General features: G+C 40.2%; 1 protein-coding gene across 1 annotated transcript; it reads right to left on the bottom strand.

Moving 5' to 3' along the window:
- Positions 1-39,687: 39,687 nt before the first annotated feature.
- Positions 39,688-60,434, bottom strand: LOC140478488 (uncharacterized). Its single transcript, XM_072571751.1, has 5 exons — positions 60,410-60,434; positions 54,022-54,366; positions 45,278-45,448; positions 42,440-42,480; positions 39,688-40,303 (listed from the first exon to the last, which is right to left on the bottom strand). The coding sequence occupies exons 1-5, from the start codon at positions 60,426-60,428 to the stop codon at positions 40,121-40,123; spliced, it is 759 nt and encodes a 252-aa protein (XP_072427852.1). The 5' UTR covers positions 60,429-60,434; the 3' UTR covers positions 39,688-40,120.
- Between the last annotated feature and the right edge of the window lie 11,655 nt (positions 60,435-72,089).

Here is a 72,089-nt window from a genome sequence, read left to right as displayed (position 1 = left end):
TCTTTCATCTGTTAGAATGAGTTGCAGGTTTAGGTTCATTAATATAGTTCAGAGTGTCGACATGGATACCACATTTACACATGGGGACATCACCCAACATGTGTGCGACAGGTACTCATGTGATTCGACCAACGTTGTCTATCTCATACACTGCAGGCAAGGATGCCCTGAGGCATGGTACATTGGCAAGACCAAGCAGATACTGCAACAATGGATGAATGGACACCGCGCAACAATCACCAGACAGAGATGTTCCCTCCCAGGCGGGGAACACTTCAGTGGTCAGAGACATTCGGCCACCGATCATCCTCCAAGGCAGACTTTGGGATATGTAACAACACAGAGTGGCCGAGCAGAGGCTGATAGCCAAGTTCGGTACTCATGGGGATGGCCTCCACCACAACCTTGGGTTCATGTCACACTACAGGTGACTCCACTACACTATACACTCTAACACACACACAAGCACACATACACACACATTCTTACATACTCACACATTCATGCAGATCCCCTCTCATACACACGCTCTTTCTCATACACACACATGTACACCCCCCACACTCACATCCATGCACACATCCTCTCACAAGTTAATACTCCATTACACACTCTACCAAGCACGCACACATACAAAAACACACACTCTCTCACATGCACTTACTCTCACATGCATACACACACATGCATACTATCACACTCTCATGCACACACATACAGACACACACACACATAAGACTATGGGGTGAATTTGCATTTGCAGAATTGTATTTGCAGATACATTTTATTTTGCTCAAAAAGCACACAATCTGTAGGCAGTCAATCCATGTACCATTTTATTAATTCCAACTTTGGAAATAGAACCAGTCTGACTCAAAATTGAGATACAGACAGACTCTAACCTCACACCTTTCATACATTGTCTGAGCTGAGATTTTTTTTAATATAAAACCTTAAGTTATCTCGACAATGTGACTTAAAAGAAGTTCTGGGGTTTACTTATTAATAAACCAAAACCTGCAACCAATTCTAAAAGATGAAAGACTCTACATCAATCTAGGTTTGTTCAATTTTCATTTCAGTTGCATGGCACTATAATCTTTTGCTATAATTTCTGGGTCTTATGATCCTACTCCACAACCACCTGATGAGGGAACAGTGCTCCTAAAGCTAGCACTTCCAAATAAACCTGTTGGACTATAACCTGGTGTTGTACTATTTTCTCAAAGGCATTTGGGGACGGACAATAAGTGTTGCTCCAACTGCCATTATTCACATCCCATGAAAGAATAATAAAAGAAAGTACCTCTCTGCCAGTCTCCATGCTGTTTCCTGCCAGTCAGCGAGCACAGACTGCTACCACCAACATTGAATGCAGTCTAAAGTCAAACATTGAAGGCCGAGAGCTATTTCAGGTTTAATTGTTAGACAGAGTGCACTTCCCTCCAATGAACATCAGCAAACTGCTGGAAATGCACAAAGATGATTTGTTAAAATTTGTATTTTCTTTTCACTCATGGCTTGTGGATGTCCTTGGCTGGTCCACGATATACTTCCACTACCTATTGCCTTTGAGAAGGTGCTGGTGAGCTGCTTTCTTGAATGGCTCCATCCATTTGGTGTAGGTAGACCAACGATTCTGTTAGGGAGGGGGGGGGGTTCCAGGATTTTGACACACCGGCAGTCCTTGTCAACTGGAAAATTTCTCAAAACATTCAGCACTTCCACAAACACAAGCAGAACAAGTAGAAAACTGAGAAGCAAACAGTCTACAAGTTGTTGCATATCCCTTTACGTAGCACTGCTGAGAGCTTCCTTCATGCTGCTGAAATCTTTCACAGCTGTGCAGCTTTAAGAGAGGGTCTCAACTAGACCAATGACTTCTTTGGTATCAAGCCAATGTTACATTCTGACCAAGATCTCAGAATGCTCGCTCTGCACAATTCCAATGCAAACTTGGAATGGTCATGCCTGCCAGCCACCCTTGCCAGGATGGCATTTGGCATAGACCACACCGGAAGTGAGCAGGTGGATCCCAATTTTAGATCAAATAGCAACCATGCGAGTAAAACTATAAAACGGAATTTTTCAGTTGCAGAGTACAAACTATCAAGTAAAATTTTAAATCTTTTTTTGTTGTAAAATCAATCACAGGAAGTAAAATAAAGAGTGGAAAAAGGCAGACTTAAGGGTGTGTGATGAGATAGAAGGATAAAATCTCTAATGTAATTAAGGAATAAAACTTCACACTTGCAAAATTACATTTTCAGCATCAAAATATTTGTTTGGTAGTTCAATGACTTATCACACCATTGCAAATTTTACTTAAGACTTGAATACACAAACCCTAACTTCTGTTTACTGAGTTTGGTGGGTAATGACTCGATAAGTTCAGCATCTTCATATCCTTAAATGGATTTCAATGCCAAGTCTATCAGCAAGGTACAGTTATAGAAGGAAGTTGTCATCAAATTTACTCCATAATAATGGAGAATGCTCATTGTATCTGTGTTACTCCTGCAGCATCACAACTTTGCATTTCTTTCATATTCAAGATCATGGCAAGCAGTGCATAGATAAATGTCATGTATGCATTGTGTTACAACTATGATGGAAGGAATACACTAATATCAAGCCCCAATATTCAATCATTAGTTGCCCCGTTAGTATAAATTCAATCATTTCAAAATTTCATATTGAGTCCCCTTTGTACTATTGTCTAGAATAGAATAGATTTTCACCAAATTTCTTTAATAAGTTCAGAACAATCTGTTAATTACAGAACAAAATGTATTTTTAAAATAACGATTGAACACCAATTTAAATATAGGTTACTATTTGGAGTTGGAGCCTTAATCCCAAACAGACACACTCACACAACTTAAAAGACAACAGGCTCTGCAGAGATGATATTTAAAGAAACAATGTAAAAGAACTATGTTGGCCAAAGGTCTGAAAACAAAAGGTAGAATTTGTTGAATTCTCATTTCTTGCCAATGAAATTGAATTGCTAGCTGTCATAGACCGATGGATCATGGTCTTTGAAAAGTGATGATAGTTTAGAATTTCGAGGTTTGTAAGGGAATCAGAGGTACTGATATCGGAAACTTCATCAGGTATTCAGGACTTCCGCTGGGAGGGAGACAGAAAGCATTGCAGCTTCCTTTCTGACCACCCAGGTCAACAAAAATAGAAATGAAGTATAGAACAGGGCACTAAGCAACCATCAGAACGGAGGCCACCACAGTCTTTTTCAATACCAGTTTGTCTGGCAATTAAGGGCCAAATCAAAGCAAAGTGCTACAAACGCTGGAAATCTAAAACTACTCAACAGAAATTGCTGGAGAAACACAGCAAGTCTGGAAACATCTATGGACAGGGAAACAGATTTAACATTTCAAGTGTGATATAACTTTTTTTCAAAAATGGGCACCACTAGGACCAGAACACAGTGTTCACTACTAATATTACTTCCTACTCTTACCACCTGCTTTTTTATTCTCAGTCAGTTGGAAGTCTCAGATACTCACAGCAGTATTAAGTGTATGAGGGTGAGGCTAATGATCTTAATGTTCCACTTAAGTCCTGTTTGCTGAGATTGCTGATGACAGAGTTCTGGGGATGGGTGAGGTTGCTGGTACAGTGAGTTGAAGATGGCATTTGAAGCTCCATTGCCTTGAATTTTGTTTCTTGTACACAGGTCTCTATACTCTCAATACAGTGACTCTCAATACAGTGTCAGAACAACAATCACAGATGCTCAAAGTGGTTGATTTGAAGATACACCCCCTCACTTAGACCACTTGCCTGAGGTCATTGAACTTTTTGTGCCACTGCAAGCAGGTTTTGGGGTTGAGTTGGTATTGACTTCTGTGGTGAGTCATCCAAATCCCTTCACTGAATCCCTTAAAAACCCTCCGGACCTTGTTTGTGGATCTGACTGCTATTCTCTTTTTCACCTCCTGGACTAATACTACAGGCACTGCATTACAGAACTTGGAATTCTGCCATGTTGTTCCACTGGTATTTTTATTCCTTCTGAAAAACATTTTTGGTGACAATTTCACAACAGCAGCAAGCATTAAATATCCATTTAACATTTGTAGATTGCCTTTAAGAAGTTCGATCTAGCTATAACCTGTGCTAGAGATGCACATACCTGGGTCTCCTGAAGAGTAGACAGTCGGTCAGCAATGTGTGTATTCGGCCTAACTCATCTCAACTGGCTATCGGATAATCAAACACCAGGATCCTTGGAAGTGTTTGGTTTCCACTGAATGTCAGTTCTGTGACTTCAAACTTCTTCTCCATATTTATGCTTTTAGATACCCAAGAAGGAGTATAAACTTCCCTTGAGTTGTGAGGTAATATTATACATTGCCTTTAAGAAGTTTGATCTAAAAGTTATCTAGAATTTGATGGATTAAGGTCTGATCTGATCAAAGTGTTCAAGTTATTAACAGGAAAAGACAGAATATATAAAGATAAGCTATTTCCATAGGTTGGGAATTCTAGAACTGGGGGCATAGCCTGAGGATTAGAGCATTTAGGGGAGATGTTAGGAAGTACTTCTACATACAAAGGGTAGACGAGATTTGGAACTCTCTCCCACAAATGGCAGTGCATGCTAGATCGGGTGTTAATTTTAAATCTGAGATAGAGAATATTTTTTGTTTAGCAAATGTATCAAAGGATATGGGCTAAAGGCATATATATAGAGTCAGACCACGGATCAGCCATGATCTCATTGAATGATGGAACAGGCTCAAGGGGCTGATTGCCTCACATTGCCATGGACCCAGGTTTGATTCCATCCTCAGGTGACTGTCTGTGTGGAGTTTACACATTCTCTCCATGTCTGTGTGGGTTTCGTATGGGTGTTCCAGTTTCCTCCCACAGTCCAAAGATACTCAAGTTGGTTGGATTAGCCATGCTTAATTGCCTGTAGTGTCAAGGGATGTGCAGAGTAGGTGGATTAGCCATGGGAGATGCAGGACTACAGAGATACAATAGGGGTTGGGTCTGGGTGGGGATGCTCTCTGAGGGTTGGTGTGAACTTGATGGGCCAAATAGGCTGCTTCCACATTGTAGGGATTCTATGATCCTAAAATAGACACTATCTGAGGATAAACCCTGTGGGTTCAAGAATCTGAATCCGGAGAAATTACTTTGGGCCTGTTTACAAGGCTGAAATCAGTAAGAAGAGGGAAAAAAGACTGATATAATACCACACAGTGCTCATCCCTGACTGGGCACCCCAAGGGCCTGCCTAGAATTGGATATTGGCATTCGTTATTACAGCATTATTATTACAGTCTGACCTGGGCAGCTTCTCCATTTTAAATACGAGTTAAAAAAAAACATAATTTGCAAATAGATGGGATTTGATGCCTGAAAATATAGATATTTAATTATAGATGGTGACATCTTGAAAAATGTCCAGATTATAGAGGAGGAAGTGCTGGATGTCTTGAAACACATAATAGTGGATAAATCCCAGGACCTAATCAGGTACACCCTAGAACTCTGTGGAAGCTAAGGAAGTGATCGCTGGGCTCCTTGCTGAGATATTTGTATCATCGATAGTCACAGGTGAGGTTCTGGAAGACTGGACGTTGGCTAACGTGATGCCACTATTTAAGAAGGGTGGTAAGGACAAGCGATGGAACTATAGACCAGTGAGCATGATGTCAGTGTGGGCAAGTTGTTGGAGGAAATCCTGAGAGACAGGATGTACATGTATTTGAATAAGCTAGGGCTGTTTTCCTGGAGTGTCAGAGGCTGAGGGGTGACCTTATGGAGGCTTGTAAAATCATAAGGGGCATGGGATGGGACTGATTAGGGATAGTCAACATGACTTTGTGCATGGAAAATCATATCTCACAAACTTGATTGAGTTTTTTGAAGAAGTAACAAAGAGGATTGATGAGGGCAGAGCGATGGATATGAGCTATATGGACTTCAGTAAGGCGTTCGACAAGGTTCCCCATGGAGACTGGTTAGCGAAGTTAGATCTCATGGAATACAAGGAGAACTAGCCATTTGGATACAGAATTGGCTCAAAGGTAGAAGACAGAGGGTGGTAGTAGAGGGTTGTTTTTCAGACTGGTGACCAGTGGAGTGTCACAAGGATCGGTGCTAGGTCCACTACTTCTTGTCATTTATATAAATAATTTGGATGTGAGCATAAGAGGTATCGTTAGTAAGTTTGCAGATGACACCAAAATTGGAGGTGCAGTGGACAACGAAGAATGTTGTCTCAGATTACAACAGGATCTTGATCAGATGGGCCAATGGGCTGAGGAGTGGCAAATGGTGTTTAATTTAGATAACTACGAGGTTCTGCATTTTGGGAAAGCAAATCTTAGCAGGACTTATACACTTAATGGTAAGGTCCTAGGGAGTATAGATGCACAGAAAGAGTATAGACTCTTTCTGAACAAAGAGTCCTTGGAGTATTGATGCATAGCTCCTTGAAAGTAGAGTCACAGATAGGTAGGATAGTGAAGAAGGCATTTGGTATGCTCCCATTTATTGGTCAAAGTATTGAGTACAGGAGTTGGAAGGTCATGTTGCAGCTGTACAGAACATTGGTTAGGCCACTGTTGGAATATTGCATGCAATTTTTGTCTCCTTCCTTTTGGAAGGATGTTGTGAAACTTGAAAGGGTTCAGAAAAGATTTAGAAGGATATTGCCAGGTTTGGAGGAATTGAACTTTAGGAAGAGGTTGAATAAGCTAGGGCTGTTTTCCTGGAGTGTCAGAGGCTGAGGGGTGACCTTATGGAGGCTTGTAAAATCATAAGGGGCATGGATAGGATAAATAGGCAAGGTCTTTACCCTGTAGTGGGGGAGTCCAGAACTAGAGGGGATGAGAGGGTAAAGATATAAAAGAGACCTAAGGGGCAAATTTTTCACACAGAGGGTGGTACGTGTATGGAACGAGCTGCCAGAGGAAGTGGTGGAGCCTAGTACAACTGCAACATTTAAGAGGCATTTGGATATGTATATGAATAGGAAGGGTTTGGAGGGATATCGGTCGGGTGCTGGCAGGTGGGACTAGATTGGGTTGGGTTATCTGGTTGGCATGGACGAGTTGGATCGAAGGGTCTGTTTCTGTGCAGTATATCTCTATGACTCGATGACTCTATGAGGACAGATATGTGACACTGTCAGACTGATAAAGAAATTATTATGTGACAGGAACAGTTTTCAATTTAGAATTGGAATTAGAATTAGCTTTATTGTCTAATGAATTCACATGAATGCAGTGAAAAGTTTATTTGTCACCATCTTAAGTGCCAAAATACTTATTCTTCAGTACAAATTTTTAGGGGAGAAAAACAAAAACGTTTCCAGCAATAAATTTGAAAAATATAGAAACAAGAGTTCAGAATAACAATTCTTTCAACCCAGATTCTCCTGGGATTCATCTTGAGGCTGGGAGTTTTGGTCCATACTAAGGACTGGAGTTTGAATTCACACTGAAGCTCAGAGTTCGAGTCCACACTGAGGCTAGGAGTCTGAGTCCACACTGAAGCTCGGAGTTGGAGTCCACACTGAGGCTAGGAGTCTGAGTCCACACTGAAGCTCGGAGTTGGAGTCCACGCTGAGGTTGGGAGCATCTGAGTCCACACTGGAGCCGGGTGTTTGAGCCTGCACTGAGGCCGGGAGTTCAAGTCTACACTGAAGCCAGGAGTTCGAGTTCACACTGAGGCTGGGAGTTCGAATTCCCACTGAGGCCAGGAGTTCGAGTCCACACTGAGGCTGGGAGTCTGAGTCTACACTGGAGCCAGGTGTCTGAGTCTGCACTGAGGCCGGGAGATCTAGTCCATGCTGAGGCCGGGAGTTTGAGTTCATGCTGAGGCCAGGAGTTCGAGTCCACGCTGAGGCCGGGAGTTTGAGTCCACGCTGAGGCCGAGAGTTCGAGTCCACGCTGGAGCCGGGGGAACTCAGTCCACACTGAGGATGGGAGTTTGAGTCCATGCTGAGGTTGGGGGTTTGAGTCCACGCTGAGGCTGGGGGTTCAAGTCCACACTGAGGATAAGAGGCAAAAAAGAAGAGAGAAATAGAAGAAAAGAAATGGACGGTGCTGACGAGTTCTGGCTCAGGAGTCCTACTCTGCTGTCATCTTGGTTCTTTATATAGAAATTTATGTTAGGTTTATATCTATTTGAGCTACGAATTCATCTACCTTACTGCTAATGCTCCGTGCATTATTATACTTTAATTTGCTTTAAATTGATAAATAAAACAAAGAACTGCAGATGCTAGAGATCTGAATCAGACAAAAACTAAAATGTTAACTCTGTTTTCTCTGCACGGATGCTGCCAGACCTTCTGAGTTTCTTCAGCCATTTCTGTTTTTGTTTATTACTTTAAACAGGTCTTTTCCAGTCATGTTGCAATATGACCAGCAGAGGGCAATCATACTGAAGTGTTCGCCTTGTTGTATCCATCTCTAATTTCCTCATTTGTACTTTGAGTTGGAAGGGTCTTCAAAGACATTCAGCATATAGACGTGGTCTGTTTCAGTTCCGGGGAGAGGCCAATCATTACTCGTTATGCTCACCAAACCTTTGGCCTGAGATCATCAGGACATTAATCATCTGCAATGTTCCACATCTTCAAGTGCCTCTTGAAGTCAGTCAGCATTCTGGTCATTGTCATTGGGTCAAAATGCAGAAACCTCCTATCCCCTGGCATTCTTGAAGTACCTTATCCAAACATGGACTGCAGCGTTTCAAATAAAAGCTCAGCACATCATCTCCAAGGCCACTAAGATTAGGCAATAAATGTCGACCGTGACAACCAGTGATTGTTTTTTAAAACAAAGAAATGCTGTATTTTTATTTGATAATGAAGAGGCTATTTTCATGAAGATTCACAACATGGAAACAGACCCTTTGGTCCAACTCACCCATGTCAACCAGCTTTCCTAAATTAATCTAGTACTGTATATTGGGTTTTAATTTTGATACAAACTTTGCAAAAGAACAACTTTTTGAAAAAAGAGAAACAGATGTCTTAAATGTTTGTATAGCAGAAACTAAATGAAGGAATTATTGACACTTGTTGCATGGAATCTATTTATGCATGTATTTAGAGTTATCTGTAACTTGTTTAGTGTGGTTTAGGTTTCTTGTTGTTAGTAACATTTTGCTGACAAGCAAATCTGCTCACCTTGTGGCTGGTATCGTATGATGTCACAAAGTGAACACACAGGAAGGAAGTGCAAACAAGAAAAAGGCATTTGCACTGTTGGTTAAGGTGCCAAACAGAGGAAATGGCAGAAACAGCTTCAACATGTCCTAGATTAAAGTCTAGTTTGTTAACCACAGAAGAGTGATAAATAATTGCATTCAAGTTGATGATGTTGTTTATTGGTAACTATGTGGGTAAATGGAAAAACAGTACTGAGTCAGCATGCTCCTATTGACGGGAATGTAACATTGAAAATGTTTGCTTGTGAGAGGATTATTCCATTATTCATTAATTTCTACATTATATCATGGATGATGATTTTTATTTATCAGATCTTGTGGTTTATAACTTCAATACACTTGAAATTCTGGTTTTTCAATTATTGCATGATGTGTTGCTGTAATGGCTTCTTCCCTGTCCCAGAAAGAGACCGCACTGCCTCTCACCTTCCTGTGTCTCTACACAGAGGCTTCGGCACATCATTCCCACAGTCACAACCAACAGCAGCTGGATTTGTAATTAACCCAGTGACTCTGGCACGTCTTTGGAAGAATTGCCAACATTTTGGCTTTTGCTTGGGTAGGTTGTGCCACATAGCATTGTGGTCTGACCTGTAACTAGAACCCAGTCAGTTTATACAAGAACATGCATTAACTGGCTTTCTGTGTTATTGGAAAAGTAGGAATGGTATCAAGTTTGAGATCAGTTTTATGGAAAGGGCAGTCTTCATTCGGAGCCCTGTGACTTTGATGTTCAAACAGAAATATTGCAAAGCTGCTGGGGAGTCATCTTTGTGATCCAACATCAACCTTCTGAAGAATTCTTTCAAGGACAGGCACCTGGAAGTTCTATCAGGTTTTTCCTGATTTGCTATGAAGTGAAAGATTGTTGGAAACCTATAGAGATGTATAAAGTGCTTTTTGCTCAATTTCTCCACGTTCTTTTCTTCTTGGGTAGTGGGAGACTCGTCCATGGAAATCCAACCATGAATTTGTGATGTTTAGGGACTATGGTTCTGAAGTTGCATGTGACTAGTTGCATTAAAATTGCACTGAGTTCAGATTGCTAAACTAAATCTGGCCAAGCCTGCGGATGTCAACTGTGAATCAGTTGGTATTACTCTTGTCCTCGAGGTATAAGGTTGTATGTTCGGCCCATTTGAACACTTGAGTGTAAAACTCTAGGTTAGTACTCTTGTTCAGTGCTGAAGGATTGATAAAGTGTATTTTGTTTGAGAGATTAAACTGAGGCCACATCTGTTCTCTCAGGAAAGAGTGAAATATCCCATGAGACTACATATTCTTATGTCTGAAAAGAGTGTGTGAGTTATTCTTGGTGCTCTGGACATTATTTGTTCCTCATTTAACACTGTGAAAAGAAACAAATTACATAGTCATTATCACTTTGCTGTTGATGGCAGTTTGCTATGTGCAAGTTGGCTGGTGCAACTATTACATTACAACAGTGACTACACTTGGCGGGGTTGCAAGTGTGTACTTTATTGGCTTTAAAATACGTTGAAACTTTGTGAAAGGTGTTACAAAAAATGCAAGTCTTCCTTTTCTATTAAAGGTTCTCCTGCACAAATTCAATGTTCAAAAGGAGTATTCAAACAGGAAATTAGAGTACATTCTTTAAAAAGTCAAGTCGATCTGAGTATTGTGTTGTGTGGCACTGCCACCATACTGAAAGGAATAGATTCAGAACAGATTTAGTATTTCAAAACTGGGCATCCATAGGCACTGTATGACATTAGCAGCTGAACTGTATTCAATCACAATGTGTTACCACAGAGCCTGACATTTCCCTCACCATCACCATCAAGATAAGGCATCAATATTGGCTCACTGAAGAATATAGAATCATATGTTAGGTATACTGAAACATGAGGTATCAATGTGGTAAAGTCAAAACACAAGGCTACCGACATCACAAAAAGTGGAAACAGATTTTGATAGACCAAGTTAAGTAACCCCACAATTAGCCATCAGATCACATCTAAACATTGCAGGTCCTGCTACATCCAGTCATGAATGGTGATGGAAATTTAAAGCAATTATCAGAGGAGGAGGCTCCACAAATAATCCTATCCTCAATAATGAAGGAGCTCAGCACATCAATGCAAAAGACCATATTCTAGAATACAGATGTCAAATGTTGTCCAGTTCAATTCAATAAATGGCTGAAAACACTGCATATTTTAAAGACCATGGGCTCTGAATACATTCTGGCAATAGTACTAAAGGCCTGTTTTCCAGAATTAGCACCCAATCCCTTCAACCACCACTTAGCCAAGCTGCTCTGGTACAACAAGAACATTTGTCCAAAGAATGGTCAGAGTCTTTTTCCCAGGGTAAAAATGTCATTTATTAGGGCACATAACTTTCAGTTAAAAAGGGGGTAAATTTAAAGTAGATGTGAGAGGCAAGTTCTTTACACCTAGTAAATGGTAAGTACTTGGAATGCACTGCCAGAGTAGGTGATGGAGATAGATAGGATGGCAACCTTTAAGAAGCATCTTGGCATATTTATGAATAGGCAATGAATAGAGGGATAGGGACAACATAGAGGTGAAAGGGTTTTAGTTCAGAAAGGCATCATTTGTCAGCACACTCATGGTGGACCAAAGGGTCTGTTCCTGTGCTACACTGTTCTTCGAAGTGGAAAATTACTCAGCCATGTCCTATCTATGAAAATCAGGTGTGATTCAATTTGGCCAACTATTACCCCACCAGACTCCTCTCAATCATCAGCGGAATGATGGAAGGTGTTTCCAAAAGTGCTAGTTAAATGGCACTCCCACAGCAATGACCTGTTCACTGATGCTCAGTTTGCATTCTGTCAGGTCCACTTGATTCCCATCCTCATGTAAGCCTTGGTCCAACTATAGGCAAAAAGTGAGGTGAAAGCAACAGCCCTTGACATTTAGGTGTCATTTAACTATGATACCAAAGAGCCAAGGAAAAACTGAAATCCATGGAAATCAGTGAGAAATTTCTCCAATGGTGGAGTTGTACTGAATACCATGTAAGAGGATTGTGGTTGTTGGAAGCCATTCACCTATGTCCCAGAATATCAGGGCAGAGTCCTAGGTCCAATGATTTCCAATCAATTCATCGATGATCTTCCCTTCATCATAAGGTTTGATGTAAGAATGTTCACTGAAGATTGCATAATGTTCAGTCATGTTCGCAACATCTCAGATACTGAAGTAATCTGATCCATATGTACAAAGTTCAGGACAACAATTGGACTATCAAGCGACAAATTACATTTTTGCTACAAAAATGCCGAGCATAGCCATCTCAAATAAAAGAGAATTTAACCATTTCCCCTTTATATTCAATGGCATTACCATTATTGAATCCAAACGAGAAAATGCTGGAAAATCTCAACAGGTCTGGCAGCATCTGTAAGGAGAGAAAAGGGCTGACGTTTTGAGTCTAACTGACCCTTTGTCAAAGCTAAAAAAAGTGAGAAATAGGGAGATAGAAATACAGACACTGCCAGACCTGCTGAGATTTTCCAGCATTTTCTCTTTTAGTTTCAGTTTCCAGCATCCACAATAATTTGCTTTTAACCATCATTAAATCCCTCACTATCAATGTCCTGGGGGTTACTATTGACCAGCTGGACTAGCTGCGTAAATACAATGGCTACAAGAACTGGTCAGAAGACTTAAATTCTGTAGTGAAAAACTCACCACCTGACTCTTCAAATCTTGTTCACCATTTACAAGACACAAAGGAGTGTGATAGAACACTCTCCACTTGCCTGGATGAGTGCAGCTCCAACAAAATCCAAGACACTTGATACAACTCAGGATTAAGCATCCTGTTTGGGTAGCATGCCATCTACCACCTTCAAAGGTCACTCCCTTCACCACCAAAGCAGACTGTCAGCAAGGTGTAACATCTACGAGATTCACTGCTGCCACTCACCTAGACTCCTTTGACAGAATCTTCCAAATGCAAGCCCTCTAACATTGGGAAGGACAAGGGCAGTAGATACATGGGATCACTACCTCCTAAAAGTTCCCCTATAAGTCACACACCATCCTGACTTAGAATAATAATATATTTCTACCACTCTTGTTTGATCATAATCTTGCCATCCTTTTCCTGTGTGTACTGTGGTATACCTACATCTCATGGTTTGCAGCAAGTCAAGAGACAGCTCACAAAGAGCTTCTCAAGAATTAGGTCTAGGCTTTGATGTTAGCCTTTGCGAATGATATGTACATCACTTGAAAGAAATTAAAAACACTGGGGGAAGCAGGAAAGAAGAATGAAGGTGCTTGTTAGACATAAATTGTGGTTTTTAATTTGAACGACTTTCAAGAATGGGTGTCACTAGCATAGGCAACCAAAAAGGGGAAGCAGAAGAGAATGCATGTATGGAAGAGTGAGATTTTAGAGACAAAGCTGCATCATAAAAACATTTTGTGTCATCTGGATGGAGGTGCCATTGACATTAAATGTCACCATTCATCTCTCCAGAACTACTATGTCATAGAAGTTCTCGTGGTCTGACCAGTTGAGGTAAGATAAAGGCCACTCTCCCATTGCACTCCTCTCCAAATTCTCAAGTTAACAACTTGTTCATTCTGGTTAATAAGTGGTCATTCATTCAGAATTTTATAGGATGCAATGCCATTTCCCCTGAAGAAATTCTTTCCATGCAGAACCTTAAAATCTCTTCATGGTCCTACTGTGTGTTGTTTTTCATTGTTAGACTCCACTGGTCCCTTTAAGCATGCTGAGATTGAGTCTGTATCTCCTTAATACAATTTATTTGAGATGAACTGGGAAGTTTGAGTCAGAAACATTCGGTGAGTTTCAATACATGGCTGCTGTGCCTGTGGCTATGTTTAGTCTCTGCTGCAGATAAGCTGCAGGAGTATTATAAACAGGGTGATGAATCATACAGTGATGTTATCTGGGAGCTGGGTAGGTGAGCCATATATTGTTTCTTTCTTACTTCATTATTCCACCCACTTAGTTTGCTGCTGGTTTGATGACTGAATTGTCATATTAAAGGCAGCAGCTCAGTTTAGTGAACATAATTGGCAGTAAATTTTAAAGTTTTCAGTGTACTTTGCATACAAATTAAACACTCTGACAAAGGAAATTTAGGAAGCGTGTTACTCATGGTATGAACTAGCAATATCCATGGCAGCAATAGGTTTCTTCTGCAGGTCTCATGCCCAGAAAGTCACCAACATCCTCTAGCAAAACAGGCTGCTTTCTTATTAATAGGAGACAACTGTTGGTGAGATTAACCAAACCCTGCCAGTGATGCCCACATCCTTTGGGTGAATTAAAAACATAGGAATGCTACAAGTTACACAACAGAAAACATAAAAGCATATAAGATAGTGTTTTGGACCAGGCTAGATCCCCTCAAAACATTTCAAGCAAGTAGCCCAGACCCTAACTTTGCTAGTTGTTTTAAGCAGGTATAACATGGATATTCCAGCAGGGATGCAGCTGGTCAAACCACTTAGTTTTAAAGAAAACAGAATTTATTTACAAGATGACCAAATGAAACACAACCAAACAGTACCAAATATCGTAACCTATCCGAAAACCCAACAGATTGCCCCAACTTAATGATGCTGTTCCCAATACTTGCAACAATCCCCATAAACACCACAAAAGGTAAAGTCAAACCCAGGGTTTTACAGGAGTCATGTCAGAGCGAGAGCATGGAACACCTTCTTTCATGGAGCTGTCTCTTGGATCAGCAGCCTCACTGACTGAACTGCTAAAACCAAGACCAAACCAAACCAGAAAAAAGCTGAGCTGGGAGAACTGGCCACTCCCCTTTCATTGAACAAGGGTTTCGCTTAAAAACTTGAAAGCATTCCCAAGTAGATCAACCCCAGACACTTCAGAGTCTTTATGACCTCCTCAAAAAAAACAAGGACAACCTAACCTTGAGCAGCATCATCACAATAGGAGCAGGAATAGGCAATTCAATCCCTCACACCTGGTCTAACATTCAATATGGTGATGGTTAGTCATCAAGCTCAATACCCTAATCCCACCCTCTCCCTATATCTCTTGATCCCTTAGCCACAACGGCTATGTCTGTTTTCTACTCGAAAACACAATGTTTTGGCCTCAACTACTTAAGGTGGTAGTGAATTTCACAGCCTCATCATTCTCTCAGTGAAGAAATTTCTCCTCATCTGCTAAAACTATGACTCCTGATTCTGGATCCCCTGGTCATCGGGAGCAACTTTCCTGTGTTTACCCAATCTAGTCCTGCTAGAAATGTATAGGTATTCAAGAGATACCCTGTCATCCTTCTAAATCCCAGTGACTATCATCCTAACCAATTTATTCTCTCCTCATATGTCAGTCCTGCCATTCTAGGAATCAACTAGTAAGCCTTTGCTGCGCTGAGGAGACCAAAATGTTCCAGGTGAGGCATCACAAATTCCCTGTATAGCTCCAGCAGGACATCCTTGATCCTGTGCTTAAATCATTTCACAATGAAGGCCAACATACAGTTTATCTTCTTTATTGTCTGCTACATACACACGCATTATTTAAGTGACTGGTGCACAAGGACACCCAGGTCTCACTGATTATTCTTTTCTCTTAATTTACAGCCATGCAAATCATAATCTACATTTCTAGTTTTGCATTTTCCCATTCACTCCCAAATCACACTGCAACATCTCTGCATCCTCCTCACACCATACCCTTCCACCCAGCTTTGTGTCATTTGCAAATTTTGAGATACTGCATTTGGTTCGCTCATCCAAATCATTAACATAAATTGTGAATAGCTGGGGTCCTGGTACCGATCACTACAGTACATCAGTAGTCACTGTCGGTCATTCAGAAAAAGACCCAGTTATCTTTCCTCTTTGTTTCCTGTCAGCTAACCAATTTTCTAGTCATCTCAATGCATTACACATTTTAGACATTAATCATTTATGTGTCAAATGCATTCTGAAAGTCTAAATAATCACATCCATTGGTTCCCCCTGATTATCTCTACTTGTTACATCCTTGAAGAATTCCAGTAGCCTTGTCAATTATGATTTCCCTTTTGTAAATCCATTATGACTATGTCTGATTCTACTATTATTTCCTAAGTGCTCTGCTGTAAAATCCTTAGTAATGCACTTTAGCATCATCCTGGCGAAAGTGAGAACTGCAGATGCTGGAAATTAGAATCAATGTTAGAGTGGTGCTGGAAATGCACAGCAGGACCCCTTCCGAAATGTTGATTTTCCTGCTCCTTGGATGCTGCCTGACCTGCTGTGCATTTCCAGCACCACATTAATCTTGACTCTAACATCATCTCCACAATCGAATAAGATTCACTGGTCTATAATTCCCTGTTTTCTTTATACCTCCGTTTATGAATAGTGGGGTTACATTAGTTACCCTCCAATCTATAGGAACTATTCTGGAGTCTAAAGAATTTGGAAGATGAACACCAATGCATCCAGTTTTTCCAGAGCCACTTCCCTACGTGTTCTGGAATGTAGATTATCAGGCCCTGGGGATTTATTAACCTTCAATCCTATCAATTTCTTCAACACCATTTCTCTACTAGTACAGATTTGCTTCAGTTTCTCCCTCCTCCTAAACCTTGTGTCCGCCATCACTTCTCGTACATTCATTGCGTCCTCCCTTGTAAAGACAGAAATGAAGTATGAATGGTTTGTCAGCCATTTCTTCGCCCTCCATTATAAACAACCCCATCCCCCCACCTTTTCTGACTGCAAGGGACCTAGATTAGTTATCACAATTTTCATTTCTTCACATACCTATGGAAACATTTTTATTTTTATGTTCCCCACAAGCTTACTCTCATGCTTTATTTTCCCCTTCTTAAACAATCCCTTGATCCTCCTTAGCTGACTTCTAAACTGTTCCCAATCTTCAGGTCTATTGTATTTTCTTGCAGATTCTAGATTAGAGTGGTGCTGGAAAAGCACAGCCAGGTCAGGCAGCATCCGAGGAGCAGGAGCATCGACGTTTCGGGCAAAAGCCCTTCATCAGGACTCCGGGACAGTTCCTATAGATTGGAGGGCAACTAATGTAACCCCACTATTCATAAAGGGAAGTATAAAGAAAACAGGGAATTATAGACCAGTGAATCTTATTTGATTGTGGGGATGATGCTAGAGTCAAGATTAGAGTGGTGCTGAAAATGCACAGCAGGTCAGGCAGCATCCGAGGAGCAGGAAAATCAACATTTTGGAAGTGGTCCTGCTGTGCATTTCCAGCACCACTCTAACATTGACTCTAATTTCCAGCATCTGCAGTCCTCACTTTTCTTGCAGTATGTATGTCTCTTTTTTCATTTAAGACTGTCTCTACCTTCCTTTGTAAAAGAACATTGTTTGGCCATTATTCTCTTTGTACTCTCGCGTCAGACAGGACTAAGCAATCCTCAGTGTTCATCCATTTGCTGCTTGAGTGTTTGCTATTGCCTATCCACCGTCATTCCTTTCAGTAACATTTCTCAATTTATCATAGTCAACTCTTACTTCATACAATCATAGTTTCCCTCATTAAGATTCAGGAGCCTTGTTTCTGAATCAACAACCTCACTCTCCATCTTGTTGAAGAATTCTATCATATTATGGTCTCTTATCCTCAAGGAGTCCCTCATAATTACATTACAAACTATTCCTTCCTCATTACCCAGTCTAAGAAGGCTTGGCCTGTTCTCTGGTTGGTTTCACATTGTATTAGTTCAGAACACTATCCTGTGTAGACTGTAGGAATTCTACCTCCATGGTATTATGACTAATTTGGTTCACCAAGTTTACATGCAGATTAAAGTCACCCAAAAATTTCAGATGTTCTTTTACCGTATGCAACTCTGGGGTGATTTCTTGTTTAATACCATTCCCAAAGTCACCTCTATGGTTTGGTGGTCTTTATACCAATCCTACTAATGTTTTATGCCCCTTGGTATTTCTCAATTTTACCCATACAATTCGACATTTTCTGAGCAAATGTCTTTCCTCAAAATTGTGTTTATATCTTTTAACCAGTACTGCAACTCCACTGCCCTTTCCTTTTTGTTTGTTCTTCCTAAATATTGAATACCATAATTGTTCAATTCCCATCCCTGCAACCTTATCTCCATTATCCCAACTACATCATATTCATTTACACATACTTGTGTGATTACTTCATCCATTTTTTTTTAATGCTCTGCGCATTCACGCACAAAGCTTTAAGGCTTGTCTTTTCATGTTCCTTGTCCCATTCCCACTATATTTTTACTGTGGCCCTGTTTGATTCTGGTCTTTGATTTTTCTACCTATCACTTCAGTCATTCCTCTTTCTGTCACTTATTCTTGACCTTGATTCTCCTTCCTCTCACTCCTTGCATAGGTTCCCATCCCCTCGTCAAGTTAGCTTTAACCCCTCCCCAGCTACTCCAGCAAATACTCCCCCTAGGGTATCCATCCTGGTCCTGCTCAGGGTTAAACCGGATAGTACATTCTGGTCCTACCTTCCTCAGACTGGGTCCCAATGCCCCAGAAATCTGAAATACTCTCTTTCACACTATCGCTTTAGCCATGTGTTTATCTGAAATCTCCTGCTGTTTCTACACTGGCTAGCATGTGGCATTAATAATTATCCTGAGATAATTATTCTACATTCTATTTTAGGACCTTAGTTTTTTTTAAGCAATGTTGTTGGTACCTATGTGTACCATGGCCGTTGGCTATTTACCCTTCCCCTCCATAATGCCCTGGAGCTATTCTGAGGTATTCTTGACCCTTGCACCAGGAAGGCAACATATCATTCTGGAGTCTCGTTTGTTGCCACTGAAAGGCCTATCCATATCCTTACAGTTGAATCCCCTATGATGATTTTTCCACACTTTTTGCTCCTCCCCTATGCAGCAGAGCCAACTTCTGTGCCCTGGATTGACCATTGTATTTTCCCCTGAGAAGCAATTTCCCTTAACAGTATCTGGAGCAGTTTTTTTTAGGGGAATGGCTGCAACGGATTCTTGTACAGCCTGCCTAGTCGTCCTATTCTGCCTGGGGGTCACCTGTGGTGAGGCCACCTTTCGATGTGTGCAATCCATTATTCTCTCAACCTCTTGAATTCTCCGCAGTGTTCATAGTCACTGCTTAAGCTCCAAATCCTGGGCTTCCCAGAGCTGCAGCTGAAGACACTTCCTGACACAGGCTGGTCCAGATCACTAGAAATGTGCCTGGCTTACACACAGAGCAGGAGGAGCACACCATGGCTTTCAGCTATCCTGCCATACGTATCCCTTTTAAAGGAAATCTGTCACAAGATGCTTAATATTAAAGAATATCAATTTCTATAATGCCTTTCTGTCCAGTTTCTTGTTACTACAGAATACAGTTTTTAGAAGCTATAATCCACAGACTTTACAAACTATAAGCAATTAAAGTTGTCAATATTTACCTGACCTGACCCATTACCTACCAATTAGCTGTCTCTCTTGGAACCTCTATTCGACAGTAGAGTAAGACCACACCAATTTTCCTGGATGTCACTCTTTGTTTCTTCCCTAAAAGCAGAATGCCCTTCCCAGAATGCCTCATCATGACACTGACTGCGAGGACACCCTTCCCTGACTGCCTCACTGTGATACCAGCTGCGAGGACACTGATCCCAGAATGCTTCACCACGACACCCGACTGCAAAGTCACTCTTCCCAGAATGCTTCACTATTCTACTGACTGCGAGGATGCCTTTACCTGACTGCCTCACTGTGACACCGGCTGCGAGACGATGATCCCAGAATGCTTCACCATGACACCAACTGTGAGTACACCCTTCCCAGAATGCTTCACCATGACACCCACTGTGAGGACACTGATCCCAGAATGCTTCATTGTGACACCAACTTTAGGGACACTGATCCCAGACCAAAGCAATGCAGTTAACAGTGTTGAAAATGTCTGTAATGTTTGAAACCAGCCGCCTTCACCTTTGAGCCTGCTCATGTACATCAGTCACAATTTCCTCAGAAGAGTTGGAGGAGATGGCAAATCTCCCAAAGAACAGCTCATTTCGCAATAAGCAGCTGAACAAATGTGCCCATAAACAGATCTTTATTGATCAATTTGGGGAGTCAGTGGCCGACTGCTATCATGACTGGACTGTTAATCCAGACACCCAAGTAATGTTCAGGGGATCTAGGTTCGAATCCTGCTACAGCAGATGGTGGAATTTGAATTCAATAAAAATCTGGAATTAAATATCTAGTGCTGACCCGGAGTCCATTATTGATTGTTGGAAAAGTCCATCTGTTTCATTAATGTCGTTTAGGGAAAGAAACTGCCATCTTTACTTAGTCTGATCTACATTGACTCCAGACACACAGCAATGTGATTGACTTTCAACTGCCCTTTGGGAAAATAGGAATGGGCAATAATGCTGGCATAGCCAGAAATGTCCTCATCCCGTGAATGTGTAACAAAGAAATGAGTTAAGCAGCAACCAGTGGAAGATGTCACTGGCCTCCCCAGACTCAGGGAGGAACCCAAACAGACGAATGAAATCTCGTGAGGTAATTAAATTTGACCGAGATAGCTTTTACAGCTAATGTAGAGGATGGCAAAGACTTCACAGCACTAGTAGGAATATCCAATCACTTATTTAAGATAAAGTAAAAAATCCTACAACACCAAGGTATAGTCCAACAGGTTTATTTGGAAGTACTAGCTTTTGGAGAGCTGCTCCTTCATCAATCACTTGTGAAAGAGTAGCACTCCAAAAACTAGTACTTCCAAATAAACCTGTTGGACGATAACCTGGTGTTGTGTGATTTTTAACTTTGTCCACCCCAGTCCAACACTGGCACCTCCACATCATTATCTAAGATAGAACATTCAATGCTAGTGATGGAGAAAATGCTGCATAGGCAGCAAAATTTCAGTAATATGACTGAGAGCCTGAAGACGTTTACTTCAGTTACAATAGGTAACTGAACCATAAACATATATGACTCCTTGGGAGCCAGGTCAATGCCCACAGATACAGCACATAGTCAAGCAGGAGGAACTGCCCAGCCTAATAAAAATTCAAAAGAGTACTACCTCTTCCATATCAAAAGTTCATGCCTGATCTGGGAATCTAGGATATTATATGGAAGAAAATACTTAATTCAAAAGTTAAGAATCACATGACACCAGGTTATAGTGTTATTTGGAAGTACAAGCTTTTGGAGCATTGCTCCCTCGTCAGGCACCTCGTGGAGTAGGATCACAGGACACAGAATTTATAGCAAAAGATCATAGTGTCATACAATTGATGCAATATATTGAACACACCGAGATTGCTGTTAAGTCTTCCATCTTTTAGAATGGGTTGCAGGTTTTAATTCATTAGTATGTAGATCAAAGGACTTCTTTCAAGTCATGTGTGGCTTAAGTGCAAGTTTAAATATAACATCTGTTGAGTAAATTATTTTAAAAAAGGTTTTCAACTGTATTTCAACCATGCAACAATTTGGAAAGAAGAATCATTATTCAGGATTCTGTAGTCAGAGGTACAGGCAGATGTTTCTGTGGCCAGCAGAGAAAAAGCAGAATGGTGTGTTGTTTCCCTGGTGTCAGGATCAAGGATGTCTCAGAGAGGGTGCAGAATGTTCTCATGGGGAAGAGGGGCCAGCAGGAGGTCATTGTCCATATTAGAACCAATGACATTGGAAGGGAAAAGGTTGAGGTTCTGAAGGGAGATTACAGAGAGTTAGGAAGAAATTTAAAAAGGAGGTCGTCAAGGGTAGTAATATCTGGATTACTCCCAGTGTTATGAGCTAGTGAGGGCAGGAATAGGAGGATAGAGCAGATGAATGCATGGCTGAGGAGCTGGTGTATGGAAGAAGGATTCACATTTTTGGATCATTGGAATCTCTTTTGGGGTAGAAGTGACCTGTACAAGAAGGACGGATTGCACGTAAGTTGGAAGGGGACTAATATACTGGCAGGGAAATTTGCTGGAACAGCTTGGGAGGATTTAAATTAGCAAGGTGGGGGGTGGGGGTGGGACCCAGGGAGATAGTGAGGAAAGAGATCAGTCTGAGATGGGTACAGCTGAGAACAGAAGTGAGTCAAACAGTCAGGGCAGGCAGGGACAAGGTAGGACTGATATATTAAATTGCATTTATTTCAATGCAAGGAGCCTAACAGGGAAGGCAGATGAACTCAGGGCATGGTTAGGAACATGGGACTGGGATATCATAGCAATTATGGGAACATGGCTCAGGGCTGGGCAAGACTGGCAGCTTAATGTTCCAGGATACAAATGCTACAGGAAGGATAGAAAGGGAGGCAAGAGAGGAGGGGAGTGGCATTTTTGATAAGGGATAGCATTACAGCTGTACTAAGGGAGGATATTCCTGGAAATACATCGGGGGAAGTTATTTGGGTGGAACTGAGAAATAAGAAAGGGATGATCACCTTATTGGGATTGTATTATAGACCCCCCCAATAGTCAGAGGGAAATTGAGAAACAAACTTGTAAGGAGATCTCAGCTATCTGTAAGAATAATAGGGTGGTTATGGTAGGGGATTTTAACTTTCCAAACATCAACTGGGACTGCCATAGTGTTAAAGGTTTAGATGGAGAGGAATTTCTTAAGTGTGTACAAGACAATTTTCTGATTCAGTATGTGGATGTACCTACTCGAGAAGGTGCAAAACTTGGCCTACTCTTGGGAAATAAGGCAGGGCAGGTGACTGAGATGAAAATGTGTTGCTGGAAAAGCGCAGCAGGTCAGGCAGCATCCAAGGAGCAGGAGAATTGACGTTTCGGGCGGGCTCATGTCCGAAAAGTCGATTCTCCTGCTCCTTGGATGCTGCCTGACCTGCTGCACTTTTCCAGCAACACATTTTCAGCTCTGATCTCCAGCATCTGCAGTCCTCACTTTCTCCCAGGTGACTGAGGTGTCAGTGGGGGAGCACTTTGGGGCCAGCGACCATAATAATATTCATTTAAAATAGTGATGGAAAAGAATAGACCAGGTCTAAAAGTTGAAGTTCTAAATTGGAGAAAGGCCAATTTTGATGGTATTAGGCAAGAACTTTTGAAAGCTGATTGGAGGCAGATGTTCGCAGGTAAAGGGACGGCTGGAAAATGGGAAGCCTTCAGAAATGAGATAACAAGAATCCAGAAAACGTATATTCCTGTCAGGGTGAAAGAGAAGGCTGGTAGGTACAGGGAATGCTGGATGACTAAAGAAATTGAGGGTTTGGTTAAGAAAAAGAAGGAAGCATATGTCAGGTACAGACAGGATAGATCAAGTGAATCCTTAAAGAGGACAAAGAAAGTAGGAATATACTTAAGAGGGAAATCAGGAGGGCAAAACGGGGACATGAGATAGTGTTGGCAAATAGAATTAAGGAGAATCTAAAGGGTCTTTACAAATATATTAAGGCCAAAAAGGGTAACTAGGGACAGAATAGGGCCCCTCAAAGATCAGCAAGGTGGCTTTTGTGGGGAGCCACAAAAAATGGGGGAGATACTAAATGAATATGTTGCATCAGTATTTACTGTGGAAAAGGATATGGAAGATATAGATTGTAGGGACATAGATGGTGACAGATTATAGAGGAGGAAGTGCTGGATGTCTTGAAACAGTTAAAGGTGGATAAATCCCCAGGACCTGATCAGGTGTAACCAAGAACTCTGTGGGAAGCTAGAGAAGTGATTGCTGGGCTTCTTGCTGAGATATATGTATCATCGATAAGTCACAAGTGAGGTGCCAGAAGACTGGAGTTTGGCAAACATGGTGCCACTGTTTAAGAAGGGCGGTAAAGACAAGCCAGGGAACTATAGACCGGTGAGCCTGACCTCGGTGGTGGGCAAGTTGTTGGAGGGAATCCTGAGGGACAGGATGTACATGTATTTGGAAAGGCAAGGACTGATTCAGGATAGTCAACATGGCTTTATGTGTGGGAAATCATGTCTCACAAACTTGATTCAGTTTTTTGAAGAAGTAACAAAGAAGATTGATGAGGGCAGAGCAATAGATGTGATCTATATGGACTTCAGTAAGGCGTTCGACAAGGCTCCCCATGGGAGACTGATTAGCAAGGTTAGATCTCATGGAATACAGGGAGAACTAGCCATTTGGATACAAAACTGGCTCAAAGGTAGAAGACAGAGGGTGGTGGTGGAGGGTTGCTTTTCAGACTGGAGGCCTGTGACCAGCAGAGTGCCACAAGGATTGGTGCTGGGCCCTCTACTTTTTGTCATTTACATAAATGATTGGATGCGAGCATAAGCGGTACAGTTAATAAGTTTGCAGATGATACCAAAATTGGAGGTATAGTGGACAGCGAAGACGGTTACCTTAAATTACAACAGGATCTGGACCAGATGGGCCAATGTGTTGAGAAGTGACAGATGGAGGAGCTGCATTTTGGTAAAGCAAATCTTAGCAGGACTTATACACTTAATGGTAAGGTCCTAGGGAGTGTTGCTGAACAAAGAGACCTTGGAGTGCAGGTTCATAGCTCCTTGAAAGTGGAGTCGCAGGTAGATAAGATAGTGAAGAAGGCATTTGGTATGCTTTCCTTTATTGGTCAAAGTATTGAGTACAGGAGTTGGGAGGTCATGATGCGGCTATACAGGACATTGGTTAGGCCACTGTTGGAATATTGCATGCAATTCTGGTCTCCTTCCTATCGGAAAGATGTTGTGGAACTTGAAAGGGTTCAGGAAAGATTTACAAGGATGTAGCCAGGATTGGAGGATCTGGGCTACAGGGAGAGGCTGAACAGGCTGGGGCTGTTTTCTTTGGAGCGTCGGAGGCTGAGGGGTGACCTTATAGAGGTTTACAGAATTATGAGGGGCATGGATAGGATAAATAGACAAAGTCTTTTCCCTGGTGTTGGAACTAGAGAGCATAGGTTTAGGGTGAAGGGGAAAGATATAAAAGAGACCTAAGGGGCAACGTTTTCATGCAGAGGATGGTATGTGTATGGAATGAGCTGCCAGAGGATGTGGAGGCGGCTGGTACAATTGCAACATTTAAGAGGCACTTGGATAGGTATATGAATAGGAAGGGTTTGGAGGGATATGGGCCGGGTGTTGACAGGTGGGACTAGATTGGGTTGGGATATCTGGTCGGCATGGACGGGTTGGACTGAAGGGTCTGTTTCTGTGCTGTACATCTCTATGACTCTATCTCTCTATAACAAATTGATTCAAGTACGGAGTATTGGAATGACTGTCAGTGTAATATCTAAAAGAATTCAGTTTTGTATAAATGTCATCTTTTAACTTGAGGAATGTCTCGTTTTGGGCATTCATAGTTACTTCCCAAATTCTGAGAAGCAGCACTTATTTGTTGTAACCAGATAATGAATATTTGGCAGAAATAAACAATTGAAAATTCTCTGTGCTAGTATAGACGGGTAAAGTAAAACAGAATGGCAATATAATCATTCCAGCTATTGGCATAGAGTGTCTAATCTCTAAAAAAGAAAAACAGTTTATTGAAATCTTTCTATTATCATCAAAAACCACAAGGGAATGAATGTTAAATATTCCTGGACAGAACAGAAATTTTGGCAAAATTTATACATTTTGTTTGTCTTTTACAAAAGATTATTCTGCCCTTATCAATAATGTATACTGACATACTTGCTGCTTCACATGCTCGCTCCTGTTGGATATTGTGGTCAAAAACAGTGGTTAAAAAATGCTTAATCAGCCAGAATGTTGCATATTTCTCATCAGAGTCACATTTCCTCCAATGAGTCAGCTGTGGTCACTTCAGCAAAATGCAAAAGGCAGTAAATTATGTACAAATATGTTTAAAACAAGACAACAGAATGAGGAATATATTGCTTGGATTTGCCACTTTATTGTTAAAAAATGGCATGAAGCAGCTGAAAAGGGATATTAATGCCATGGGCTTTCACCTCTGTACCAGTGAGCTCAATACCTGTAGCAGCTCAATTTGAAGAGGGTGCACGTCCATCTGTCTCAACAGCCCAGGGACTTTGTTGGTCCAGAGCCCCCAGAGACTGCCTGTTAAAGTCCTTTCAATCATCCAGGTGTGCCAGTCTACAGGCTCACTCCACCCCAGCCCTGGATGTTGAGAATGCATTGAAGTATTGAGGGATGCAGAGGGAAAATAAAATGTTTTGAGGGAACATCAGCAGCAAGGCGATTTAATCAATATATGCAGACTTCACCTATGTCAGTATAGAATCGTGTTTGCTTTCCAACATTCTCAGCAGTCTCATTTCCCTGTTAGGCACTGCCATGGCTGTCTGAAGTGAAGGCAGTGGAGCATCTTCCTCCATTAGGGATCAGGGCTCCTTTGATTGTCTTATGGCATCAAGAATGGGTATCCCTGGAGCTTTTTCTCATCACCTTATGAACCAACTGGGCATCTGGGGAAGTGCAGACAAAGCTCCAGAAATAACAGTCCGGTATTGTGCAGTTTGTTCATTGGCTTCAAAGGGAGAGGGATCCCGAAAGCAGGGCCAACTTGGTCAATTCATGGAATTGAGGCAGAAATCTGGTTGGAATTCACAGGATGAAGGAATGGAAGCTCTTACATCTGCCAGGGGTTGCCAAGGCCAGAGGAGGCATTCGCAACGTATGGTTGGTAAATTACCATGTTTTGCTAGATGTATCTGAATTATACAGCTCTATACTCTTTGCTACCTTTCGGGGCTCAACAGGGAAGTGTTGTCCATTGTTCAGCTTATTATAGTGAAACCTTGGTCAGCCAAGGGCGCTCAGCTTTTGTATTTATACAACTGAGGAATCCTAACATTCTGCAGGGCACGTAAGGATAGCGAAGGAATAATGTGACGATGGACTCAGGTAGAGTGTAACCAGGGAGTCTTCTCCAGGCTCAGTCTTCCAGGCCCAAGCCCATACTGCTGCTACCCTCTATGAACACCTGTTCACAGGATGGCTGGCCAAGTAACAGTGGTGCACAGTTGTGGCAAAACTAAAGTCTATCACCTGCTTCCTGCTTCAGAAAAGTAAGAACATGACCTTTATTTCAAACATATGAGCAAAATGAAATCCTTTTCAGTCAATGAGAGACAGTGCATAAAGAACACAATCACTTCCCAGCCAACTGACCTAGAATATTAATATAAACATGTCCATATGTTAGTACCCCAGAACACAGGTGGCTACGAGATTGCCTTGTGCAGCTCAGTCTTTTCAGACCATAACCCCATCATCTTTGAGTCTCGCAGGAGTACTAGGGTGGCGCAGTAATTCAGTAGTTAGCATCGCTGGCTCTTAGCACTAAGGGCTTGGGTTTGATTCCAGCCTTGGGCAACTGTCTGTGTGTTCCCTGTGTCTGTGAGGGTTTCCTCTGGGTGCTCTGGTTTCCTCCCACAGTGCAAAGATGTGGCAGTTAGGTTCCTGATCTGTTCACTGACCCTGGAACTGATCGGTGCAACCTATGAAAAGATCCCAACAGGATCCTTCCCATAGTCAAAATAGAACATATCAGCCTTTGGAACATTATGTGCCTCAAATGTTACAATCTCTATTTAACCAGCTGCCATTCTCCACAGGTATAATTTACAAGAACACAGAGTCAGAGAAAAGCAAATTCAAGAAATAATCACAGCTACGTATCAAGATCATCTACTTTTGGAGCAGCTGGCATATACAAGAAATCACAACAGGAGAGCATGCTGTTTAAGCAGAGATGCTGCAATTTAATCTGAATGCTATTTGAGCACATTGAGAGCAGGAGATACAGACTGCTCAATATCTATGGCATGAAACTGGCCTACTTGGAGGAAGTGGCAAAGTGATACTGGATTCTAAACTTCACAGCATTCCCAGGCTTGCAGGCAACTGATGCAAGAAATTAAATACCTGACCAAGCTTGGTAAGTCAATAATTTACAGCAAGTTAATGACACTCACACACCCTTATTCTCTGGGCACCTAGGCATTGAGCCCACATTTCCCAACATTGTTTTTTTTTCAGCTGACATCCTGGACCAGTTATTAGAATGCACTTTTAAAGATTCAGCATTCGTTATTTCAAAAGTTGTGGATTATTGCAGAGAAACTGTCTGTATGTGCTTCTCCATCATTCTTTATATATAAATAAATGTGTTCTGAGCTTAATCAAAACAGTCTGACAATGTCTGACAATCTGAACAATACAAAGTAGATAAAGAATAAAGGGAAAATAAATATTATAATTCAGATGCATCTAGCAAAACATGGTAATTTACCAGACAAATTAATTGCTGCATTCAATATCAGTGTCGCTGTTATAAATTGCTGAAAGTTCCGCTTTTCACTGACTTCTTCAGTCCACAAGAATGAATTAGTTGGACAACAGCATGATAACATCTAACATGCAGTGATAATGCAATCAGTATAAATATTCTCTTTATTTTAAAAGTGTTAGTCTGCACATGCGGTACAATCTAATGATTGTTCAAGCATTTTGTCTCTCAGTTGTTTGACAGTGCTGAGATATGTACCTGTTAGTCAGTGGAGGCCACTTGCTGAGTGGTTCTAGCTCAGTGGGTAACCAGAAGAGTGTGCAACATTTGAGTAACTGCTTGAACTGCAGTGGGAGCTATAACAAATACTTTTGGCACGATGTTTAAAAATAAGAACATTTACATTTGTTTTATTTTTCAGCAATGACTTAAATGAAGGAATCCTCAGTTTTTCTCTTACGTTAATCATTTTCCAATATTTTTGAGTACTATAGAATATCCAGATTTTGGATTATCTATGTGGTATCACAGAATTCAAAGAATGCTTTTGGCCATATTATGGAAAATGTGACTGGTTTTGAACTGGAAATGAAGCCATATATTGGCTGGAGGATCTGATTTATATATGGGTGAGTCTCAATCACAAAGGGCTGTGTCAGATACTCAATGAGAGTGACATGAAGGGAAGTATGCAACCTAAGGTCTGACAACTCTCAGGCTGAAAATAATACCGAAAGCTGGAAGTAGATTCTTGAAATGGAATATGGATAATTGTTGATTTTGACAGGGAGAGGGAGTGGGTTACATCAGATGGGCAACTCAAGATACATCCTATTCAATTTTCCTACCCTTCCTGCCACATCTCAAATAACAATAAGTGTGCTGGAAAATGTGCAAGGATATGCAGCTGCTGTAAGCCTGAAGTGCAGATACTAGCAGCAACTCTACAGGACCTAACCACTATGGTCATTCTTTCCACTGTGGAGGCATTAAGAAGGAATAGTCAATGAAATTCATTTACTAGCTATGTGCTTTAAAGAATCAATAAAGTCTCACGTAAAAGATTGTTAAAATGAGACTGTATGGGATTAGTGGTTATCTTTTGGTTTGGATAGAAATATTTAAAGAAGGGATAATAGATGTTTACTCTATTTAACACAATGGAGATGGTGGGATTCACCATAGATCTGCAATGGAGCCTCCATTTTCTACTATATTCAGAAACAATTTGAATGAAGTGAGAGCCTGATATTTTAAGTTTGCCAGCTATTTTGAGGTGAATGGCAGAGAAAATAATGTAAATAGATCTAGAAATTTGCAAAAAGACATTTGACTCATATTGTATAAGATAATCAGAGGGTTAGATGGGGTAGTCAGTGAGAGCCTTTTTCCTTGGATGGTGAAGGCTAACATGAAGGACGTAGCTTTAAATTGAGGGGTGATAGATTTAAGACAGATATCAGGGATAGTTTCTTTACTCAGAGAGTAGTAGGGGCATGGAATGGCCTGCCTGCAATAGTAGTGGACTCACTGACGTTAAGGGCATTTAAATGGGCGTTGGATGTACATATGGATAATGATGGAATGCTGTATGTTGGATTAGCATCAGGTTAATTTCATAGGTCGGTGCAACATCGAGGGCCAAGGGGCCTTACTGCGCTGTAACATTCTATGTTCTATGTTAACACCCAAAGTTTTGCCAAGAAGACTCTCTCTGTTGTGGTGAAAATAGAAGAGGTGACAGGAAATCATAAAACCTGCCCCCAGACACGGCACCTATAATTCTCTCAAGGCGGGAATGGGATTCACGCTTGTCCAGTTCCTGGAGGCAGCTGGCTATTTAATCATTAGGTACCTCCACTTGTGCATGATCTTGTTCAATGTTCGAAGCTGGAGGTGGACAGATTGGAACAGGCAAGAGCAGTTCTGAACCTTGTGAATTTGTTTGAATAATGAGAGTATCATTTTGACGAAATAAGGCAACATTTAGGGATTGCTTTGTTCTGAATTGTTTTGAAGTTCTTGGGAGTTATTGGAGCACCACCCATCTAGACAATTGGGGACTGTTCCATCATACTTTTGACTTCGGCCTTTTAAATGGCAAACTAATTGCCATAGAATTCAATGAATATGACCTGTTGTTGTAATCACAGTTTATGTAAATGTCAACATAAATAGATTTGGATGGGCCAGTTCTATTTCTGGTCAACAGTTACCTCCAAGCTGATGATGGAAGTGATTGTGAAATTATACTGCTTTGAATGCCAAGAGGAAGTGCAAGGAAATCCTCTAGTTGGATATGGTCAACATTTGACATTTGTGTGGCATGAACAGTAGATGTCACTTATTATCCCAAGTCTAAATGTTTTCCAGACACAGAGTTCTTCATTATCAGAGATGTTGCATTGGATCTGAACATTGTGCCATCACCAGCAGACATCACTACTTCTGATCTGATGGAGGAGAGAATTTCAGTGATGAAAAAGATTGAGAGTAGGTCACTACCCTGAGCAATCCTTGCAGTGATCTCTTGGCGCTGAGATTATTGCTCTCTACCAACGATAACATATTCTTTTGTGCTAAGCATGACTCCAACAAATGGAGAATTTTACCCTGATTTCCATTGACTTCAACATTGAAGTTGTATTCTGACGCCAACCTTGGTTCAAGTGCTACCTTGATCTCAAGGTCAGTCACTTGTATCCCATTTCTTGGATTCAGTTCCTCTGTCCATGTTTGCACCACGGTCATAATGAGATCTGGAATTGAGTAGTTCTGATCGAACCAACAGTATGTATTATTGAGGCTATTTCCAATTAAGTGTCATTTATTAGCACCGTTGAGGACATCCTCCATTATTTGACTGATAAATAACATGAGACTATTGGCTTATTAATCAGCTGGATTGAATTTGTCCCACGTTTTGTGAACAGTGCATGCCTAATTTTCCAAGTTATTGAGTAGATGTGGTGACTGAAAGATCTTGGGAAGGGCTATTGCAAGTATCATGGACCAGATCAAACCCACTCAAAACATGTCAAGGAGATAGAATAGATCCTAACTTTTTCTTATTTTAAAGGCAAGTGCCAGACATTGTGTTCCGGATGTAGTTTGATTGATCTCACTACTAGGAGAAAGTGAGGACTGCAGATGCTGGAGATCAGAGCTGGAAATGTGTTGCTGGAAAAGCGCAGCAGGTCAGGCAGCATCCAAGGAGCAGGAGAATCAACGTTTTGGTCATGAGCCCTTCTTCAGGAATGAGGAGACTGTGCCAAGCAGGCTAAGATAAAAGGTAGGGAGGAGGGACTTGGGGAGGGGCATTGGAAATGCGATAGGTGGAAGGAGGTTAAGGTGAGGGTGCTAGGCCGGAGTGGGGGTGGGGGCAGAGACGTCAGGTAGAAGATTGCAGAATAGGAAGGTAATGCTGAGTTCAAGGGTTGGGACTGAGACAAGGTGGGGGGGAGGGGAAATGAGGAAACTGGAGAAATCTGAGTTCATCCCTTGTGGTTGGAGGGTTCCTAGGTGGAAGATGAGGCGCTCTTCCTCCAGGCGTCGTGTTGCTATGGTCTGGCGATGGAAGAGTCCAAGGACCTGCATGTCCTTGGTGGAGTGGGAGGGGGAGTTGAAGTGTTGAGCCACGGGGTGGTTCGGTTGGTTGGTCCAGATGTCCCAGAGGTGTTCTCTGAAACGTTCCGCAAGTAGGCGGCCTGTCTCTCTAATATAGAGAAAGCCACATCGGGTGCAGCGGATGCAGTAAATGATGTGTGTGGAGGTGCAGGTGAATTTGTGGCGGATATGGAAGGATCACTTGGGGCCTTGGAGGGAAGTAAGGGGGGAGGTGTGGGCGCAAGTTTTGCATTTCTTGCGGTTGCAGGGGAAGGTGCTGGAAGTTGAGGTCGGGTTAGTGGGGGTTGTGGACCTGACAAGGGAGTCACGGAGGGAGTGGTCTTTTCGGAACGCTGATGGGGAGGGGAGGGAAATATATCCCTGGTGGTGGGGTCTGTTTGGAGGTGGCGGAAATGACGACAAATGATCCGATGTATCTGGAGGTTGGTGGGGTGGTAGGTGAGGACCAGTGGGGTTCTGTCCTGGTGGTGATTGGAGGGGCGGGGCTCAAGGGCAGAGGAGCGGGAAGTGGAGGAGAAGTAGTGGAGAGCATCGTCAATCACGTCTGGGGGGACATTGCGGTCTTTGAAGAAGGAAGCCATCTGGGTTGTTTGGTATTGGAACTGGTCCTCCTGGGAGCAGATGCGGCAGAGATGAAGGAATTGAGAATATGGGATGGCATTTTTAGAGGGGGCGGGGTGGGAGGAGGTGTAGTCTAGGTAGCTGTGGGAGTCGGTCAGTTTATAGTAAATGTCCGTGTTGATTCGGTCGCCCGAGATTGAAATGGAGAGGTCTAGGAAGGAGTCTGAGACGGTCCAGGTAAATTTGAGGTTGGGCTGGAAGGTGTTAGTAAAGTGGATGAACTGTTCAACCTCCTCGTGGGAGCACGAGGCAGCGCCGATACAGTCATCGATGTAGCGGAGGAAAAGGTGGGGGGTGGTGCCAGTGTAGTTATGGAAGATGGACTGTTCCACATATCCTACGAAGAGGCAGGCATAGCTGGGGCCCATGCAGGTGCCCATGGCTACTCCTTTGGTTTGGAGGAAGTGGGAGGATTGGAAAGAGAAGTTGTTCAGAGTGAAGACCAGTTCAGTCAGCCGAAGGAGGGTGTCAGTCAAACAATTCTTCCGCCGCCTTTGCCTCCGCACCTACTTCTCCAACCAGGATTCTCGCCCACCCTCTGACGACCCCTTCTCCTGCCTCCAACACACCCCATTCACCTGGACACCCCGTGCTGGCCTCTTACCTGCCCTCGATCTCTTCATAGCCAACTGCTGCCGCGACATTAACTGCCTCAACCTCTCCATCCCTCTCACCCACTCCAACCTCTCACTCTCGGAACGTGCAGCCCTCCACTCCCTCCGTTCCAACCCCAACCTCACTATCAAACCGGCAGACAAGGGAGGCGCGGTAGTAGTTTGGCGCACCGACCTTTACACCGCTGAGGCTAAATGCCAGCTCGCGGACACCTCATCCTACTGCCCCCTTGACCATGACCCCACCTCCCAACACTGAACCATCATCTCCCAGACCATCCATAACCTCATCACCACAGGGGATGTCCCATCCACTGCCTCCAACCTCATAGTCCCACAACCCCGCACCGCCCATTTCTACCTCCTGCCCAAAATCCACAAACCTGACTGTCCCGGCCGACCCATTGTCTCAGCCTGCTCCTGCCCCATTAAACCCATCTCTGCATACCTCGACACGGTCCTGTCCCCTCAGTCCAAGAACTCCCCACCTACGCTCGGGACACCACCCACGCCCTCCACCTCCTCCATGATTTTCGCTTCCCCGGTCCCCAAGGCCTTATCTTCACCATGGACATCCATTCCCTGTACACCTCCATCCCCCATCACGAAGGACTCAAAGCCCTCTGCTTCTTCCTTTCCCACCGTACCAACCAGTACCCTTCCACTGATACCCTCCTTCGACTGACTGAACTGGTCCTCACCCTGAACAACTTCTCTCTCCAATCCTCCCACTTCCTCCAAACCAAAGGAGTAGCCATGGGCACCCGCATGGGCACCAGCTATGCCTGCCTCTTCGTAGGATATGTGGAACAGTCCATCTTCCGCAGCTACACTGGCACCACCCCCCACCTTTTCCTCCGCTACATCGATGACTGTATCGGCGCTGCCTCGTGCTCCCACGAGGAGGTTGAACAGTTCATCCACTTTACTAACACCTTCCAGCCCGACCTCAAATTTACCTGGACTGTCTCAGACTCCTCCCTCCCCTTCCTAGACCTCTCCATTTCAATCTCGGGCGACCGAATCAACACGGACATTTACTATAAACCGACCGACTCCCATAGCTACCTAGACTACACATCCTCCCACCCTGCCCCCTGTAAAAACACCATCCCATATTCCCAATTCCTTCATCTCCGCCGCATCTGCTCCCAGGAGGACCAGTTCCAATACCAGACAACCCAGATGGCCTCCTTCTTCAAGGACCGCAATTTCCCCCCAGACGTTATTAACGATGCTCTCCACCGCTTCTCCTCCACTTCCCGCTCCTCCACCCTTGAGCCCCGCCCCTCCAACTGCCACCAGGACAGAACCCCACTGGTCCTCACCTACCACCCCACCAACCTCCAGATACATCGGATCATTTGTCGTCATTTCCGCCACCTCCAAACAGACCCCACCATCAGGGATATATTTCCCTCCCCTCCTGTATCAGCATTCTGAAAAGACCACTCCCTCCGTGACTTCCTTGTCAGGTCCACAACCCCCACCAACCTGACCTCAACTCCCGGCACCTTCCCCTGCAACCGCAAGAAATGCAAAACTTGCGCCCACACCTCCCCCCTTACTTCCCTCCAAGGCCCCAAGGGATCCTTCCATATCCACCACAAATTCACCTGCACCTCCACACACATCATTTACTGCATCCGCTGTACCCAATGTGGCCTCCTCTATATTGGGGAGACAGGCCGCCTACTTGCGGAACGTTTCAGAGAACACCTGTGGCACACCCGGACCAACCAACCCAACCACCCCGTGGCTCAACACTTCAACTCCCTCTCCCACTCCACCAAGGATATGCAGGTCCTTGGACTCCTCCATCGCCAGACCATTAGCAACACAATGGCTGGAGGAAGAGCGCCTCATCTTCCGCCTAGGAACCCTCCAACCACAAGGGATGAACTCAGATTTCTCCAGTTTCCTCATTTCTCCCCCCCCCCCCCCCCCCACCTTGTCTCAGTCCCAACCCTCAAACTCAGCATTACCTTCCTATTCTGCAATCTTCTACCTGACTTCTCTGCCCCCACCCCCACTCCGGCCTAGCACCCTCACCTTAACCTCCTTCCACCTTTCGCATTTCCAAAGCCCCTCCCTCAAGTCCCTCCTTTGTACTTATTATCTTAGCCTGCTTGGCACAGTCTCCTCATTCCTGAAGAAGGGCTTATGACCAAAACGTCGATTCTCCTGCTCCTTGGATGCTGCCTGACCTACTGCGCTTTTCCAGCAACACATTTTCAGCTCTGATCTCACTACTAGGCTTGAAGCAAAACATGCTTTGTCCATATGCTGTAGTTAAACTACAGATTAAATAAAAAGAAAAAAAAGAATTGACTGATCTGTAACTCTATCAAAACACTTAATACAATAATAAACTACTCATTAACTGTTCTAATATTGTAACATCCCATGAGCATACCCTTGGCAAAGGCAAATTCTGTGACATAGATTGTCTCACGTGCAATTCTAGCAGCAGGAAGAGAATCCAAGCTTTTACCTCTAACACAGAGAGAGAGATGTCACAGTGTCACAGCCCTAACTGCTACTGAAAGCTAAAACTAAAAATCCTGGTTCTGTGGGAGTTTCACCCCACCCGTTCAGGCTGCTTTTATTGTTCCAACTTTAAAGAAAAACCAAGGCCTCACAAGCTGTTTACTTTATTGGCTTGAATCAAACCACTCATAGCCTCTGTCTCAACTTCTCCTTAATTCAAATAAAGGAAAATACACCTTTTAAATCCATAGTATTGCCACACTTGTTCTGGAAAATGTCTTCAGTGCTACAATTAGAATACTGTTGGGGCATCACATTTTCTGTATCCAGTGCGCTATTTCTTGATATCATGTGGAGACTGAATCTGGATAGTTTGAAACTGGTAACTATGTTGTGGGTGTCGGAGGAGGCTGAAATGAATCATCCATCATTATGGTTGTAGATGGTTGCGAGTTCTTCAGTTTTGTCCATTGCAGTTATGTGCTGGGCTCCCCTATCATCCTCAGGATGAGGATGTTTGTGGAGTCTCTTCACGCTTTCATTTGCTTAATAGTTCACCAAAGCTGGATGTGGCAAAACTGTAGAACTATGAATGTTGTGTTCAATAGCTCTGTCTATAAAATGTTGCTCCCATCGTTCAGCGTATGTGCAGTCCTGTGCTGTCGGTTCACTGTATTAACACCTCAGCTTACTGCTGCTCCCAACATGCATGCATGCAGTCCCCATTGAATCAAAGCTGATCCTTCAGCTTCATACTAACGATAGACTGAAAGATCTGCTGAGCCATGACATAACAGATTTAGCCTACAGCACCTCATTGATGTACAGTTTTGTTGTACCTATTTAATATGGAGTCAGGTCTACATAATATGGTAGATAGTGTAGTGTAATATGTTGAAAATCTATTATGCATTTTGTCCATTTAGGACTACCATATACATGTACCAAGAAAGGGATTCTAGATGGAGAACGAAGGAACCATGGTTTTAAACAGGATCTGCTCCTTCCTGAACCTTACTGTTGTTCCCAAGAGCTTCACAGATGGTATTGTCAGTCTGTCAATAAGTCAGTGTGATGATCACTATTACCAATATTGACATGGATATATGCTTGCCTGACTGGTGATATTAAGGCAATGAGATAAAATAAATATTTCCTTCTTATTGTTTTCCTCACATTAGCTTCAGGCAGAGACATCCTTCAGGACTCAGCCTGTCAGGTCAGTCTTGATGCTTCTAAACTACTTTTGTTGATGGTCATTGAAGTCCACACCTGAATTACATTCTGTCATCCTGCTACTTTCAATATTTTTTTCAAATAGTGCTCACCACGGAGGCACATTAATTCATTAACTGGGGTAAGTTAGCAACTAGTGAGATCCTTTCTTGCTCAAAATTTACCGCAACATGAAATTACATAGAATCGGGAGTCATGTTGAGAATGTGCAGGGTCACTCACACCTGACCCTGTATGACTGCATTGTGCCACCAGCTCTAGCAGATCTGATTTGCTGGTGGTGATAAGTGAAGTATAGAACATTGGTTGTTAGCTATGATTCAGTAAGTGCGATTATTTCAGGCTGTTGTTTGACGAATCCAGTGAGACAGCTTTCTCAAATTTCAAAGATACACTTTTTATTTACTATTAAAGATGCATGGCAAGGCATCAAGGAAATTAATTGTTAACACTTGCTTGTTTAATAATTTGCTGTGAAATTTATTCAGCAGGCATCGGGTTTGAGATATATGAAAGCACCAAGGCAGCCAGTGAGTTTTATTTCATATGCCTTTAATAATGAGAAAATGTTAAATTATCACATCAGTACTCCTCCAAAAGAACATTTAATAAATAGGTCACATTTATTTACATATATTTCTCACAATATTTTGTACAATCTTCTAAGGTCCGATGAAACTCAGGACTGGATGGTTGTCAAAGGTCAGCTCTAATCAATTGGAAGTGTTATGAAGTCATACACGTGAGACTTGAACAAAAAGTGATAGGTTACTAGATATCAAAGTGAAATTTTCTCTACACCTGAACTCCAAAAGTAAAGATCTCAGAACCTGGAAACATATATTTTCAAACCTTTACAAAGCAGTATTATTTGTACTGTAAATTTAATAAAGTGAATATGTGAAACCATAGCTAACTGATTATAAGGGATTTCTTTGTAGACCACACGTAATGAACTCATCGTTGAAATCCATAGACAGATGATTCTATTGCAGGAAATATCAGATAATTTGACTCACATGTGTCTCATGTTGCATGGAGTGTGATTCATGCACTGCTCAATTAATTTACACATTTTTAAAAATCAATAAATTTAAGAACTGTCATCTCTTCATATAGCAACAGTGTTCTGCTATTTTCATCTAATTTTAATCAACACTAGGGATGCATATTGACAATTTGAATGGTAACCTTTTGACCATTACTGAAATGCTTGCCAGATCAATTCCCCACATTGTTGGCAAAGAAATGGAAGCAACTCCGAGGATTTTCCAGACCTTTTTCTCCTAATTTATGTGGCCCTTTCCCATTCATCAGTATTTCATTCATTGTTTTCTTAATATATCTTAGATCAGTCCGTAGCTCTGTTACTTTAAGCTTCCAAATTTAATTTATTCCTGACAAATTCAGCTCCTTGTTGCTACTGGAGGTAAAATGTAAAAGTTGGCTGTGACAGCCCTGACAATAATGAGGATCATTTCAGAAAAGCTGCATATCACCAGGTGGTTAATGATCAATTTCATAACACATGGACTGAATTTTTGTTTCTTGGACAGGAACCTGATGTGGGATTGGTTCCATGCCCTGACCACAAAAACTGCTTGTTCTAGGCACACCTATCTCTATTTTAAAGGAATTTCACAACCAAGGTGTGTACTCACCATCCCAAAAAGGATGATGGGTAGCCTCCTGAGGCTGGAGGCTTTGTGGCCCAGTGACTAATTCAGACATAGACATGGATCCCTTTCAGGTTTAAGTGCAGTCCTTTCATAGTCTGGTCTAAGCCTGACACACTGGTCTGAGCATGTTGCATGCTAACTGGAAATGTTGATAAGCCCCTTAATTACTTTAGAACATAAAGTAAAATGCCACAGATGTTGGAATTCTGAAATAAAAACAGAAAATGCTGGAAATAGTCAGCAAGGCAGGGAGCAGAGAAACAGATTTAATGTTTTACTTCAGCCTTCATTTTCAACCTGAAATGCTAACTCAGTCTTCTGCACAGATGTTGTCTGACACATTAAGAGTTTACTACATTTTCCACTTTTTCTCCTTGGTTACATTATTTTGACCTTGCAGAGAGGTAGTAGTGTCAGGAGCTGTTCATGCCTCCAACTTCTCTGAAAATGGAGTTGTGGTGTTGCACCAACACTATGGTCAGCAATGTCAAATTACATTCAACTGGAGTCCAAGCCTATGTCCTCAGGCAACTGAAAATGCAACCCCTAGCCTTTTACATTATACTGTCTGTAAGACAGGCTTTGTGAGTTACAGTCCAGCAACTGACTCTATTAAATGCTTCAATTTGGTTGAATTGTTAAGTCACTGAAACATTCCGTAATAGTCATTTGTGACTGTAAATGTTAAGTTTTGACATTCTGATTGTCAACTTGTACCTATATATTGATATCTTTGTTTAAAATGAAGACACAAAATCAGTAACACAATCTTACATCTTGGGAATTATATAAATCAGAACATGATGATCTGACTAATTTGATCATGCTATGGCCTTTCAAAATAAATGGCATCCATTACTGGCTAATGTGAACTCCTCACTTCAGGTCACACGAAGAATACTTTGCAACTTTGATAGTGCTAAAGAAGAATGCCATGCAGTTTTATTGATACTACAAATGTATGTAGTGCCAGTGGATAAAGTTTTTAATTCACAGAATTAAAGTCCAGCACCAACTCAGTGAGATCACACCTAACATGAACAAATCTTAAGAGTCCAGTCAAAACCAAAGTAGGAATGATACAATGGCAATAGGCCAATCAGCCTGAACAGTTGCCCATTATTTCTAATTGCTTGCGAATGGACTCCTCCAGATGATATCAACTTGAAAGTGTTCCTACAGAATCTAGTGATGCCTTCCTAAACTCTCTCTCATCCTTCCAGAGTTAGTTAATGAATTGTCATCCAGGTCAGATTGATTTTATTAGGATTTCACTTCCTCAGTGTTAGAACATTATCATTTCATACATGATGGTCAAATTGTGCCTTCTGGTTTCATAGAAGAAGTAGTAAGAAAGGTCATGTGATAATTCAATGTGATATCTGAGAGTTCACAGAACAAAGATAAGTAGTCAGATGTCACTCTACCAAATTTGTTATCCCTTAATTACCAGCAGTTGTTTTCTGCACACCAATAGCTTGTTGTTGAGGTGCAAATACAATGGTAGCGTAGTATGAATCATCAGAGGCAATTGAAGAAGCTAGAGTCTGTCGAATATTTTGCCCCGGGACCGTTAGTGCAGCATAGTCAGGACAGAAAACTGTAGAAATTGGATCCTCTGCTTTCTAAAATTAATGAAAGAAAATGAATGTGAATAATACTCATCTTTAATTTGTGCATTGCATAGATTTTCTTGAAGTAGAATCCTAAAGTGATTTTAGGCTTGTTTTGAGCCAAATTGATACAATCTCTGCAGCCTGATTCCAGAATGCAATAATGTTAAACTCTGAGAGATCCCACAAAATCACTTAAACCTAGACAACTGATGCTTCATAATATTAGCATGAGCATTAGGTAAAAACATTGAACAATGAGATAGTCCATGACAACTCTTTCATTTCTTCACTTACTTGTCTAGATGGTAGCCTTGCATAAAATCTCAAGTCAAAATTGAACTCAGGCCATATTGCTAAAATGTAGTCCAAGGGTCAGCATAATTGAATTAATTGAGGTGAATTCCAGACATCAGGAACATTAATAAGAAATGGTCTGGGGGGGTTATGGGCCAGCATAGGCAGGTGAGACTGGTTTAGTTTGGGATTATGGTTGGCATGGACTGGTTCGACCAAAAGATCTGTTTCCATGCCAAATGACTCTATGACTCCAACACTCTACTACTTATTGGAAACTCTTGGTTTGGATAGGAATGATCTCAATAGCAGTTTTATGATTCAAAGGTTTGCATTAGCTTAAAGTTGAAATCAATTAGAAACAAAACCAGAAAGGACTTGGAACATTAATTTTTGCTACGTCCTCAGGAAAGTAGGTAGCCTTCAGGTTCATCAATGCAGATGTGGAAGTGCTGCTGAATTAAGTCAAGGAGAGGGGGAAACACATTGGTTCAGGGCCCTACGCAACATTGGTCAATCATAGTGGAAGGAGATGTCGAGAACTATCACCCCACATCTGACAACTCAGCTCTGGCAATTATTGAATTTTCGTATCAGACTAGAAAAAGGCAAGAAGACCTTGCCAAATTTACCAATAAAACAAAGTATTAAGTTGAATTTGCTAAGTATATTTTCCTAAAGGGATTGCCAGTAAAAACTAATTACAGATGAGGAAGGCTATGCCTTCCTGTATTTTTGCAGCTAGCAAAGTCTTAATACCCCAAATCATTTAACTCAAATATTTCTTCAATTATTCCAGGACTAGCACCTCCTCTATGTTCTCTGTTCCACATATTGATCACTTTTCAAATGAAGAATATCCTGAGAAGAGGATATCGGAATTGTACGTAAGTAAACAGATAAAATCAATGTGTGCTACAATGAAAATAGTTTGCTTAGGGATTTGATGGCCATATTTGGTTTTAGAAATGGCCATTTTGTTTTTATTATTTTACCTTTCTTCCAACAGCTTCATAAACCTCAGGAACTAGTATAAATGATATTCAAAATGAGATACAGTATATATCACCCAAATTAACAGGCCACAAGAATCCATGTAGAATTCTAAATCACTATTGTTCAGTGGTCAACTGGCATTGCTTTATCTTGTCAATATCTTTCTAAGAGAGTCCATGCAATTATTTAGAATCAAATAGTCTTTTATTCTCTTCATTTTCTATAATACTGGAAATAAATTAGGACTCACTGAGGAAATGCTAGAAATTGCACAAGGTAACCTCAAAACCAGTAATGTGATAATGACCAAATAAACTATTTGTGATGTCGGTTGAAGGATGACTCTTGGCAGGATCAATGCCTCTGCTTTTCAACAATATAGTGTCTTACTGTGTTGGAGTATCAACCAAAATCTTATGGTCAAGTTCCTAGAGGGTGACATGAAACCACATTGTTCTGACTCAGAGCTTTTTTTAGTTGCACTCTCTCTCTCTCTCTCTGAAATGAGTTTAGTACAGATCATGTAATCACAGCCACTAGGCTCATTATGTTATATATTTCTATTTCTTAGTTTAACATTGTTCTATTGACTTATTTACTTCAGGGTCAATACAAAACAGAATGGCAGATTCACCTCTGCACCTGACATCTACATTTTGTGGCTGATGGGGATCATGTGACTTCCTGAAATGGAAGAGGATCATATGAATACCTGTGCAGTGATATTTCAGTCGATGTTCATTGCACAGACTATCATCATTTTGAATAAATTGACCACAGCAATAGAGGATCTGAGTTTATGAAATAAAATCAGCAAATGGTTTATTGCATGTCAATAACCTCGAGTACAATTACCTGGCAACTGACATCTGCTGGAGGAGGATTGGAATTAGGACCTATAAGAAGAAAGAAATGTGTAAAATGCATATTCACAAGCTGGGATGATACATTCGTAAGTGAATTGGATGAGAAAAACACCATCTGCTCCAACTGAAATCTTTGTACAATATGATACCATTGTACCTCTTAAAATGTGAAGAATGAAGCCTCTGAGCACACATAAAACTGTAACTTTCTTTCTATCCAAAGTCTGTAAGTTCAATAGATAGTCACCAGTATCAGAAATACCTTATTTTACCAGATTCGTCACAGGTTGCTTAGTTACCGTATGGTTATTCACCAGAAGCTGGACTCAAGTATTTTTGAACATGTTATTTGCAGCAACAACCACAGCTTTCAGAAAAATGGAACAAGGAGATTGCATGCAGTGTCAAAATTAGCTTTGTTAGTTTAATGGAATGAACTAGGATTAAACAGATTGTTCTGTTATAATGCGACAGTTTTGTTCTCCTGCAACCTTGCCCTATAGAAACTCAAGCGATGGAAAATCGTGCTGTAGAAGGTTGCAAATAGAAAATTGTTACATCCATTCAGTAGAATGTTTGTATTATCCACATAAAGTCCACAATTCGTCAATTGTGCTATAGCCAATTTGTGCTGACGAAATGTGCATTATAGCAGAATGACCTGTAATATCTTTAAAATCAAGGTATAAGCAAACTGAAGTAGAACCACAACTTAAGTTAATATTGCGCAGGTAAATTACTCTGTTTTGTGCTGTGTGACTTCAAATCCCATTTCAAAAATGATGAACAACTGGCCTCTGAATTTTATAGGTAGTTTTCAGAATATCATAATTCTAATAACTCATTAGGTAAAAGCATATATTAATGACAGATGGTTGATGGCAGAATTATTCTAAGATGATGCGCTTTTTATATTCACAGGTTTTTGTATATATTGCTAGTTTAGACTGCATATCAATGTCTGAGGAAGGTCAGTAATGATGGAAATTCAATCTCCACAAACAGATGGAAAGCCATTATTTCTGCATCTATCCATTTAAAAAAAAATGTTGGTTTAAATTTCTCAATCAGTTGATTTGCTACAGTTACGCATCAGAACAGGAGACCATTACAAAAGATATTTTAGAAAACACACAAATTTTCTTTTGACTTTTAAACAAAAAGCTGCCAATGTATATGCAAAGCCTGTACATTTTTTTGTCCTTGTGATTTTGCAGAATTCAAGGAACGGGACAAAGTCATCCAGCAAAGCAGCTGGGAACATCACAATGTGCTCAGAAATTATCTTTGGCACTTAAGATTAGGTCTATGTCCATGTACCTCAGTTGAAATAATCATAGGAGAGGGGGAACAGCAGATGGTTAATTTCTACATGTATTAATATTTTTCCTGAAAGTAAACATATGTGTTTATCTTTGCTGACCAGTTATACTCTTTCCCTAATGGTGAAGCAGCTTCTAATAAGATCTAAGGAAACCTTCATTGTTCAATGCTGCTGCTGATTTTAAAGAGGTGTCATCTGTATTAAATGTCAAACTTGGAATTAGGGGAAATCAATCACTGAAGATCGAGAATAAAATGTACACAAAAACATATGGCATTGAACATAGTACATAGTAACTCTTGAAATGCTGTCTACTTGTAATTAACTGTGGTAGCAAATCATATCTCACTACTTTTGATTTTAATAGGTTGCTTATATCATTAATGAATAATCCAGACTGTTGGACTTTTAGCCTAAAGATTTTGAGTTCAAATCCCATTATGGCATTTTGAGAATTTGGAAGAAAATCAGGAAATAGAAAAGCTGGCATCAGTAAAACTGTGAATGTGGTCACTACCCTCACTCACCTTTGGCCTGAGACGCCCCATCTATTAGGTGGGTGCATTATTGGCAGCTGCCAAGTCTCCTAGTGGTGCTGACAACAATGTGATGCTGCCTTAGACTGATTGGTAGACTTCCATCCCTGGGAAGGCCAATGAATGACCATTTAATACCTGACAGGCATTCATGTCAGATCTCTCCCATGGAACTGAGAGAGATACTCAGGCTCTCCAGCTATCGCTTAAGAACATGATTGGGCCTATTAAATCCTGCTTGATGAAGCTATTGGATTATCATAAAGACAAATGAGATTAATTAAAACAGAAATTGCTGGAAAACCAGCAGTTGTTCATTTAAAAGTAAACCCCTTTGTTTTCTCTTTGCCTTTCTGTCTTTCTAAGTGATATTCTCCTGGATGGTAAGAATGACTGTGTCCAAAGTCTTTGCCAATGTCAGTCCATAACCATCTGCTGGAAGAGTGATAAAGTTGACTTGTTCCTTAATTTTATTCAGCTCACAGGAAAGATTCTGCCTTTAGTATTTTGTATTTTTTTTTTCTTTAAGAGTCTTCTTCCTTTTGAAATGTTGGAACTTTATCTCCAAGGGTATGGCTTATGCTTAGAAAATTTCCAAACGTAGCTTTGTTAACGTCAAACAACAACAAATCAACTGTTGTACAATAGTCTAGTGCTGCAACTCATCCAGATCAAACTATGTCCACCCATCTGCATGAGCTTAACTTTCCTTTTACCACTTACCTCAACTGGGATTTCCACCACATTTAGTCTGTGATCTTTATCCCAGTACATATAATTTGTGAAAATTCTAGATTATAGATAAATGCAAATGGTTTAAAACAGATAAGTCCTGTGTGCTTGAAAAGTGGAAGCTTAGATCCATGTGATTGTATAATATCTGACCAATTTGCTTCAAAGCCTTGTCTGAATTATCTGCTTGAAATGTACAATTGATTAAATATAAAATAGATCTTCTGAAACTTACCTTGTTTTTTTGGTCGGTATCTGAATAAAAGATAAATTAGCAGGCAGATGATGACAAATGCAGCTAATACTGCTGCAACAATTATTTGAATTCTAGCTTCCTTATTCTGGAATTCTTCTGCTTTGTTATTGTCTGTGTTGTTTCTGTTCTGTGGACCAATCCACTGTTCTTCTGAAAATGAGCAATAATTCATTTAATGAATGACAGGAAATCTCAACAGTTATGGACTGTCAGAATAATATGACTGTTGCCCACATTTTAAAACATTATTTTTTGCTTGAAATTGAAAGCAAGCATATCAAAACTATAGCGAACACAGAGAATGCTGGCTTGGCAGCGTCTGTGAAGAAAGAAACAGAGTTAATGGTCTGAAGAAGAGACATACTGGACTCAAAACTTTAATTCTGTTTTTCTCTTCACAAATGGTAGCAGGCGTACTGAATTGCTTCAGCAGTCTCTGTGTTTCTTTCAAATTTCCTGTAGCCACAGTGTTTTGCTTTTACTATTAAACTGCAATATTTGCAATGCACACATTGATAATTAATTCATGGCAAGGTTATATATTTTACCACAGCTTTAGCAGTAGCATTCATCTTAATATTTGTAATGTTATCCCAGTAAGGAAAAAAAGTAGCAGTAAAGATATTCCAAGCCACTTCTCTGAAACATCTGGTGGTCAGATTTGAAGCAACATATATGGAGGGCTCTTTACAAATCAAATGATGTCCACTTTCTTAGCTAAGACATGATAGAAGGCATTGAAGATACTTCTCTGTGTCTGTGTGTGTGTGTGTGTGTGTGTGTGTGTGTGTGTGGTTACAGACGGTGAACTTTCTTCACAACAGTGATAGATACGTGTTTTGAAGGATGTCTTTATGTCAAACTGACTTCTGTATTCTTCAGTAATTTCTTGAGGAGCTGGTTATTACAAATTATCTGGATTAACTTCCTTCAAGGGCCAGCTTTGTTCATTTGTGAATATAATTATATAAATTCCTATCTGCACTATTTACAGAGGAACCTCGATTATCCGAGGGACACGGGCGGGCAGTATTTTGCTCAGTTAACCGAACTCCGGATAATCAAATACCGGGTAACATAGTTTAGCCGAGCATTGGGACATTGTGATCTTGCCAGATAATCTGATATTTGGATAATTGAATGCTGGATAATCAAGGTTCCCTCTGTACTTGGCTATTTTGAATGGGATTCAGCTGGTGATAAAATAGCCTGATATGAACTTATGAAGATGAATTAACAAATGCACTGAAAGTAGGACTCAGAGGGTTTTCTGCATCAGCATCAGCCTACTTTTACTAGTAATTTAACAATTTGCAAATTATTATTGGTGAGGCATTAATGGTTCTGATGGAATTAAAAGTGAAATGGATTGCTGTAAAGTCTGGAAAGATTAATAGCTGTCTGCTTCCGAAAGTACAGCAAGATTTTGAACACCATTTTTGCTTGCTTTAATCTGCACCAAGTTGAACAAGTTAATTGAGAGGGAATTACTCAAAATTATGGTTTCCCGTTATTAAAAAAATGCAACAATGGTACAACAAAATGATAGATACAGAAAGCTGTTATTTTAAAAGGATTTACAGTCAAGATGTCGAACCTAATGAAGATTATTGATTTCTTTTTAAACTTATTTCTAGTTAAGCGTCACACACACCAATTAAACAAATGGGTCAATCTTTCCCTCATGAATGGTTTTTAAAATTCCATTGTTAATTGCTAATGGTTTGCATTTTTCCATTCTGTCACACAGGCTCAACTGCATGCTTTGGAATAGATTTTGACCTGTCAAAGTAATAGTGAGGTGAATTGCACTCATTGTGATGGTCAACAATGGCTATACGAAAAGAGACTTTCAATGTTGTCTCACCATTGTTGAATGTTGCAAGTTTCCTGTATTTGCATGGCAAACATGAACTAAATTTCTTGCACAAAAAGTCAAATCTTGTAATTTCATGCGTAAATATTGTTTGAACACCATGCAAATGTTTAGTTACTGCCAAGCAACTTTGTTAAATCTGAAAATTAAAATTGTGGAATTCCATTCCTTCAGAAATTATTTGTTGTCAGAGATTTTGGAAACATCAGTTTTAAAACAAAGTATAGAGAAACAAAGAAAAAGGCAGAATGTAAAATTGACTGCCAATTGGTAATCATTCATTTTGCTTTAAGTTAATTTATTTCAAGCCTCAAAAGGAATTCATGGTACTTGAAAGTTACACCAATAAATATGCACTCTTTTCTGACTTCTTACTTCAATCTTTTATGTTATACGGTTTCCTGTTACAGTTTAAAGATAATCATCAAAGAGAAAATATGAGCAGTCAAAAAGTGAGATCAGAAGTCTTAGCAAGATTGAATGTTCCTACTTAGAGGCTGCAGGTGGAAAGTGTATCCCTTTTAAAAACATTTTAGTGTTTAATAACTAACAAAGAAATGTGAGCTCAATCTTTCTTATCTAACGGAATTTCCTCTTAACCATTAGTATTAACTGTGACAAATACGGAGTACACACAATTTTAGATTACGTGTACATTTTTTACATGTTGTGTCTAGTCATGAGACGCTCTGGGAAACACTTTGGGAAATACCCCTACATCCTTTTTTATTTTATCATGTACAATTTGAAAAATCATGGAAACTGCTCTTTTAAAAAAATACTAGGTAACATTTGTTCATCAACCATTTTTGGACACAGACCAATATTTCTGAACAATGTGAATGGAATATTCACTAGGTACTCCTGAGATTCTAAAGGTTGTTTTTCCCTTATAATATAATGACTTTCTTATGACTCTCAGCCAAGGATTTCATATTCATAAAATCACCTATTTATTAATAATTACTTTAGTAATATCTCCTATGACTTACTGGGATTATTTTTATCACCAGGTTACAGGTTCCATAAGCAAATGTTTCCCTATCTGCACCCCTTATTGCCTAGTTGTTGGGCCACCATAGTCTTGATAAAGGGCTTTTGTCTGAAACATCGATTTTCCTGCTCCTTGGATGCTACCTGATCTGCTGTGCTTTACCAGCACCACTTTATTCTTAACCCACCATAGTCTTACTAGACCACAGGGGCAGCTGTCTTATCAGAGAGAAGTGACTGGTGGTGCATTAACCTGAGGGCTACCAGACCTCAGGCGAGGAAAGAGGTTGAGAAGGAGAGTCCTTCATAGTGACTAGTGATGGGAATTGAAGCAATGCTGCTGGCATCATACTGCTCTGTAAACTGACAATCTAGCCAACTAAGCTAAACTGATTCCCTGTCTAGTTGTATCTGTATATAAGATCATTATTTTTCTGTTGATCAAACTTTTTGAAACCACTATTCAAATGATTCTTAATTGAACTGATGCAGATCAATTGAATTTGATAGCAGAGAGTCTCACAAAGGTAACTGTACAATTGTAATTACACAGAAATATGGATTTATAGAATATAGATACACAGCCTTCCATGTTCCATTTAAAACAATCCCATCTTTCCTCATATGGTAAAGTTCTCAATTCCAGGTAATTTCCTTGTAAACTGCCTCTGTATCCTCTCCAATATCATTGCAGAACTTCTGCAATTATCCATTGGCAATACTCTAGCTGTGACTTCTAATTATGTTTTACACAGTTCCAGTTTAACACCCCCTACCCTAATGATTATTACCTGAGGCAATTAAAGTATGTACTCCACATGTCTTCCTAACCAATTTACTGTCAACAACTTCAGGGATCTGTGTTGTTCCTTTTCTTAGTATCCTACCATTTATTCTTTCTGGTAGTCCCTTGCTTGTTTGCCCTGCTCAAAATACATATATGTCACATTTCTTTGGATTAAATTCCATTCTTCCATTGATGGCAGCTTGTTAAAAAAAAGTGTCTTTGGTGTTTGTAATGAACATGTAAATATATGCTTTGCATTTATGATTTTATGACAAATCACAAACAGAAAACATGCCCCATGGGTCTTTATAAAACTGCCCATGAGTTTATAGTTGGGAGATTCAGTGAGCTCCTTAGTGATTGTGAGATGAATGGAGCATATGAAGATTCCTTGTGTCAACTATATCCTGCAGATCATAGACCTAGAAATCTCAGGGATGTGATCCTACTGTTATGCCAGGACTGCATGTGTTGGTGACTTCTGCTGTTGACCCTGCCCAGAATACACAGAGTCAGTTGAAGGCCATTTGACTTGCGTGAGGTCATACGACATTTGCCTGCTCAAGGCAGCTATAACTGGAGAGGAATTCCTTTCCACAGACTGGAGGGAAATATTGGATTTCCCCTGTTGCATCAAAACTGTGCGTCTTTGCCTTCACTAAAGCTTTCCTCCTTAAAACCTGGATCCAATGTGGTCTTCACTGCTGTTTGAGAAGATGTGTGAAAGAATTACCATTCCTGAGTATTTTTAGTAAACTAACTGAAAGTTTAATTCATGGGACTGAAAATGTTTTGTTCCCTTTCATATATAACGAAAACATGCCCCATGAAAATTTCAATGAAAAGTTCAGGGACGCATGCCAGGAACAGTAAAGATGTCCCTAAAAGTAAGGTATTAACCTAGTGAAGCAGAACTATTTGAATGCCGAACAGCATAAGCAGTAGGTGTTAGATAGAGCTAAGTGATCCCACAATCAAAGGAATAGATCTAAGATCTACAGTTGTGCTACATCCAGTTGTGAATGCTGGTGGGCAATTAAACAACTCACAGAAGGAGGATGCTCCACAACAATCCTCATCCTCAATGATGCCTGAACCCAACATAGCACAAAAGATGGGACTGAAACATTCGCAAGAATCTTCAGCCAGCAGTGCCAAGTGGTTGATCCTTGTCAGCCTGTAGAGGTCTCCAGCTTTACAGATCCCAATCTTTCACCAACTCTATTCAATTCACTCCACATGGTTTCAAGAAGTGGTTGGACACACTAGATTTTGCAAAGGTAATGTGCCCTGACAATATTCTGGCAATGGTATGGAAAATATGTGTCAAGAATGTGCTGCACTTTTTGCCAAGCAGTTCAGTGTAGCCACAACACTTGCATCACAACATGGGACTTTGCCCAGGTATGTCTGTACAGAAAATGCAAGACAAACCCAACCTAGCCAACTACAGCATTCAATCACCAGTAAAGTCTTAGAGAGTCTTATAAATAGTCAGGCCACTCAGCCTCTAACCTTATCACAGCATTAGTTCAAATATGGACAAAAATGTTGAGCTCAGCGGTCAAGTGAGAGTGACCGCCCTTGATTGTCATCAAGGCCGCATTTGATTGGGTGTGACATCAATGAACTCGAGTAAAACTAGAGTCAGCAGAAATTGGAAGAAAATCTCCCATTGGCTGCAGTCATACTTGGAGCAAAGAAAAGTGGTTGTAGTTGTTGGAGGTCAGTCATCTAAGACATCTTTGCAGGAGTTCCTCAGGGTAAGTGTCCTCGCCCCAATCATCTTCAGCTGCTTCTCAATGACCTTCCCACCATCATATGGTTAGAAGTGTTTGCTGGTGATTGTGCAATATTTAGGATATCTTAGATACCGAAACAGTTGATGTCTAAATGAATCAAGACCTTGACAATATCCTGATGTTGGGCTGACAAGTGGCAAGTAACATTTATGCCACACAAGTGCCAGACAATGATTATCCAACAACAAAAATTTGAAGCATTTCCCATTGACATCCAATGACTTTTCCTTAGTTGAATGAGCATTGACCAGAAGCTGCACTGAACTAGCCATATAAATATGGTAGCTACAATATTAGGTCAGAGGATAAGAATCCTGCAATGGTAATTCACCTCCTGACTCTCCAATGCCTCTCTAGCATTTACAAGTCAGGACTGTGATGGAATACTCTCAAGTTGCCTGGATGGGTACAGCTCCAACAACACTCAAGAAGCTTGACACCATACAGGACAAAGTAACCTTGTGGACGACTACCAAATCCAAAAACATTCAGTCCCCCCACCACTGACATTCATTGGCAACAGTGTTCAAGATGGACACCAGAAATTCTCCAAAGCACCATACACAGCACCCTCCAAGCCCCCAGCCACTACAATTTAGAAGGACAAGGGTGGCAGATACATGGGATTACCACAACTTGCAAGTTCTCCTCCAAGCTACCTACCTCTTGATTTGGAAATATATTGCCATTCCTTCAGTGTTGCTGGGTCAAGATCCTGGAACTCCTTCCTTAATGACATTTTAGGTTTACCGACAGCACATGGATTACAGCACTTCAAAAAGACAACTCACCACCATCTTCTCAACCGCAACTCGGGATGGACAATAAAAGCTGACCCAGCCAATAGCGTGCACATTTCATGAATTAATAGAAGTGATCTTAACTCAGCAAGTGGTTACCTATTTCTAGTCTAAGTGGAACCTCTTTCTGGTTGCATTAGAACTGCATCTACCTGACACCGACACTGGCAAGCAAACAAAAATTTCTATTTATGGTATTAGAAATAATAATAATCATAGAAACATATAAGCCCTACAGTGTGGAAACTGGCCATTGGCCCAACAAGGCCATACCAACCTGTTGAAGAGTAACTCACCCAGACGCATTCCCCTAACCTATTACTCTACATTTACCCCTGACTAATGCACCTAACCTCCACATCCCTAAACACTATGGGCAATTTAGCTTGGCCAATTCACCTAACCTGCACATCTTTGGATTGTGGGAGGTAATCTTCTGAACATTAGTTTCAAGAAAACAAACAATTTGCAATAGTTCCAATTACACATCATTTTATCAAACATGTAACATGGATAAAAAAAATAAGTTTCAGGCTGGAGGTGGGGGGTGAATTTGGGTATTTTTTGAGTACATTTTAAAAATGACTAATTTGTTCTAATTCATTTTTTCAAAACTAAGAACTTTTAAAATTTTTTAGTGCAAATATTAAATTACTATTGTAAAACACAGCACACTCAGACATTCAAGTCCTTTAGATTTCTCATGTCATTGGAAGTTAAAATTTCAGTTCCCTGATTCCAATCTGTGCAATTTACATAAGAATTTTCAAAGGCACTCAAACAAAGCACAAGCCTGAAAAATCTCACATCAATTTCCACAGTTAATAGCAAAGGAGGTATGTGTCCATATTGGCTGAAAAGAGACTTTGCACTCAACCCATATTGAATGTAATGGAAAAGCTTTTGATAAAGACAGATATTCTCAAAGAACGTTAATCTATCTCTGAAATAAATACCAAAGGATGAGAATTAAAATGAAAATATTGAAAAAATAGTGAATCATCAAACAAAAAAGGAAGAAATGAAAAGCACAGTTTGGCACTGTAACAGAGGTGGAGAGGGAAAATAGTACATCAAAAAAACATCAAAACTGCTTGGACTAAACATGACCTTTCTTAACCATGTTATTGGTATGTTGTGCAGCTGCAGCAACCTTTACAGTTCCTGAATCTGGTTTACCTTTAGCTTTGTGCACACAAGAATGTGCTCATGTTTCTCTGGCTTCACAATATAGAATAGTTTTATACCAACAATTCTAAAGGTATTCTAGAAGTCACAGACAAAGACTCATGAATCCAGTCTTTGGAACTATCTGTGCATTGACAATAAGAACAAGGACTCTGGAATACTATTCTTATTAAACAGTGCACTTTCATTTTACATAAACTGGAAATTGCTGTTAATGGAAATCATAACATTTTTTAATCATTGTGCAATGGAAATAATATACATTTTTCATCATTGTACAATGCTAAATAGATTCATGGATTTATTCTTGGGCTTAATATAAATTCCAGTAACGTTCTACTATATATTTCCGAAATTAGTTTTTGAAGTTTATGATTTGTAGTTGAAGTTCTGAAAGATTATATTATGCTAGCTTCTCTATATTTTGGAATGTAACTTCTTCATATAAAGAGATTTTAATGCACATTGAAAATTTCAATTTAGTATATTCAGGTGAATTAATAAAGCATTTCATCCAAGAAGGATATCTGAAATGCACCCTTTTGATGTTGTTAAACTACAATATCTATTTCTGATGGGTTGTTTTAAGTTTTGTTTTATTCATTCACAGGACATGGGCATTCCTGGCTAGGCCGATATTTATTGCTTGTTCCTAATTATTAAGAGTGAACCACTTTACTTTGGGATTAGAGTTGCATGTAGTCCAGACAGAAAAGGATGGCAGTTTCCTTCCCTAAAAGACATTAGTAAACCAGATGGGGTTTTCCTGAAAATTCACTATGGAGTCATCATCATCATTAGACTCTTCCATCAGATTTTTAGAAATTGAATTCAAATTCCTCTGTCTGACATGGCAGGATTCCAAATGCCCAGAACATTACCAGGATTTCTGGATTAGTAGTTTAGCAATAATACCATTCGGCCATCAACTCCCCAGTATTCTAAAGATTTATCTTTTCAGACAGTTATGACATAAACATCAAACTAAATGTGGGCAATGAAGAGTGCTGGTTCAAATCAGATATCAATGGGTATTGAGTTAAGAAGGCAGCTTAATTTTGGAATTTTCTTACAGATTTTGACATCTTACCCGCAATGTGAAAAATGGATATACACTCTACTGAGGAATTTAAAACAACTCACACTTGTAATTTTTAAATCCCTATGTCATCATTCTGAACATATGTAAATATGAGTGAATGATAACATTCAGCAATTTAACCTTTGATAATGCATTAAATTATTTACTTAGATGCTGAGAAAGATCAGAAACGTACCAGTAACAGTAAGGTTTGTTGCATTGGCTTTCGTTATAATCTCAGGGCTAGAAAATGAGACCAGTTCACAACCATATTCTCCAGAGTCATTTTTCACCAGCTGTGTAATTGACATTGATGCCTTATAGGTGCTAAGGTCCCATTTAAAAAGGACACGGTTAATGGCTGTGAAGTTCCTTGTCCTTAAATTAATTTCTCCAATCTTTGATTTACTTGTGTATCTGTACCATACTAGTCTCATGTCTTCAGTGGCATTTCCATTGTGAAGTTCACAGTAGATCTGAGCTGACTGACCAGATTTCTTCTCAATACTCATAGGATACTGTTTCAGAATTAGTGATTCACCTGAAAATAAAAATCACAGAGACATTAACATGATAGAATGGTGTAGCCCATTTCTCCTCATTTTTCCCAATGTGGTCAGTTAGTATGGTTGAATCACATTACAGTGAGGCCAAACTCGTCTCAGCTTTAGTAATTACAAGAGACAATTGGCTGAAATCGTACTCTTTACAATCAGTGACATCTTACAAGGATCCATATTCACAGTTCTCATTGTTTTCTATTTATATATAAAATTATTTTAAAAATAATCTTTATGTCCCTTATAATACTAAAGCTCATGTACACTTGTTTTCCACTAACTTTGGTTCAGGTTTCGATTCATTTATCTCAACTTATCACTTATTTACAGAACAGATTGCAAACCCGGTGTGCTTTATGCCTTTAAATATATAAACCTTTGTACAGAGTCCTGAGACATTTGCAACTGGTTAAATAACATGTAAGCAACGTACCAACCCATAGAATAAGAGTCAGACTTTAACCATTCATTATTGAATTGTGTAAGTGATATTGTTTGAGCTGTTGTGCTCTTTTAATAGTAAAAATTGTTATCGTGAGAATATTATCAAACCAGGAACATTATCTCATGGCAAGACAATGCTGAAATTTCTACATTTTGTAGAATATTGAAACTTCCACTGTTTTGAGATTCAGGTAGTCTCCTTGTTGAATATCTGCAGGAGTGTTATAAATAATAAGCAGGGAAAAATAAAGAATAATTGATTTCTTTTTGTTTTCAAAACGTTATTGATATAACTGATATAATTTTAAAGATACTGTACAACAGAAATGTCACCCACCTATTACAAAGTTCAAGAATTACATTAAGAATATTGCAGGAAATCAATTAGAATACACACATACACAGCTATTTAAACTATCCAGTGATATTAAAGTACTACAAAAAGGTTAAATGGTCACAAAGGTTTCATTGCTCTCTTTTTGAACAATACGTCTAGATGTCCAAAAAAAACCAGAAATTGCTGGAGAAACTCAGCAGTTCCAGAAGCATCCATGGGAAGAAAGTGAAATTAACGTTTTAACTTTGGTAACTCTTCATCAGGAACCTCACAAGAGTTTTTTTTTGTTTCATTGTATAGTTATCAACGCACATTTAAATGTAGCAACAGCTGAAAATAGAGTTTACCACTGTAGCCTTTCATGTGGAATTCTGATTTGCTTAATAGTTACCACTGCACAAGATAATTTTGACATGCCCATTTTGGAATGAATGTTGAAAAAAGATTATGAGAAAGATGGAAGTAGAGGTGATTGGAAAAATCATTTGAAAGCACATGATTGTTTTATCAGGCATCAAATTGATCAATTTTACACAATGTGACAGAAACTGACACAACATATACCTAATATGTACTGCACTCAGAATTCCATTTGTATTTGGTGATTCTTAATGGAAAAGCAGCATTAAACTGCTACTTAAACTGGCCTGTCAACAATTTATTATTCTTTAGTACTTTTATTCATTATTTATTTATTTTTATACTTTCTTCAGGATTTATTAGTTTTTATACGTTCTTTGTATTTCACGCACACTAGAAAGTATGACATAGGTGATTAACAAACAAAGAAAACAGAAAAATTGCTTTCATGTGTTGCCTAATTGATTTAATGACATTTCTGTAATGTTATATCAACATTTTCCAGCAAATGTAAGTCAGCAATGTTTGAGCAAATATATGATTGTGGTATTTACAGTACTCTGAAACCTTGTGTTGATGGTGTTCAAAGTAGTCTATTAACCTAAATAGAGGATTGGCTAAATAATAGAAGCAAAATTATTTGAATAATGAGAACATTGTCAGGACAGAAACCTGTATCTACGAGTGTGCACCAAGGATCAGTGCCAGGCCATAATCTGAATAACTTGGAGGAGGAAAGCAAGGTTTATGGATGACACAAAAATAGGTGGAAAAACAAACGGTGAGGATAACACAAAGAGTCTGCAGACGAATATAGACAGTTTAGGAGAGTGGGCAAACTTGGCAGATGGAATATAATGTGGGGAAATGTGAGGTTATGAACTTTGGCAGGAGAAATGGAGAAACTACATATTACAGTTTTTTCTGCTGTAAAGCATGTTATGTTAATGCAAATTCACTGTAATGTGATTAATGAACTGGGGACACCGTTTCTAAAGCACAAACTTTTAAAGCTTGTACTGGTTATAATACGATTCCAGTCCCATTAATTTAAATGATGCTGCCATTATATGATTTTCTTATAGCACGGGATTGCACGAGAATGGAACAACCACGTAATAACAGAACTGATTGTGTTTAAATGGAGAACGGCTGCAGAGAAGTGCAGTACAAAGGGATTCGAGAGTCTTCATGCATGAATCACATATAGCTAGCATCTAAGTTCAATGGGTAATAGGGAAGGCAAACGGTGTGTTGATATATATTTCAAAGGGAATGCAGTACAATAACAAGGAAGTCTTGCTAAAACTATGCAAAGCACTACTTAGACCACACCTAGAATACTATGAACAGTTTCCCTTATCTAAGTGAAAATGTACTGCTACTGGAGGCAGCCATCAGATTGCATTTGCACGATTGATCCTGTTTAAAGAGAAATTTTCTTATGAGAAGAGATTGAATGGATTGGGTCTGAACTTATTGGAGTTTAGAACAATGAGAGGAGACCCTATTGAAACATACAAATTCTTAGGGTAGATGAGGAGAGGTTATTTCCCCTTGTGGGACCAAACAGTGGAATCTCGGGTTAAGGATTGCATGGTTTTGAGAGAGATAAGGAGGAATTTCTTAGAGAGTTGCAGAGTCATAGAGATGTAGAGCACAGAAATAGACCATTCGGTCCAACTCATCCATGCCGCCCAGATACCCTAATCTAATCTAGTCCCATTTGCAAGCACTTGGCCCATATCCCTTTAAACCCTTTCTATTCATATACCCATCCAGATGCCTTTTAAATGCTGCAATTGTATCAGCATCCACCACTTCCTCTGGCAGCTCATTCCATGCACACACCACTCTCTGCATGAAAGAATTGCCCCTTCAGTCCCTTTTATATCTTTCCCCTCTCACCCTGAACCTAAGCCCTCTAGTTCTGAACTCCCCCAATCCAGGGAAAAGACCTTATTTGTTTATCCTATCCATGCTCCTCATGGTTTTATAAATGTTTATAAAGTCACCCCTCAGCCTCCGATGCTCAAGGGAAAACAGCCCCAATCTATTCAGCCTCTCCCTAAAGCTCAAATCCTCCAACCCTGGCAACATTGTTATAAACCTTTTTTGAACTCGTTCAAGTTTCTGATAAGAAGGAGACCAGAATTGCACACAATATTCCAAAAGTGGCCTAACTAATGTCCTGTACACCCACAACATGACCTCCCAACTCCTATACTAAATGCTCTGTCCAATAAAGGAAAGCATTCCAAATGCCTTCGTCACTATCCTACCCACCTGTGACTCTACTTTCAAGAAACCGTGAACCTGCACTCCAAGGTCTCTTTGTTCAGCAATATTCCCTAGGACCTTACCATTAAGTGAGTAAGTCCTGCCCTGATTTGCTTTTGCAAAATGCAGGCCCTCACATTTATCTAAATTAAACTCCATCTGCCACTCCTCAGCCCATTGGCCCATTTGAGCAAAATCCTCTTTGCTGTCCACTACTTCTCACAGAATTTGTGGAATTCTTTCAATATATATTCAAAGCTGAGACAGGCAGATTTCTAACCAGGAAGTAAACTAAGGGTTATGGGGAAAAGGAAGGAAAATGGAGCTGAGGATTATCAAATCAGCAATGATCTCATTAAATGACGGAGCAGACTTGATGGGATCAATGGTCTACTTCTGTCTCTTACATTCTTATAGTGTAGTCAGTGTTGAAAAATCCAAAGCCCTATCTATGAAGGATATTGCTGATCTGGAGTGAAAGGTTTAAAAACACTTTGACCATCTTTTGTCCTGACCAAATTGGAAGCAGTCATTGATAAAATAGTTCAATTTTACTTTGTTGCCATCCATTAAAACCAACAACAAACCTCAACAAATAGCTTGTGCAGAGAAGTGGAAAACAATTTTCAAGAGAAGATTGAGGTCAAATGGAGATGGAGAGAGCAATAAGCGTTTATTGTGAATTGAAGAACAGGGATTTTCTTTTAGTTTTCCAGAAGCAGTCTAAGCTAAACCTATTGTTAAGTCTCCTATAATGACACATTGTATTCTGCTTTTAATGTTACAAAAAGACAGAGTTGAATTATACAACATTTATGGATGTGACGAGAGGCATGTTTACACTGGAACTTTAATGTTGCTGTAAAACAGTTTTGTGGTCTCCTATGACATTTTAACTTTTGAGTAAGGTTCTCACTGAACTGTCTAAAATCATTTGGATTTGACAAGAATTTGAAATTATATTGCATTTGTCACATCAGTAAGATGTGAAAGTACTTCAAAACTAATGGGCTATTTCTGAAACGTAATTGTTATGAAGGCAATAAAGTTGGTGCCAAGTTTAGATTTTGGGTGCTTTTTAAACATATCTAGAAACAATTCAGAAGTAAGAAGTACACAATACACCTAGCCATTAAAACATTTAGCACTCAGATTGGTAACTAAAATTTGAATGTGTCCCAAAGGGAGAGCCTGGTCTCAAGCTTGAAAACATACAACTTAGTAAATGTGATGAGTTCCCTCTAAAATTCAACAAGCCACAAACATTCCACTTTTAAGACAACATAGATTGCAAGCTTCTTTTTGGACATTATGGATAGCGTTACCGTGAAATCCCATTCTTAAAAATAAAATAATTTAAGGTCAAAATTGTAAAAGTATCATTCTCCCATTTACCATTAAAAAATGGAATTTTGGGCTAAATTTCATTGCCCTTTCTTAACTCCAGTTCTGCCTTTCTGCCCCTGGTTCATATCCCAAAGCAAAACTTTTACCCAGACTCTCACAATCACCCCACGAGCGCCATTTGGAGAAAGTTGAAATTTAAATTTTAATATCTTTGAGCAAGAAAGAAGTAGAATTCTGTATTCTTACAGACAAATATATAGCATTAACAATGATTTTTTTTTACAGATTTTAAGCTGTATGTAATGGTTATCAGTTGCTGCACAACAACAGAAGTATGTCAAAGGAATGTTATTATGGAGGGTGTGATAAAAGGAAAAAGCTGCAAAGAGAACTGTCAGATATGATTTTTTTTTGCAGACTGTCCTTTCAGAAAGGTTCACAGTATAAATGATTTTCCAGTTTGCCAAACATAAATATATATCTGAGTTGAGTTGAATACCTGATATGACACAAGTATGATGTTAAAAACCAGTCACACATACCTAGTGTAGACAATACTGTTGATTGTATCACTCTTACTCATCAAATGAGCCACATTTATAGATTACGAATGGAGAATACCTTGAGCAATATACCCAGATTTTCATCTTTGCTATTTTCTCAATGTTCAGCTTAATGCCCTATTTGACAACCTATTGCTCCTGACCTCAGTGGGACCCTATTATCTACAGTATTGGCGGATGATAGTATGCAATAGACTACTGAAAACCAACAAATCCTTGAGCTTACAGCAAGAGAATGCACAGTATAAATAATATACGAAACTATGTTTTGGAAATTACAGTGAGTGATTTTGTTGCACAAGTCTTTAAAGTAACATTATCAAATTCTCTTCCATGCCAACTTAAGAGAACGTGTTTATTATAAATCAATTATATAATTTATGGACTAACTCTACTGAAAAAAGCAAAGAAAAAAGTTTCATAAAAATGCACCATATATTTCTGCAATGGTTTTACTGATAGTAATTTCCTGACTATCGTACAATGTAACATAAATAATAAATGATTTATCAGTGACCTGAACCCATTGGAGATAATGTATGAGACGTATGAGACCTTTAACTGGATTTCACAGTACTGAACGTTCTAGATCAATTTGAGTTCATAAAAGTGCTTGAAAAATCTGCTTCCTTTTAATCTAAAGTCAGTTTTCAACATCAAAAGACTACAAAGTAAAGAGAAACCCGTACTCACCCAAAGTCATAGAAAACATCAAGAAGATTTGTTGAGCAAACAACATGGTTATTTCTATCATGACTTCAGGCAGAAACAGCCATTAACGAGTCAAGGTGATTGAATACTGCACATTCTCTTCGTACTCAGGGTATCTATGAGCTAGTTTCCTTCGTAAGTGAGTAACAACCAACGTCTTGATTCTGAGTATGTATCACACCCCCACAGAAACCTAACTGCTGAATGGGAGCTTCCCCTGCCTGGTTTGCAGATCTCACATTTTCTTTTAATGTGGCCCAATTAACTGAGGGTGGCCTCGGATATGACGCTACCCTCCCATTATGAGGGGACCCATTACGCTATGGGGTATCATAATACTAATTGATTTGAATGATTCCTGAAACAGATCACACAATTACCGCACCCCCGAAACGTACACTTTCCCCAAACTTTCCTACACGATAAACAACATTGTTCAAACAAAACACATGATACCTACAAATCGGGACTTACTGTTTTAGGGCTGTTTTCTTCATTCTTAATTGTTAATCAATGTGTTTCCATAAGGGGTGATTTACTTACATCATTTAATTTACGCTTCCATGAAGGCATCCTGATTAACCAGCGATAACAACAGTTGATAAAATATTGGTAGAGACAGAGATGGCAGAGGTAATGGATGGGATGATAATTGAAAGGTAAGCGATACTCAAAAGCCTTTGCTTGGAGTGGATAAGCCACCTGGTCTGTGTGGCTAGTCCCCCAGGAGGGGAGTGATGGGGTATAGATAGCTGAAGGTGTTATAGTAATCTTCTAAACTTCCCTAGATATCGGGGAGGTACCAAAGGATTGGGTAGTGGCAATTGTATTATTCAAGAAAGCGTGTAACAACAGCCTTAGCAATTACAAGATGATAAGTTTAAAGTCAATGGTAGTTAAGCTTCAGAAACATTAATCAGGGAGAAAGAAATCGCCAAGCACTGGAAAAGGTTTGAGTTACTTAAGGAGATTCATTACCTTTGACTTACCCATTTTTTTGATAAAATAACAAATTAGATTGATGAAGAGTGCTGTTTATGTGCACTTTATGAAACCATTTGTTAAATTGCCATCTAAAGGTTTGGTTAACAAAATTGAGACACATGGAATACAAGGGCCAGTATCAACCTGCATGAAAAAGAATTGATTTAAGGACAGAATGGGGTGGAACTTTGTGGAGGTACTGCAGTGAGATCCCAGCATCACACATTTTAGAGAAAGCTTCCCATGTGTTATACCACTCAAGCACATGGCAGGCCTTCTCCATGATCCCAGACACAGGGAAATGGGGATTCCTGGCTGCCAAGAGTTACTGGTCAATCAGAGGTCATAAACTATACTGTACTCAACAGCATCCTGGGGAGATAATGACTGGTCCTGGCATTACACATAAGATCCAGCTAGGTGGGCAATTTCAGGAAGTAGTTTTTGATCAGAGAGAAATTGACAGCAAGAATAAAGCTCTCTCATAGTCCTCAATTTCAGATGAGATGGAAAGGCTGTCCTTGCTGCCGTGGATGTTGTTGGGATGGAGGCAAGACAATGATAAGTGTGGTATTTATGGGTAGAAGAATATGTCTTTCCTTGACTGGATCTAAGGGCCTACTTTATTTTCAGTGGTAGAGAAACAACTGTTAGTCAGTCTGAACAGGAGGACCTTGTAGTTTGTTTTGCAAAGTTTCAACTAGGCACGGAGAAAGTGAGGACTGCAGATGCTGGAGAATTGGAATTCCTGAAGAAGGGCTTATGCCCGAAACGTCAATTCTCCTGCTCCTTGGATGCTGCCTGACCTGCTGCGCTTTTCCAACAACACATTTTTCAGCTTCAACTAAACACGATCTACATTACCTGGTTAGACACTGTTACTAAGACTATTGAGAGACATGCATGCCATATCTAAGCCCTTTGAGATTCAGAGCTGTTCTGCCAAGACTGTATGACATGATATGTCTCTGTTGAGATAATACATGTCCAACATTACCCCTTTAAGAACTCATTAATCTATACAATGTGATGACAATTTTAGACAACAGAACCTAAGTATTTGTAGACAATTTTTACTTCTAATGCCAAAATCTGTTGTTTTTAAAAAGAGGACTGCTGCAAAAGAAAATAAAGATTTAAATTCAGGAACTCTCTGGCAAAGTCATGTGTGAAGCCAATGTAATATCACACGTGTAAACCGCCAACAAAATTTAAATAGAGGGACTTAAATAGAAAGATAATGAGAGGATGATTACTCCCTACTCAACAATAAGTCACCATCCTGTGGATTATGTCCCAAAGTGCAGACTCATTTTGTGTTTTTTCTTTGAAGAATACACAAGGACAGGAATTAAAAACTACTTTCAACATTACTGGATTGGACTGCTGGGACTGAATGCTCTTGCGTGTACCAGTCGGCGTTAGTGTGCTCTGATGATCACAGTTGAAGATTTTTAAAGTTAAAAATCACACAACACCAGGTTACAGTCCAACAGGTTTAATTGGAAGCACTAGCTTTCAGAGCGTCGCTCCTTCATCAGGTGATAGTGGAGGGCTCAATCCTAACACAGAATTTATAGCAAAAATTTACAGTGTGATGTATTACTATAAATTCTGTGTTAGGATTGAGCCCTCCACTATCACCTGATGATGGAGCGTCGCTCCGAAAGCTAGTGTTTCCAATTAAACTTATTAGACTATAACCTGGTGTTGTGTGATTTTTAACTTTGTACACCCCAGTCCAACACCGGCATCTCCAAATCATGAAGAGTTTTTAGTTACCTTTGTGTTGCACCCTCTCTAACTCTGAGTGCTGCAAACCAGTTAGAAAGGAAACAAGACAACAAAAGACTCTCTCTCAACCTGAATGTTGGAAGTCAATCATGGTCGAAAGTCAAAGAAATGACTGGATTTCAACTAATCTATAAAATTAAAAATCACTGTTCACCAACTAATGTCAATGCCTCCCAGGCTGCAATGTTTCAACTGTCTGTTCTTCATAAGCTGTTCAAAGCATGGTGGCTCAGTGGTTAGCACTGCTGCCTCACAGCACCAGGGACCTGCGTTCAATTCCCACCTTGGGCAATGGCCTGTGTGGAGTTTGCATGTTCTCCCTGTGTCTGTGTGGGTTTCCTCTGGGTGCTCTGGTTTTCTCCTGCAGTCCAAAGATGTGCAGGTTAGGTGAATTGGCCATGCTAAATTGCCCATAGTGTTAGGGAGAATGGGTCTGGGTGGGTTACCCTTTGGAGGGTCGGTGTGGACTTGTTGGGCCGAAGGGCCTGTTTCCACACTGGAGGTAATCTAATCACAATAATCCATATATATTTTTAAAATTATTGCTTGGTTGGGTTCACCTCTTCTTTCTAATCTGTTTGTCTGTGTGTTGTATTAGTATTTCTTTTCACACGTGATAATTAATTAATTTGTTCAAGAAAATCTGGTTAAATGGACCCCTTTTAAAGACATGTGTCAATTTAGTTCTGGAAGGAAGGTATCCACAAGGAAGAGTCAGATTTTTAAGTTAACCTTGTTGCAGCAACTGAGTTTGGGGCTGAATAAAAAGGGGAGTCAGCCCATCCCTTCTTATCTGTGAGCTTAAACACTTTGGGTATCCCATCTGGAACCGTAACAAATGGGCATCTTTTGCTTGGATTTGACCCCATATATGAAACAAAAGAAATAGTTTGGATAAATTGCTATTTTGAAATCAGTTTTAAAGAAAACAAAAGCTGCAAAAGGCATTCTGAACATTCCAATGTTACAGTGTGGTCCCAGCAGAATTATAGCATGTTACCTTTGAGGATTTATGGTACCTGATTGGCGCACATACTTTATACCACAATTTTGGCAAGAAATCCACCTTTCATCCTGATCAAATGCCTTCCCAACTCCAGAAGCACCTCAGAGGGGAGATATTAAATTCTGGTCAAATGTGCTCAGGCACGTGAGCATGCCTAAAACACAAAGATGTATGCTTACAGGCATCCGAATTATTGCTGAGAATTTAATTTAATCTAAAAGCAATGTGAAGCAAAATAAATTGGAACCACATTTTGAATGTTGTTACATTGGTACTAAGTGTCTGAGCTATAATCAGCAATAACTCTGGATTGGTTTATAATTAATTATTAGGTAATTTACCATCTATATAAGTAGGCAACCGACGCATGGGAGAAGAACTGTAGTGACTGTAGTGATGGTTTCTGATAGATAATGCTGGAGTCAATGATCTGTATTGGCCTAGGTGATATTTTAAACATTAATATAGTTAGGAAAGCTTGCAGCTGGTTAATTCAAATGACAAATTAACCAGAGTAATACAGTTACATGTCAGTACTTCCTAATCAAAGCATTCCCCCCAGTTCTGTCAGAAAATTACTATTGATTTGTTATATTGGCAGAACTGTTGCTTTCTGTCTTTTTCAATGCAATAATGTCAATTATCAGGACAGTTATTCAAGACAGTTGCCTGACCTGCTGTGCTTTTCCAGCAACACACTCTCAACTCTGATCTCCACATCTGCAGACTTCACTGTCTCCTCGTTGATTTCCTGGTATCAGGCAGCTCTAGCTTTTCCCATTAAGATGTATGTCAAATTCACTGGGTAAATTCTATTGATTCGTGACTATGACTGTAATATTAGTATCTGCATGAATTCAGTCTAAAATACATTTAGGCAAGAATTCCCTTTGTAATAATATTTTAATGCATTTTCATTATAATGCAAGTTAAAAGGTAAAATGTAGCTGCATTTTGATATTTCCACTCAAATTAAGATTTATTGCCAATGTTTATATAAGGCAGTGTAACTGCAGGCCACGACAGCTTAATATTTCCTACAAAAACCTTTAGGTAATAGCTACTTTCTCTGTTTGTTAGGCCTCAAATTGATCCAGTATGCCAGAAGATGGAAACCTGAGATTTACTTAAACTGGGTCCTAGGTTCCATTGTTAGATTGAGCTACAGATGCCAATCTGTCATCTGGAAGATCTTGGTGGTTTTACAAAGAATTACGTTTATCTGTTGCCTCTGACATTAACCATCTGTGATAGAGGCAATGATAGCAGGAAGAAAACAGGACTGAGGGTGAATGTAAACCAGAAATGACTTTCAGTTTATTATAGAGCTGGGAGGAAGATAGCTGCTATCCCCTTTTATTAAATTCAGTCATGAGATACAGATGTTGCTGGCTGGACCAGCACTTATTACCATAAGACCATAAGACATAGGAGTAGACGTAAGGCCATTCAGCCCATCGAGTCCACTCCGCTATTTAATCATGGCTGATGGGCATTTCAACTCCACTTACCTGCACTCTCCCCATAGCCCTTAATTCCTTGCGATATCAAGAATTTATCAATCTTTGCCTAACCTGTCTCTTTATCCTTCAGAAAGTGGTGGGGAGTTGTTTTCCTGACTAACTGTAATCCATTTGTTATAGGTACACCAACAATACTACTGGGGAGGGAGTTTCCCAGTATACTGAAGGAATGATACTGAAGGAGGGGCAATATATTTCTAAGTCAGGATGGTGAGTAACTTGGAGGGTAAGTTGCAGTTAGTAGTGTTCTCATGTATCTACTCTTCTTGTCCTTCTCGATGGTACTGGTTATGGGTTTGGAAGGTTCTATCTAAGAAGCTTGGTGAATTCCTGCACTGTATCTTGTAGATGGTACACACTGCTTCTATTGTGCCTTGGTTATGGAGGGAGTGAATGTTTGTGGATGTGATGCCAACCAAGCAGGCTACCTTGTTCTAGATGGAGTCAAACTTCTTGAATGTTGTTGAAGATTTACACATCCAGGCAAATTGGGCAGTTTTCCATTACACTCTTGACTTGTGCCTTGTAGCTGGTGGAGAGGCTTTAGGGAGTCAGGAGGTGAGTTAGTACTGCAGCATTCCTAACCAGTGACCTGGTTTTGTAGCCACAGTACAGTTAGACCATAAATGACTAGTTTGTGATCAATGGTAACTCCCAGAATGCTGTCAGTGCGGGGTTTTCATGATGGTAACACCATTGAGAGTCAAGGAGCAATGGTCAGATTCTCTCTTGCTGGAGACAGCCATTGGTGACATGCACATGGCATGAATGATTCTTGCCACTTGTTAGCCCAAAACTTGTTGCATTTGAATATTGGCTGCTTCAGTATATGAGGAACCGTGAATAGTGCTGATCATTGTGCAATCATTGGTGAATATCTCCACTTCTGACATTATGATGGAGAGAAGGTCATTGATGAAACAACTGAAGATGTTTGGGTCTTGGATACTACCCTAAGGAATTCCTGTGGAGATGTCCTGGAGCTGAGATGACCAACCTCCAACAACCACAACCATTTTCTTATGTGTTAGACATGACTTCAACTAGCAAGAGTTTTCCTCCTGATTCCTATTAAGTCCAGTTTTGCTAGTGCTCCATGTTACTACACTCGGTCAAATGCAACTTTGATGTCAAGGGCAGTCACTTGTATGTGGAGTTCAGCTTTTTTTGCCCATGTTTCAGTCAAGGCTGTAGTGAGGTCAGGAGCTCAGTTGCCCTGGTGGAACTCAAACTGAGCACCAGTGAGCAGGTTATTGAAAAGGGAGTGCTGTTTGATAGCCTTGATCAGGATCCTTTCCATCATTTAATTGACGATCAAGACTGGACTGAGGCCTGGTAGCTGTGAGGCTGGGGACTTCTAGAACATACTGAACTGGTTCATCCACTTGGAACTCGTTGCTGACAATTATTGAAAATGTCTGAGGCTTATCTTTTGCACTGATGTGCTGGGCTCTCCCATCACTGATGACAGAGCCTTTTGTGGAGCCTCCTCCTCTAGTTACTCATTTAATTGTCCAATGCCATTCACAACTGGCTGTTGGATAACTGCAGAACTTAGATTTGATTCATTGGTTGTGGAATCATTGGCTCTGTCTATCACTTGCTGCTTATGTAGTTTGGCTTACAACTAACTCTGTGTAGTAGCTTCACCAGGGTGAGACCTCACTTTTAGGTAAACCCAGTGCTGTTTATAGCATTCTGTCTGCATTCTTTCTTGAACAAGGATTGCTCTCCTAGGTAATGGTAGAGTGGAGGACATGCCAGGTTGTAAGGTGACAGGTTGTGGCTGAATACAATTCTGCCGATCTCCTGCAGAGCCTCGTGGATGACTTTATCAATCTATTTCCCACTATAGGTCCTTTTTGGCAGCCTCATCACTTACCTTCACACCTATTTTGGTGTCCTTTGCAACGCTTGGCTAGAGCACATACTTTCCTCATCCAAATAATTAATAGATTGCAAATAATTGTGGACCTTGCCATGATCCCTACGGCACACCACTGATTACGAATTGCCATCTTGAAAATATTCCCCTTATCCCAACTCTCTGGTGGACAATAAGTTGCTGAATCATAATCTCTGATTACAGACGTGTAACATATGTCATAGTGCAGGCTAGCAAACAGGCAGAGCAAATTATTGCAGGCAACCCATAGTGGGTTCAATTTTCAGCCTGGTTCTGGGGTATTGAGCTACATTTTCTAGTTTCTTACTCAATATCAAATTTAGGCATTTTTTATGATAGGTGGTCAAGCTTCTTCACTGTATGTCTGGATAGTAAATTAAATGTTTAACCTGGTGTCAGCATGCTCTAGGACAAACATTTTAACCATGTTCAATGAATGCAAAGAAGAGCTGATCTGAATAACGTTGAACATGTTGAGTACTGCAATGGTCTTCTCTAATCCCACCTATTTTAAGTACTATTCCATATACTTTGATTCATATTGGGCTTTTAGTAACAGGAAGAGGATTGCAAAAGATGAATTTACATACAATCAGTTAAAAAAAAAGTCACCGACCAAGAAGTTGATTTCAGTTTAAATGAAGTGTGCAGAGGATAAAAGTAAACTCTTTACTTCATTTATGCATTAATCTGTGAAGCGAATTTACATTGTTTCTCTGTGTACGGCTGAAGGGTAAGGTTGTTGCAAGACTCTTAATACATTTACAGCATGTGCTTTTCTAGACTTTTATAGGTGAAAGCAGAATTCATTCCGTGCATTTTCAGTAACGATGAGGGGTCAAAACAGAAATGAAAACCAAGCGCACAAAATGGAGATGGAAACATTTATAGCTTGTATTTATTCATAGGAATAATTTCGCCCACAGAAAGATTCTTCTGATCAAATTGTTCTTACCAATTGTGCTGTCATGTGAGATTCAGCACAAATATTCTGGATGATTAGCATGGGAATTATGTGCTGTTTATTTTAAGGTTACGCTGCAATCAGTGTTGAACCAAAATTCTGTGGTGAGTTGTCATAGCTATTATAACGAAACAGCATGGGTCTACAGGAAAATAAATACAATTGAAATAGCGGGTTCACAGAATAACGCCCACAGCAAAGTTTGTTCACAGCAGTAATAACAGTAACTGTTAGGTAGGAAAATTATTCACCATCTCATATGCTCTGTACAGTACTAGCACGTGGGATTGAAAGCTCTTGTGGGAAGGAGTAGGGTAAACATTTAATATTAAAATTTCATTTTATTGTTTTGTACCAAGTCTTATTATTTAGTTATTAGCAAGGAAGTTGTTAATATTGTGCTACTTAATGATCTTCTGCGGCATGCAATTTTTTCTGAACATTTTACTGATTTTGTCAAGCTTCCAAGTGTCTGTGCAGTGCCCTTTGAAATTAGGTGTGGAGCAGCTACACATGGATCAAAACTCTCATTCCTCTGATTTGCCAGTGCATGAACTGAGAAGAATATTCCTGTAAAAAGCAAATTGTTGTGGAAGCTGGGAGTTTGAGATCGTACAGAAAATACTGGAAATGTTCAGAAGATCAAGCAGCATCTACAGTTAATAATGGTTCTGAATTTAATTCCGAGTAAATGGGTATGAGTTAAAATCTTATCTTGATGGTGAGTTGTTCTGTTCACATCAGGCATTCTTGTGTCATTGTTGAGTGAGAGCACGAGTCTGCCAGTAAGCACCAAATAAAACACAAGTTTATATCAAATCCATTTCAAATCAACCTTGCATAACCTCAAACTTCTTTGCTCCTGATGTTTAAAACTGGCGTGAGAGGAGAGTTGAGAGGAGTAAGGATTCAAACTCAGCTGTGAAATGAAAATGCATTACACTGCCACTCTGTTCTCCAGTGTATTTCTTTGCATGTTATGTGTTGCTGAAGTGTGAACAACTGACAACATCAGGATGTTTTTTCCATTTCTAATTGCCTAAGGAATGAATGCATTTCAGGCGTTGGTTATTAGATAGATTAGTTGAGGTGAAGCAAGAAGAACAGCCCTTGATATCGTATTTGACTGAGTATAGCACCAAAGAGCCCTAGTAAAGGTGGAATCAAAAAGAATCAGGGGACAAATTCTCCTCTGGTTGGAGTCATACCCAGCACACAGGAAGATGGTTGTGGTTATTAGAGGCCAGTCATCTCAGCTCCCATCACATCTCTGCAGGACTTCGTCAAGGTAGTGTCCTGGGCCCAACCATCTCCAGCTGCTTCATCAATTACTTTCTTTCCATCGTAAGGTCAGAAGTGGGGATTTTCACCAAAGATTGCACAGTGAATGGGTGAGATCAAGCTCCCACAGTACCAGGAGTTTTAGATTTAGCTTTCTGCAGTTGCCGGGGTTTTGATGTTGGACGTGGAAATTCGTATTTCTGTCTTTGTTACAGCCAAAAGCTGGGGTGCCCTTCCTGCTGCTAGAATGACATGTGTGACAATGTATTTTACTGAATTTGCCTTTGTCAAGGGTGTGTTTATGGAATGTTACTATATTAGAAGTTAAATGGTAGTAGTTTATAAGTATATATTATTTTGTTAAGCATTTTAATAGATTTACAGTTAAGCCAATTCTTTTGTTTTTATTTTGTGTGCATTTAATTGCAGTATAAAAATAAAATCAAGTAATTTGACCAATTGAATTGCATGTGGATTGCAATGTCCCACACTTACACATAAAATAAGAAAAAGTTCAGGTCTAGACTATCTTCTTAATATATTTTGAGGGTGTTTGGCCTAGTCCATAACGGACGGAGACTGCCATCCTTACCTGACCTGGTCTACATGTGACTCCAAACCCACAGCAATGTAGTTGGCTCTTAACTGCCCTTTCAGAATTAGGGTCAATAAATGCTACCCTAGCCAGCTACACCCTCATCCTGTGAATGAATGAAAAAAAAAAGCCAGAAATACTCTTGTCCCATGAGTAAATAGAAAAATAGGTAAAAAAGAATGGAATCAGATAAGTGCAGTCACACTCCTCTGGGGAAATGTTGCAGTAGGATGATGAGGCCAGCTATGTCTAAGGCTGTTGGCAGGTTGAACAGGACAAGGACAAAAAGGTTATCATTACCAAAGTCACTTAACATTTTATTTTTCACTTTGACAAGAGATGCTTTGATATTGTGGCAGGGTGTAAAACTGAGCTGAGGGATTCCTGCATGGAGTTGCAGGGAAGATAGGTTCCAATTTGGGAGACAACAGCAACTTCAGGATCTCAGAAAGGAAAGGAAGATTGGTGATAGGATGGTAGTTGCAAGGATTATGGAGTCAAGAGCTATATTTTTGTAAAGTGTGTGAGGACAGCAGATTTAAAGGAGGGAGGAGCAACACCTGAAGAAATAGAACTGTTACCAATATTGACTAATGTGACAAGTGGGAGGGGAACAGGACCATATCATGTTTTAAGTTGTCCAGCCAGATCTGGCAATGAACGGCGAAAGCAATTTTCCACCAAATCCCAACAAGTGGACATCACTGGCAAGGCCAGTATTTATTGCCCATCTCTGATGCCCAGCAGGCAGTTAAGAGTCAACCATGCTACTATGAGTCTGGAGTCACATGTCGGTCAGACATGACGGGGTCAGTAGATTTGGTTTCCTGAAGGACATTATTGAACCAGGTGCAGTTTTGTGACAATAATTCATTTGGCTGCCACTTGACTAGTTTTCATGGTATGATTCAAACCCATGGCCTCAGAACATGGGGTGGCATGGTGGCTCAGTGGTTAGCACTGCTGCCTCACAGCGCCATGGACCAATTCTGGCCTCAGCTGACTGTCTGTGTAGTGTTTGCACATTCATCCTGTGTCTGCATGGATTTTCTCTGGGTGCGCCAAACAAATGTGCAGGTTAGGTGAATTGGCCACACTAAATTGCCCATAGTGTTCAGGGATGTTAGGTGCATTAGTCGGTGTAAATGTAGGGTAGGGGAATGGGTCTGTGTGGATTACTCTTCGGAGGGTCGGTGTGGATGTATTGGGCTGAAGGGCCTGTTTCCACATTGCAGGGACACTCTCTATAAACGTGACTTTGGGCCTTTGGATTACTAGCCCAGTGATATTATCGCTGTGCCACAGCCTCTCCACTATAGAGCTAGTAAAAGGTACCACCACAATGATCTTGATGGGCAATTACTGAGGGAAATGTTCAGAAAGATGAATGGCATTTTGCTGTTACCATTTATAGCCACAGTAATTTTAAGCAAAGTTAGCACAGGACTTTTCCGCCACCACTCATAAACAAGGCAGTGCATCTGTTTTGAATATTCTTCCTGTATTGTGATGGGTACTCAGTATAGAAATGAAAATAGGTCTTGAACTATTTTAAGGTTGTTTTCATCTTAGCGTTTGAACAATGCATGTGTTACATATGATAGCATGC

The sequence above is a fragment of the Chiloscyllium punctatum genome, chromosome 6, assembly GCF_047496795.1.
Source record: "Chiloscyllium punctatum isolate Juve2018m chromosome 6, sChiPun1.3, whole genome shotgun sequence".
Classification (NCBI taxonomy): domain Eukaryota; kingdom Metazoa; phylum Chordata; class Chondrichthyes; order Orectolobiformes; family Hemiscylliidae; genus Chiloscyllium; species Chiloscyllium punctatum.
This window is presented reverse-complemented; position numbering and strand designations above follow the sequence as displayed.

What these genes read in the sequence shown, in the direction of transcription:
- LOC140478488 (XM_072571751.1), bottom strand. An exon ending in ATACCGACCAAAAAAACAAG is followed by an intron (nt 42,481 to 45,277) that starts GTAAGTTTCAGA and finishes TTCTTCTTATAG; the next exon opens with GTCCTAATTCCAATCCTCCT. An exon ending in CAGCAGATGTCAGTTGCCAG is followed by an intron (nt 40,304 to 42,439) that starts GTAATTGTACTC and finishes CATTAATTTTAG; the next exon opens with AAAGCAGAGGATCCAATTTC.